The sequence below is a fragment of the Erpetoichthys calabaricus genome, chromosome 3 (genome assembly GCF_900747795.2).
Source record: "Erpetoichthys calabaricus chromosome 3, fErpCal1.3, whole genome shotgun sequence".
Classification (NCBI taxonomy): domain Eukaryota; kingdom Metazoa; phylum Chordata; class Cladistia; order Polypteriformes; family Polypteridae; genus Erpetoichthys; species Erpetoichthys calabaricus.
Window position 1 is genome coordinate 240991453 of NC_041396.2, and position 72089 is coordinate 241063541.

The window sequence follows — 72089 nt, forward strand, 5'->3', positions numbered from 1 at the left end:
CGAGCGATGTGCCCTCCGGGCGGAGATGCTGGACTCAGGAGGGATGGCAGTGGCGTCGGATCGAGAGCCGCAGGCAGAAGAGGATCGGCGCACTGCAGGAGCTCCTGGACGGAGAGACACAGCGGGGAAGGTAAGGGAGACCGACCCCGTGAAGCTCCGGACGCCAGCGGGGCTGGGTCTGCCCTCTTACAATGGGCAGATCCGAACCGTCGCGGCGTCCCAAAGTAAACGGAGGAAGCGGCTTGGGGAACCCAGTTCCTCCGATAAGTGAGGACATGCTGCTGGGTGCGCGTGTCCCGCAAAGGGCCGTCCTCTGCGGAGGCAGAGGAGAATCCCGCAGCTGGAGAGGTGGAAACAGAGCGTGATCCCACTGGTGATTCCGTGGCGGGGAGCTCGGGCTGGGATGCCGAGAAAGGGAGCATCGGGGGGCCGAGAGCGTTGGCCCAGCTGAGGACGAGCCGAGGGGCTGCGTCAGGGCAACGCCTCCGCCCTTGTTTTTCTTTTGTGTTGACAAGATCGGGCCCTAGGCTACAGTGTGTCGGCTTGCCGCCGAGGGGTTCCCGTCCTCCCGGAATGGTTCGCTGGTCCCAGGAGGTCTCAGCTAGCGGGGGAGTCATGTGGCAGGTGGCCGGGTGCGGCCCTCAATCAGCCGCCTATTTAAGGAGACGCCGCCCTGCAATCAAGGCTGGAGTCGGGTGAGGAGGTGGATGAGGTCAGAGGAGGTGGCAACGAGAGGCCCTGAGAGTGTGTGCAGTGAAGAGACGGCTTAGAGGAGAAGCCAGGACTTTGGGAGACTGTTGGGGTTTGTTGGTGGCGGTGAACTTAGTGACTTGTAAATAATAAGAGTGTAAATAAACGTGTGGTGATGGACTGCAACGTGTCTGCCTGTCTGTGTCCGGGCTGTTCCCTTCCACTATATATATATATATATATATATATATATATATATATATATATAATGTATATGTATGTATATTGTGAATAAGGTGCTATATAAGCGCCCGACCCGGCACAGATTCACACTGAGGCACTTATAAATGGGCAGAAATCTTTTATTTTTCTTCACCTGTGGGGCACGTCTTCCCCATGAACCACACAGGCAATACACAGTCCCAAGCACTTATACACAGCCCAAACACTCTTCCCCTGTGGGGCACATCTTCCCCGTGAACCCCACAGGTATAACACAGTCCCAAAGCATCTTACTTTTAACACAGCAATCCTTCCGCTGGCAACACCACTCCTCTCCGGCAACCTCGTCCTCTTCCTCCCAATTCTGGCCCTGAGTGGTGGTTGCTGGCTCCTTTTATGGTCCTCCCAGGAGTGCTCCTGGTGTTTGCCCACCTGTTCCCAATTGCACTCCCAGGTGGGAGAGATGATTAAGCCAGCTGGGCTTAGCAATCTCTGCCTCGCCCCCTGGCGGCCATCCCAGGTCCCCACAGGGTTGGGGAGAATTCCATCTCCCATGAAACCTTGCGGGAAACTGAGGCATCATCAACCAGGGAGGCTGCCACCAAGCGTCCCGGGGGAGGTACTGAGGAGTCCATGGCTGCTCCCCCGGACCATATACAGCAGTGGCGTCCCGACTGGACAAGGGACCCGGCTGTCCATTACAATATATATAAGTGCCTTGAGCAAGGGAAAGGCGTTATATAAATAAAATGTAAAATGTACAAGTACTGTGCAAAAGTTTTAGGCAGGTGTGAAAAAATGCTGTAAACAAAGAATGCTTTCAGAAATATAAATAATGATTGTTTATTGTTATCAATTTATAAAATGCAAAGTGAGCGAACAAAAGAAAATATAAATCAAATAAATATTTGGTGTTACTAACTTTTGCCTTCAAACCAGCATCAATTCTTATAGGTACACAAAGTCAGGGATTTTGTAGGATTATAGTCAGGTGTATGACCAACCAATTATACTAAACAGGTGCTAATGATCATCAATGTCACACGTAGGTTGAAACACAGTCATTAAATGAAACAGAAACAGCTGTGTAGGAGGCTCAAAACTGGGTGAGGAACAGCCAAACTCTGCTATCAAGGTGAGGTTGTGGAAGACAGTTTCATGTCATGGCAAGATTGAGCACAGCAACAAGACATAAGGTAGTTATACTGCATCAGCAAGGTCTCTCCCAGACAAAGATTTCAAAGCAAACTGGGGTTTCAAGATGTGCTGTTCAAGCTCTTTTGAAGAAGCACAAAGAAATGGGCAACGTTGAGGATCGTAGACGCAGTGGTCCGCCAAGGAAACAGTGCAGCAGATGAAAGACACATCAAGCTTATTACCCTTTGAAATCGGAAGATGTCCAGCAGTGCCATCAGCTCAGAACTGGCAGAAACCAGTGAGACCCAGGTACACCCATCTAATGTCCGGAGAAGTCTGGCCAGAAGTGGTTTTCATGGAAGAGTTGCAGCCAAAAAGCCATACCTCCGACGTGGAAACAAGGCCAAGCTACTCAAGTATGCATGAAAACATAGGAACTGGGGTGCAGAAAAATGGCAGCAGGTGCTCTGGACTGATGAGTCAAAATTTGAAATATTTGGCTGTAGCAGAAGGCAGTTTGTTCATCAAAGGGCTGGAGAGTGGTACAATAATGAGTGTCTACAGGCAACAGTGAAGCATGGTGGAGGTTCCTTGAACGTTTGGGGCTGCAATTCTGCAAATGGAGTTGGAGATTTGATCAGGATTAATGGTGTTCTCGATGCTGAGAAATACAGGCAGATACTTATCCATCATGCAATACCATCAGGGAGGCGTATGATTAGTCCCAAATTTATTCTGCAGCAGGACAACGACCCCAAACATACAGCCAAAGTCATTAAGAACTATCTTCAGCGTAAAGAAGAACAAGAAGTCCTGGAAGTGATGGTATGGCCCCCACAGAGCCCTGATCTCGACATCATCGAGTGTGTCTGGGATTACATGAAGAGACAGAAGGAGGTGAGGAAGCCTACATCCACAGAAGATCTGTGGTTAGTTATCCAAGATGTTTGGAACAACCTACCAGCCGAGTTCCTTCAAAAACTGTGTGCAAGTGTACCTAGAAGAATTGATGCTGTTTTGAAGGCAAAGGGCCGTCACACCAAATATTGATTTGATTTAGATTTCTGTTTTGTTCATTCACCGCATTTTGTTGATTGATGAACATAAATGATTAACACTTCCATTTTTGAAAGCATTCTTTGTTTACAGCATTTTTTCACACCTGCCTAAAACGTTTGCACAGTACTGTATATACACACACATTTATATACCTGTATATATATAGGGTTTTCAATAAAACAATCATTTTCTGTTGCTCATCGGATATTGAGTGTAAGTGTTAATTAGAAATGAAGAATTGTGTGTGTGTGTGTCTTTCAGGACCTATGTAAACATATAACCCTTTGTTATTGCTCTTCAGAAAGTCATATTAATATAATTCATTATGTACTAAGGTGGAAAGATACCAACATTGAAACCATGCACTCTGAAATCATTTACTGCTATCCTGACAATAACATATCATGCACTAAAATATTCAGGAAACCTGGAACAATAATATTTATTTATATTTTCTCCTCTACTCTGATTTTAATTACAGTGTTTGGAAACTTGTTTCTGATCATTTCTGCATCTCATTTCAGACAACTTTACACTCCTACTAATTTCTTAGTTCTTTCACTTCCTGTTGTGGATTTTCTAAGTGGTTTTCTTGCTATGCCTGCTCAGTTTAATTTAATAATGAACAACAGATGGTATTTTGGGACTGGATTTTGTCCTTAGTATGCAAATTACAGCCATTTATTCCCATTTCTTTCTCCTTTACATTTGGTAAGCATATCAGTGGATTGCTACTTTGCTGTGTGTAATCTGTTTTTTTACATCAGAAATGTAACCAATTTAAGGACAGAAATGTGTATAGCTTTTATATGGTTACTTGCATCTTTATATACTTATATGTTTATTTTTCAAAGTGGATTATTTTCAGTGGACTTGTGTGTAGGTGAGTGTATATTTTATATTTTATCATGAGGTATACTGGTGAATAATACATAATACAGTTAAATAAAATACTCAAAAAAATTAAAGGAACACTTTGAAAACACATCAGATCTCAAAAGGAAAAAAATCAAGCTGGATATCTATACTGATATACACTGGGTAATGTGTTAGAAACGAAAGGATGCCCCATCGTTTAATGGAAATGAGAAATATCAACCTACAGAGGGCTGAATTCAAAGACACCCTGAAAAACAAAGTGAAAAAATGTTGCGGTAGGCTAGTCCATTTTGCCGAAATTTCATTGTAGCAACTCAAAATCTCACTCAGTAGTTTGTATGGCCCCCACGTGCTTGTATGCATGCCTAACAATGTCGGGGCATGCTCCTAATGAGACGATGGATGGGTCCTGGGGGATCTCCTCCCAGATTTGGACCATGGCATCACTGTGCTCCTGAACAGTCTGAGGTGCAATCTGCCGAACTCAGATGGACCAAAACATAATGTCCCAGAAGTGTTCTATTGGATTTAGGTCAGGTGAGCGTGGGGGCCAGTCAATGGTATCAATTACTTCATCATCCAGGAACTGCCTGCTTACTCTCGCCACATGAGGCATTGTTGTGAACCAGGGGGAACCCAGGACCCACTGCACCAGCATAGGGTCTGACAATGGGTCCAAGGATTTCATCCCAATACCTAATGGCAGTCAAGGTGCCGTTGTCTAGCCTGTAGAGGTCATGTGTGTCCCTCCATGGATATGCCTCCCCAGACCATCACTGACCCACCACCAAACCAGTCATGCTGAACGATGTTACAGGCAGCATAACGTTCTTCCAGACCCTTTCACATCTGTCACATGTGCTCAGGGTGAACCTGCAGTAATCTGTGAAAAGCACAGGATGCCAGTGGTGGACCTGCTAATTCTGTATTCTGGCATATATGTATGTATGTATGTATGTATGTATGTATGTATGTATGTATGTATATTTTTATACATGTAAATTAGATTTTGTTGTTCTCTTGCCATCTTTATGTATAGGGCATTTACAGTAATTAGAAAACAATATGCACTTGTTTCTGATAAGAGTAAAAGATTGTTTTGGTATATAGTTTATTATTATTATTATTTATTAATTGGCTCAGATACAGGAGCAGAAGGTCATGGTGTGAGGAAGCTTATCATAATTGGAGGATATTAAGAGTGTCCCACAGAGGTCATTGCTAGGGCAATTGTTATTTTTAAAATATTTAAATAATTTGGATAGAAATATAAATAAGTTGGTTAAGGTGGAAAGGCAGATAATTGAGAAACCACTGAATCATTAGAGGGAGACTTGGAAAGCATAGAGGCTTGTGAAGATTGGGAGCACATGAAATTTAATGTAAATAAATGTAAAATATTACATGTAGAAAATAAAATAAATTGGAAGTATACCTTATCAGAAGGATTTAGGAAAAATGGAAAAATGATGTGCAACCACTATATTTAAACATCATAGGAAAACATAGTCAGGTAGTATTTTTGGTTGAATAGCTTATTTTGATATTGTACTGTAGTTGTGGTGAATCTTTGATATGGTATCCAAGAAACCTATTTATTTAGGTTTCATTATTTTTTTTAAATATTCATATTTTACACATGTTGCCAGTGATGTGACTTCACCACTTACTTACTTCCTACAGCGTAAAGTCACAAGTACACTGCAGAGCTTCCTGTGTTTGAGCAACATGGGCATGCTCAAAAAATACACGTGTAATAGCACGAAAAGTGCACGCAGACACTTCAGTTCGCAAGCATTGGTACGAGAATGCAGTCAGACTTCTTTTTAGGGTACATATACCGTCCAGATGTAAACACTAGCGTGGAGAGTCGCTTGTGAACTGAAGAGTAATTAACCTGTAACAATACAATGGACCACGAAGTGGTCAAACTATTCCAAATACAATAGCTGCTTTAGCGTTGTTACTTTCACTGCACCTTCTTTTTCTTCTTTCAGCTGCTCCCGTTAGGGGTTGCCACAGCGGATGAACTTTTTCCATATTACTCTCACTACACCACTTGGAGCAGCTGGTCGGAAAGAGAATTATCGGTATACAGCATCAAGCACACGCTGCCTCAGCCATGCTGTCTATTTGAACTGCTCTCACATGGCAAACGTTTCAAATCCTTTCCTGTACGGACCTCGCGGTTCAGAAACAGTTTCATCCCAAGAACTATAAACGCACTCAATCAGTCCATCAAGTGTTCCTTGTAGAACTGTTTGTACTTTTAGTACAATCACCTCACTGTAAACTTGCACTACAGTTATAATATTGCACAACCTGAGCCACTTTATAAAGTGCGTATTTACATATGATGACGGTATCATTTTTAAGATAAAACTTTAACTTCATTTAAATAATCTATATTGTTAATAATTAAACATGTGAGGACACTGTGTTGCTGCGCTAGTTCACGGATTGTTCCTGCCTTGCGCTGTGCTTGCTGGCGTGGCACTGGAAGGATAGAATAATTAAACATGTAGTATGAAGATGTTTCAATGTTCGTTAAAAGTTTTGAAGAATCAGCGTTCTGAGCTTACAGATGTCTTAACGTCTATTACAGAGCTGATTGTGTGACAATTGGGTATTTTGAGAAAGAAAAGTAAGGACAGGAATTGGTTTTTAGTACATTTGAAAGACATAGTACTACTTGCAATAAACTATTTCATCGAAGGTCACGCACAATCACTGCACCACCATGTTCCCATGTTTAATAACATGCTTTAACTCCTATCATCATGAAAATGATATCAAGTATACTGTACATCTCAGTATTTTAATTATTCAGAGAGCTGTAATATCACGAATGTAATGGATTCTGTGTCCTGTCGGAGGAAGAGAAAGCCCGTTTAAGAAGCACGTAGTTATTTACACACATAGAACACATAGAAGATCAAATACAAAATAAAGCATTTAACATGCTACTTTAGTTATGATGGGATTTGAGAAACTAGTAAATTAAATGATTTTAAGATGAAGTTTATGATTTTCTACTTTAATGACAAAATAAACTATGTGATTAAAATGGAAATTTCAAGATTAAAGTTGACATTTCGTGCTTTTTTCCCACTGTGTGCCTGTTTTTTTTTTTCTCTGTACCCTAATAAGCTTTCAGATGAAATTCATACGGTGGGCTACGACTCGCCTTTTCACGGCAACTTTGATATCTGACAACTTCTTTTTTATTCACTGTGCGACTTTGTGAACTTGAGCTTTTGAGTTTCTCCAACATGTTATGTCACTAAATTAACTTCCTTTTGTTGTTTATACCATGTTTAAACCAACAAATAGTACGTTTCTTCTTTGCCTCCAATCGGTATTCGCTGAACTTCTTCTATTTACCCCTGTGCTTTTGCCATTGTCTTTTCACAGAACACTGAGCTTAAGGGCTATTTGTATTGATTTGCATATTCAAAGAGGCATAATTCTGGGAGGAGATGGGGCAGGACAGCAGGTGTGTGCACGTGCTTTACTTTTCAAGCTGACCAGTAAGAACCTGTAGCATAAGAACGTGGAAGTTGCTGTTCGCACAGATTTATGCATCTGGATTTTTTTGTGCGTAAGCACATTTCCACTTTTGTCCGTACGCCATGTTTTACTGTGAATTCTACGCACAGCGTTATGCATGAGGCCCCTGGAGATCATGACTGTTATCTGTCTGCTTTAGAACAGTGAAGCTGAAATTAAACCAATCAGCTACCTATTTTTTGACAGGTTTAAAATCTATTATATTATAAATACATGTATTATTATATGCATACATAAAGTAATGGCCAATAAAAGTTGTTAAGGCACAAGCACTGCAAAGAGTATTTTCCATCAGGAAATGAAGAACTCCCTTTCAGGTAAATTAAAGATCACAGTGAAAAGGAACAGTAACTCATCTGATATTACAGTTACTTCATGCCTCAGTTCTCTGGCAGTGCTGCACCATTAATAAATTTATATAGCGCCTTTCCCATTTTCAAACCTTTAAAAGGGCTCACTCAGAATAGAACCCTGAACACAGAGGTTTGGACTCCCAAAACCAATACAGCATTTCTTCACCTAAAGAAGACCCTGATGTCATCATTAATTTTAGTATCACCTACCGTTTCTCTTCCTTTCTGTCTCAAAACTGACATGTCCGACACTAGTCCAAGGGTGGTTCTAAGTCTGACCTTTGAAGGGGATGAACATTCCATCATGTACCTAAGTCAGAAACTGTGTACCGGGAGTAAAGATATACAACAACTGAGCGAAACGTGTATTAAGTTGGTGATTACCCAGCTGCACTAGTACTTACTATGAGAGTTTACCCTAATAACTGAGTATGCTCAACTGCAGTGGCTTGTCACACACAAAGAAAGGTTACCCAGTGGTTTTTGGATCCTTAACTCTACAAGTTCAAGGTCCTGCATCTCCATTGGCCTATCTAAGCCAAGCTGATGTTCTTTCCAGAGTCCACAACCTCTTGGTTAGATCCCAGTGGGAACATGGTGGGAGGGAGCTAGTGAATCATGCATGCCTAGGATGCAGCTACAGGGTTCTCACAAGGAAAGCAATACCACTTTGAGTCAAGAAGGGGTGCTGTTGATAACACATTTTCCTCTTCCTTACTCAATACTGAAGAATGTCAGTCAGAAGATATTTGACCTTGATTCCTCTTTAGTCCAATACCCTATCCTTTATTTGGTTCCTTTATATAGCCACAACAGTTACTGAAAGTTTGCAGTCAGTTCAAACCCACATCTTACGGAGATGGAGCTCCTGCTTAGAACTATTTGGACCTCTTGTTTTACAGCAGAGGCCATTGATTGCGCACTTGTGCTTTTTGCTCTATTGAATTTCTTTGCTCTCAATTAAATGGGGTTCAGCAGGGTAGTGCCCTAACTCATTATTCCATTTCTTCTCATTTATTACACTATATAGTAATTAATAAATAAATTGTACACTATGGTAAACTATATAGTAAATATAAATAGTGCATAAATAATAATGTGTAAAATGAAACCATAACATTTCTGTCACTCAATGGATTCTGAGAGCAAGTGCTAATTAGAAAAGAAAAAGTGCTTGTGTGTGTGTCTTTTGAGACCGTGTGGACATATAACCCTTTGTTAATGCTCTTCAGAAAGTCAGTTGGATAAATAAAACATAGAAGCCCAATTCATATTGTACTAAGGAGGAGATTTCCAAAATTGAAACCATGGAGAGTCATGAAATCATTTACTGCTATCCTTACAATAACGCATCATGCATTAAAATATTAAGGAAACCTGGAATAATAATATTCATGTATATTTTCTCTCCTACTCTTATTCTAATTACAGTATTTGGAAACTTGTTTGTGATTATTTCTGTCTCTCATTTCAGACAACTTCACACTCCTACTAATTTCTCAGTTCTTTCACTTGTGGTAGCAGATTTTCTAAGTGGTGTTCTTATTATGCCTGCTCAGTTTACTTTAATAATGGACAACTGCTGGTATTTAGGGGCTGGATTCTGTTCTTATTATACAACCTATGGTCATTTATTGCCATTTGTTTCTTCCTTACATTTTGTAAGCATATCAGTGGATCAATACTTTGCTGTGTGTGATCCATTTTTTTACAACAGAAATGTAACCAACTTAAGGACAGGTATGTGTATAGCTTTTATGTGGTTATTTGCATCTTTATATATTTATATGTTAATTTTTAAAAGTGGAGGACTACTTGCAGCAGACATCTGTGTAGGTGAGTGCATGTTTTATCATTATGCACACTGGATAATAATACATAATGTACTTACATATTTACTGCCTATGATGGTGATCATATGTTTATATATAATAATATTTATAATAGCAAGAAGACATGCTAAAGCTATCAATTGTGTGAAAAAAGAATCACAATTTTCTGATGGAAAAAAAATTCTAAAGTATCTGAAACAAAAGCTGCAAGAACACTTGGAACAGTAGCATTTACCTTCATTATCCTCTGCTCACCTTCTTTTGTGTTCTTTTTAATTATCATGTTTTTCAGCGTTAACACTGTAAACTTGTTATCTGTACGAACTGTTCTTCTTTATTTAGCAGGAATGAATTGCTGTATTGATCCAATTATTTACGGTTTGTTCAATCCTTGGTTCAGGAAATCTTTAAAAATCATGGTGACATTAAAAATATTCAAGTCATCCTCATCAATGATTAAGTTATTTTCTAATTGAATTTTAAAATATACTTTGAATTTCTCTTTTTGTTGTTTTTTATTATTTACAGCTTTGACTTTTAAGCATTAATCTTTTTCATAAAACACAGGCAGAGATTTATGTACAGTTTGTAGTTTGGCAATTTTTTTTTGTTATATGTGATTTTTTTGTGATTTGTTTTTAGAATTTTTTGGGGGAGGAATATTCAAGTTCTTTATTTTTTAAAAGATTTTTAAACAAACAAATAAATAAATAGCAAGGAAACATTTTAAACACATTTTTTATGAATAGGGTTTTTTATTATTCTGTCCTAAACTTAAAAACATTTTTATTGAATTATATAGAGTGTATAATTAATTTCTTTTATGAAATTGTTTATTTAGACATATTTTATATTTATGTATCTATGTGTATGAGAGTCATTACTAGCAGCATCAGGAGCAATCCTGGGCAGGGTGCCACTACATTAAAGGGCTTTGACACAGACTCATGAAAAACCCACCAACTTAATGTGCATGTTGTTAGGGTGCCATAGTTCTGGTAGGAATTCACATTGACACAAGCAGAAGCAGAATTCTAGTCATTGTAGGACTTCTTCGCCATGCACATAATCTGAGAATGACAAGTCAGGAATGAAATCAGACATACTGGTACAAACAAATATCTAAGTATCATTTTAAATCTCTAATTATATTAATACTTACTTGGTTTCAGAATTTAACTGAAGTAATTTTGTTCAGTTTCAGGTGAGACATAATAGGTTTTTTATTTATGTTTTAATATGTTAATTAACAAAGTGCAAGAGACAAAAATGTTGTATTGTTAGGATTTTTTTCTTATTTTAATATAAGACTTAATTAAACACATGGTATTTAATGAGTTTGTCTCAGAAATACATACATATATTTCATTCTACAATTTAGTAATGTACTGCATCTCATCTAGGACTTTTTACAACCTAGTGCAGCTGGCATAGGCTCTGAATTTTTAGAATTCAGAAGGAGGATAAATCTGTTTTAGGAAATACTGTACATTAACGAATTCCTATTTTTGTATGGACATACACTAGTATGGAGTGAATTTTTGTCAGCAGTACTGCACACAGAAAATGGATGGGAAGATGCACATGTGCTTTCAGGTAGCAATACTTCTAAAATGTAAAAAAATGCTGACTTTTCAGTTTGTCTATTGTAATTAGTAGTCAGAAAAAAAATCTCAACATAACAACATTACCTCAAATTAACACTAGAATCCCTGAAGCCTACAAAAAACCTCATAATCCCGACCCACCTTAAATTCCTTCACACCTCTCCATCAGTGTCTTTTGTTTTGTAAATGGGTCGATCAGCACAAGCAGCAAGTAGCCTGCTAACCCATCCAATCCCCTTTGATGGAGATTAATTTGGGCAAAAAGTTCTCCCAGCTCAAGCTAAGGTTCCTTATCTGCATGTGAGGTGCCTGGAGTTGTATAGGGAAAATAATACAGTACATCGTTATTTGGAATACATGCATTTCATGTGTGTTCTGTGTCTACAAAGATCAGGGACAGTTTAGGATGAAAGAAAATACGAGGCAAGACCTAAAGCAGAAACATTTTTCCACGTTATACTAATAATGATGTGAAGTGTATAATGTGTGAAGACTTTAGTCCAAATATCAAACAAACACGTGCGCTTTTATTCAAGAATATAACCAAAGAAAAAAAAAAAAGCATTCAATTTACATGTTGCTGTCAATGAGTTAAAAACCCAAGCTCAAATGTTAATTGACAGGAAGCTGATATGTAGTCTTAAATGGTGCAGAGGTAAAAACTGCTGCTTTATAACTCAAAGGTACCAGGTTCAAGACCGGGTGCTCTGTGTTTTGGCTACTTGTAAAAGTGCTTGTTTTTTAATTATTCATTTTTATTCTCTTGGTGAAATTCACGTGGTACAACGAAATTGCCTCTTCCTCTCTGAGTTGATGGCATTTATCTCCATTCTTTTCACCAGAGCAGCTCTGTGGCTGATGCCTGCTCAAAACTTTTTGTTGTACTGGGAATCAAAGATACAATGTCCCGTGACTGCTATCAGACTGGACAAAGGCGGGACTGTAACAACAGACAGCTTCTTCACAACGCTTTCACTGGCTAATAGACTCCTGCACCGCAGTGCAACTCTGCTTGGCACCATAAAGTATAATGAGACTTCCACCTGCAGCTATAGTCACTTTAGTACACGAACAATTCGCCACACTGCTGTTTAGATATGGCAGTGCCATGATGACGATGTATGTCGCACACATACAAACATTCATACATGAAAATATCACTATTTGAAAATGCTATGCCATTAGAACATCAGTTCTAACATTTGAACATGTTTTTTATTTTGATCTTGCCTATTCTCTGCGTTATGGTGCATGGTAATGAGAATGCAGGCAGAATTCTTCTTTTTGGGCGAATACACTGTCCGCATGACACTGCCAGATTTAAACACTAGCGTTGCAAATTACTAACTGAGGGCACCTAGAAATTTTTCCAGCCTCTGTTGCAAACTACATGACCCTCTAGTCGTGCTGGCTACATGACCCTCTGCCTCCCAGCTGGCATGACCCTTTGCCCGCCCTGGCTACATGACCTCTACTACTCCATCAGGCCCCATACCACTCCTGTCTCTTTTAAGTTATATGACCCTCTGTCTTTTTCACTATTAACACTAGAATTACCAGAGTGTACGAAAAAACTTGTAGATCCGGCCCACCTTAAAAGCTTTCTCACCTCTCTTTTATCTTCTAAATGTGCTGATTAAGATGAGCCAGCAAGCAGCTGGCTATTCCATCCCCCACCGTCGCAGAACGTTCACTAAGTTTTCCCAGCTCATGCCTTGTTTGATTATCTGGGAGTGACTGAACTGCTAGAGTTTTAGAGTGGAAATAATAGATTGTTATTTGGAACACACGCATTTCATGCATGTTCCGTTTTTACAGTAATCTGTGTAAACACATTGTTAAAACAGTAACTTTCATATTTTAGTAATAAATGTTACAAAATGTAGGCATAAACTATAGAATTTGTGAAGCCTGACGTCCAAATATCAAATAAACACTTTCACAAAAGGTTCAGAGATATTACAACACCTTCCGTGGTGTAACGCTAAGATTTGATGACTGAGAGCACAGCAGCCCTCCTGTTCCTTAGAGACCTGAGTTCGATTCCCCACTGAGCAGGAAGTATTTTTTTTTCTTTGTAACCTCAAACGGACATAAAATTTATAAATTGGTATGCACTGTAAATCATTAAGTTTAAAATGTCGATCGCGGTTATTTGTGTTGATTAATTCATGCTTTTTTACTTAGAGTCAGAACAGGAGCTTATTCAGCTAATTCAGCTTCTGATCTGACTCTAAGTAACAGCGGCAGTATAAATCACACCCAATCTGATGCTGTTCATTTTCAAATGATATTGCATTACTTCGACGGTGTTTTCTGATTGGTACTATTCGCGTCATAAAATGATTTCTTCAAAACGTTACATATATTTGTCTCTTTCTTTTTTTAAAATGTGCGTTGATCACCGCCAACATTTTGTAGCACACAGCAACTGGCCACCTGCATGTTCTTGCGCGCATTGAATAAGCGCACTGAATAAGACAGCACTATATGCAATCATCAGATTAAAATATTAACAGTTCACACACACGCAAGGATCGTCTTTCTTACATTTGCAACGTGTGTACCTGTTACAATGTAATCACTTCTCTCTATGCTGTGGTTTCTATTACACACCTGAAAGAAAGATAATATATGTGAAAACATCATCGCACTAATGCAATATTATTTGAAAACGAACAGTGTCAGATCTTTGTGAATGTATGTTGGAACGAATGCGTGTGTTCCAAATAACGATCTATTATTTCCACTGTAAAACTCCACTTCACTCCCAGATAATCAATCAAGGCATGAGCTGGGAGAAGTTTGTGCATGTTCTAAGTCGGTGGGGGGATGGAATAGGAGGCTGCTTGCAGCTTGTGTTTATCAGTACATTTAGATGACAAAAGACGCTGGCGGAGAGCTGCAAACAGATTTAAGAAGCGATTTAAGGTGGGACGGATTTACGAGTTTTTTCGTAGGCTCTGGTAATTCTAGTGTTAAACACCCCCCCCCCCCCTTTAAATCACAGCTTAGAGTTCTCACAGCCCCGGGCCAGTGGCGAATGGACATCTTTTCATGTACCCATCCTATGACTCTTATTTTTTTTGGATGACCCTCTGTCTTTTTCACTACTAAGACCAGTTGCTCCAATTATACCCTCACACCCATTGGCATTTGGGGACCTCACAACCCTGGGCCGATGGCTATTGGACATCTGTTCATGTACCCACTGAGGACGGACGCATGCGCAAAGTTCCTGGCCGTCTTCTGGGCACCTGAGAGAAGACAGAGACAGAGAGTGGAGGATTTTTGGAGTTAGGGAGCCTGGACAGGCATGGGGGTTAGAGAGGTGGAAGGGGAAGGGGAACAAAAGCTTGGCTCAAAGGCTGACTTTCAATAGGTTGCAGCGAGAGAGCTGCCCTTCTACATATGACACCTCGTCCCAGAATCAAGTCATGTACAAATGATTTAGCACTGGGTTACCCATGAACGTGTGTTGCAGAAGAGGGAAAGGAAGTGACTGCTCATCTGGACCGCTCCCCGGCCCCGTCTCGAATGGCCCTCCATGCCAGTCCAAACCAATGGCAGGAGAAAGGCTGGCCTCCACCTCTCCCTGGCCTACTGAGGCTCCATGGTGCTGGGGTATCATCAGGAAGGATTCTGACTTAGAGGTGTTCAGTCATAATCCTTCAGATGGTAGCTTTGCACTATTGGCTCCTCAGCCAAGGACATACACCAAATATCTAAACCTGCAGTTCTTCTTGCACTTAGCAGAATTGGTACTGTGACAACACCATCATCAGTAGGGTAAAACTAGCTCACGTTCCCTATTAGTAGGTGAACAATCCAATGCGTGATGAATTATGCTTCACAATGATAGGAAGAAAGTAGTGGCATTTCACTGGTGGCCAGACTAGAGTCAGGCTCAACAGGGTCTTCTTTCCCCACTGATTCTGTCCATTCCCTTCGCTGTGGTTTCACTAGATAGTAGGTAGCGAGAGAGGGAATCTCGTTAATCAATTCATGCTTGTCACTAATTAGATGACGAGGCATTTGGCTAGTTAAGAGCCCATTGCCAGGCCTATTTTAAGTTTAACATTGCTTGTCAACCATAACCCTCAATTTGGTCTTCTTGCCCATTCGCTTTGTTTAATTTGTCATTTAAGTGATGCATAGTATGCACCCCTTATGGGCAAGACAGCAAATGATGGCTTGGTATGGCTTGGGGGATGTAATTATTACAAGATCTGTCCCATAGGACCATAGCCAGGGAGGCTCGGGAGGCTTAGCAAGAAAGATAAATTATGCCTAAGATGTGCCCTACAATAAGTGAGGCCTTATTACTATATCTTTCAGATGAGAGTCATAGCTACTCCCACCGTTTACCTGCACTTCATTGAATTTCTTCACTTTGACATTCAGAGCACTGGGCAGAAATCACATTGAGTCAACATCACTCTCCAGCTTTTGCAATGCTTTGGTGTAATAAAACTGTCAGATTCCCCTGGTCTGCACCAGTTCTATACTAGCTGCATCATCCAGTCGCGGCTCGTACCTGGCCCCACTTTGTACCACGGCCTGACCGACCTAGCCCTTAGAGCCAATCCTTTTTCCGAAGTTACGGACTTGGCTTGCCGACTTCCTTTACCTACATTGTTCTAACATGCCCAGAGGCTGTTCACCTTGGAGACCTACTGAGGGTATGGGTACGGCCCAGTGCGAGACTTACACCCTCTCCACCGGACATTCCATCTTTTGGGTCCTATCATGTACACTCTGGTTCCACCTCCCTGGCGGGGCAATGAGATGGTCTAGTGGTGAAACACCCTTCACTTTCATTACACCACAGGGTTTCGAACAAAACCCTATACTTGGGGGGGGGGGGGGGACCACTCAACTTGCGCACGTGTTAGACTACTTGGTCCATGTTTTCGTGTTTCAAGACAGGTTGGGTGGGGAGCCGACGTTCACAGTTGGTAGAGATGCCCCCCTGGTTCTGGCCCCCTTCTCAGGCCAGGCAGAGGACAGTAGGCTAGAGGTCCACGTATGACGTCCAAAGGGTGGGAGGAACAAAAGGGCCTGAAGCACCGGCCAAAGTGGTCCACCCAAGGCCCTCCCTCATTGGACTCTGTGTTCCCATTGATCTCTTCTGCAGGTTGGTTATGGTCTCCCCACTGGAAGATCCCCGCCTGCCCTACGACTTTGCCACCCCTCATGGGAAGAGAGAAGACTTGGGCAGTAAGAGAGGTCCAGGAAATGAGGGAATCGAAAAAAATGTTAAGTCTCCCCATGTTGAAACTAAGACCTTCCTCTGGCCATCCATATTTTGGTATGAGTGGGACACCAGATATACATTGGGAGATGTGCCCAGGGACGACCTGGGATCTTCCATCTATGGGAATTCCCATTCATTTGGGACTTCATTTGGGATTTTTTGAGGTTTTAAAAAGCTTGTCACAGAAAATATCCAGGAGGATATCAGCTTGGACCACAGCCGTGAGGTGGGTGTCGGGATCCCATCCGGACCGTGTTAGAGGAGACAGATCACCCTGTGGGCAGCCATCTGTGGTCCCTCTCTGGAAGGTAGGCTTTCACGAAGGGCCAGGGATCATCTGGCCAGCACCTCTTGATGGCCACCAGCTGACAGCAGGATTTTCCAACTGACGATGGGGCACCAGACGGCCTCCAAGGGACGGGTTTCGTTCCCTCCAGGTCTCTGTGGATGACCTCGAAGGGGAGAGGGTCATCCCACAGCACCTTCGGAAGGGGTGCCGGGATGAGGCAGAGATTGTCCGGGCTCCCTGGTTGTCCCCCAGGCATGGCTGACCCGGCCTTGGCCCCTCAGCAACCACCCAAGGAAAGCACAGAAAATTTTTCTAAGTCCCCCTCACCCCCAAGTGCTTTCAGGAGGGGTACCAGGCCAAGACGGATTTTGTCCAGGATCCCTGGTTCTACTGTAGGCACAGCAGAATCCCCAAAAACAATCAGTGGCCCCTTAGGACTTCCGCTTGGCCTCCCAGGACGCCTGATGGCAGCCAAACTAGTAATATACAGAAACATATCGGCTGCGACCAAACTTCCAAGAAGAGTACCGGGACGCTCTTCAGACTTAGCAGAACAAGGTGAGCTGAAGTCCTATCACCAGGGCCGTCCAGCCCTCCCTTAGGGGAACAAGTGGAAAAACATTTAGACAGAGGGTCATGTAGTTATTTTACATGACCTCCTGCTCATTTATTACATGTCCCCTTGCCTGGTTTGAATTTACATGATCCTCTGCTTGTTTTTTATATGTCCACTTGCCTGGTTTGAATTTTCATGACCCCTTGCCCGCTTTTTGTACATAACCCAGCAGCAGAGCTAGTAATTGGCAGGAACATATTGACTCAGAACAGACTTCCATGAAGGCTATCCGGGCACCCTTCAGACTTACCAGGGCAGGATGAAGGCAAAGGTCTGCCACCAAGGCCCTCGATGACTCCCTTGGAGGAACCAGTGGAATGAGGGTGAGGGAGGGAAAATTTTAAGCTAGGAGATTTGCCCAGGCCTCTCAGTTTTTCCCTGGGTGAGGGCTGATTGGGGGACCCTGGGGGGGTCTTCAGTTCCCTGGGCCGGGCTGGGTTCAAGGCTCAGGTTGGGGCTAGCCTCAAGGTTAGGAGAACAGACCTGACAAGGGAAGGTCGGAGGTGCACGTGTCCTCATGAGGTGTTTTCAGCCTAAACAGTTAAACATGTTAGACGTCATACAAACAGGAAATGGCGAAGGTCCGAAAACCATGTATGGGGAATGAACTTTAAACAATTATAATAAAGGAGATAAAGAGAACAGCACGTGATTTTGAGGTTTTAACCAATCAGTGAAGCCTTATTCTGTGTAAGCAAGGATCCTGGACTGCACTAAGCAAAATTTGTGGTTTAACCAATCAGTGAAAACTTACGTTGTGTGAGCAAGGTGCCTTGAATGCAAGTCAGTTATGTAAGCCAAATGTATAAATAAGGGATGCACCTTTTGTTCAGTGAGTATGCCTTCTGCTAATCTGGTAGTTGCAGGGATCTCCATTGTTGTAAACAGAAAGAAGAACAGATGACAAGCTTCCTCCTGCCTGGTTCTTTGAGGTGATATTAACTAATAATTTAATTAACAACCAACGAAAGTGGATATCTAAACAATACTGGAAGACAGAGAATGCCACAAAGTTACAACAGAAATGGGCAGAACAATTTGATACACTTCCACCATGTACACAAACAGTTTACAGAATATGCGGAAAATTCAATGAAACTGGATCCATCTGTAATGCTCCAAAATGTGGTTGATCGATGAGTGTTAACAATCAGGAAAATGACTTCTTAGTGATTCTGACATTTACAGAATGCCCCAGAAAATAAAAAAGAGCTTCATTTGATTTGGGCATTTCCTGTAGATCTTTGAGTCGTCTAATGCGATGTTCATGTTTGAAAATGTATTGGCCAAGATTGATTCATGGGTTATTAGAGGATGATCCAGATCGCCATTTACAATTTTGCAAAGTGGTTATGAACGAAGAAGGACATGATCTGACAAAGCTCACTTTAAACTTTCATGTGCTGTAAATCACTACAACTGGTCTAATATTGCGCAGAAAATCCCCATGTAGCGATAGGAGAACAGCTGAATCAGCTGGGGGTTACAGTTTGCGTGGGTCTTTCATGTCAAGGAGTACCTGGACCTGTTTTTTCCATACAACTCTTACACATGGCCTGTATCTTAACATGTTGAGAGACACTGTTTCACCACAATTACAGAGACAGTATGATAATGAAGACTTCCTCTTTCAACATGATGGAGCTCCTCCACATTATGCTTTGAAAGTGCATACGTTTCTTGTGGAACAATTATCCAGCAGGTGGATAGGTCAACGAGGGCCAGTGGAATGGCCAGCACAATCACCAGACCTCACTCCAATGGACTTCTTCTTTTCGGGTGTTGTCAAAGATAATGTCTTTTCAAGATAACCACATACTGTGGATGATATGCTTTACTACATAAGAGAAGCATGTCAAGAAATTGATGACAGTACAACTCTGTGCTTACGTGTAGCAAGTAGACTACAAGAATGTGTAAACAAAGAATACCAACAATTTGAGCACTTTCGAGATTCTTTTGAGTTAACAAAGTTAATAAATCTATTGTATTAATAAAGCAGTTGGAATAATCATAAACCTGTACAGTATGTCTTTTTCCATATGAATAACTATAAACCTACTTTTGCCCATCCCTGTAAAGTTGATAAATCTATAGTGTTAATAATGCTATCAAAATAATTATAACCTGCATATCTTTTTTCATATGAATAACTGTAAACCTATTTTTGCCCACCCCTGCATATTTACAGCCTGAGTAAACTTGTCAAACCTATGAGAAAAAAACTCTCTAGTGCTTTAACCTGTGCCTGCTAGTTTAACTAAGTCAAGTTGACATCATTTGCACCAGCCCATTTAATTTAGAGGTTAGAGTGTGTGGACATAAGAACTGATCATAAGAACACACCATTTATTTGTGTGCTGATCTCTCTATATATAAAAGAAAATCCTGGAATGGAAAGCAAATGCAAGGCTACGATACGTGATAATCTCGAAAGACATTTTAAAGACCCGCGACACCAAGGAGACTTGCCACAGTGTGTCTTGCGGGGACCGTAAACATGAGACTTGGTGCCAAGAGATTGTCCCAGGGCCGTAGCAAAAAGGACAGTGGCTGTACAGGCTTTAAAATGATCGAAGGGCAATGCGACAACAGCTGCCCCTCCTTCTCAACGCGAGCAGCGTTATACATCCTGCAAGAAAGAATTCAGCCACGCCTGAGGCCAGAAATAAAAGACAGGTATTGCTTTTACAATGTCACGCGACATTTAAAATAAGTCAACAGACCTCTAAGCTAGCAGTTGTTGGATTGCTTTTGGCAGGCAAGCATCATGTGTTCCCAGCTCTTAAAACAACGACATGCGACAGGCAGAAGAGGCAACTAGCAAGCAGCAAAAAGATAGCAAATGATCCAAAGGCATATCCTTAGCGTATGTTCAGCTGCAAACCTTTCGCAACACGAGCAGTATTATACATCTGGGAAGAAAGAGATGTAACCAGGCATGTGGCCGAAAATAAAGGACAAGTATTGTTTTTACAAAAGTTTTTAAAGTAAAAGTGAAAATAATGCATATGTAACAATTCACAAGAAAATAACAATCTCTTTAAATTGTAGATTGCCTACCTAAGGTAAAGTCATCCCTGATGAATGGGGGCGTGGAAATGAGGGGTCCTATCATCGGATTAGCGCTATTTCAGATGTGGAATGGCAAAATGGGGGAGGCAGCTTGATGAATGAGGTCTCCAGGACTTAAAACAAATCCAAATCGTATTATGTGATATCATCTAATGTGAAATTCTACTCTGTACTTCTAGAATTTTTATTTTTATACTGTATTGAGGATTTATTTTGTTTTATGTATTGTACTGTACGGCTCAGAATTAAAAGGCAATGAGTAAAATGACAAAGTAGAACTTCATAAAGACGTTTACAAACGTTGGCGCTAAACACATGCAGAGCAGGTTAGAGACTATGAAACCAGAGAAAATAGGAAGGCTCAAAAAAAAAACAAAAAAAATGGTGCTATACACATGTGGAGAAAATTAAAGTATATGAAAGTAAGAAAATTAGAAAATATAAAAAAAGAAAGTAAAGATCGCAGTAGCGCAAACAAACAAACTGCCTCATTTAACTATGCACCAGTCTAACTTTGGTTTTGCACAATAATTTCTACACTATTGCACCTTAACACTTAATTCTACTTTATTCACATAATTTTACTTATTTATTATGTTCTACTATACTGTTATCTTTCAATCTATGACTTTTTGTTAATCTAACTGATATTCTTCTAACTTTACACAGTTTTTGATAAGCGGATCAGGATGCATTTCACTGCGTGTTGTCCTGTATAACTATGCATGTGACAAACAAAGAATCTTGAGAATTTCAAAAACGTAGTTTACCGCACATGTATTTATTGGTTACTTTGTTAGTGTATATATATTTATCTGTCTGCTTATTTAAAAAGCTACATTTACCCCAGGAGTCAAAAACGTTCTGTCTAGCCCTTGTACAAAAACCTAGACAAAAGCTGGGGTATCACCTTGGTAATCCCATGTACCTTTGGAACTATGAGAGGAAAACAGCACGACTTTACAGACAGGAGTCCAATGCAGAACTCTACTTACTTTTTTACTTTGTAAAAAAAAATTATTAACTGCTGATGATATAGATCGTTTTGTCTGTGCTGAAATTCCAAACAGAGAAACCTGTCCTGACCTCATTAAAAAGATTCAGCATATTGGGACTTGCAAGATTACAAATATTGTTTTTACAGAAGTTTCTGAAATAAAAGTAAAACTAAAGAAACAGCAACAATTCAAAGAAAAAAAAAATCTTAAAAGTGTGTATCTGGACAACCAAACACGGGGGTTGGCGAGCGAAGCAAGCAAGGAGGCAAAGCCCCCTAGTTAGTATAAATGAAAATATATTTAAATAAGTTATGTAAGTGAACAAAAAAATCCAAGTCAGTATTTAACAAAGTAAAAGTTCTTAAGCCTATTTTTTGCCTTTTTGCTTTATAACCAATAGCTCTTCACATATTTTAATGTAGCAAATCCAAAGACTTGATGCATGGCAATACATGCTGACACCTTAAGTAATGATAAAATGGTGCAATCATCAGTTTCATGCACGTGTTTTCATATACCACACTTACATGACTAGAAACAAGCGTAGGAACCATAAACAACATGGTGGGTTTATGCCCTAACATTTCAAAAATGGCATCTTAAGTATGTAAATACAAGTAAAAAATGAAATAAATAGAGTAACAAGTTAATAAATAACATCAAAAAATAATTGTAAACATTAGCACCCAGTCTTTACATATACAAAATAATGCCAAACTTCAAACTGTCTGATACAGGTGCCATTTCAATTGGTAATTGTGGGCTGAGAGTCTGATTGGCATTGTGGGTAGGATGGAGGTTTGTTGGGTTCACTTTCTCTGTTGTGTTTCAAATGTGGTGATCAATGTATTTTCAACAAATAACCCAAATAATGCAATAAACCAAATAATACAATTAATAACATAAGGAATATATGCAAATATATATTTGTATATGTTGATAGATAAATATGTATACAGATGAATGATGATAATAAACAGCCCAAAACATAAAAACATAAAAGTACAATAGCTTAGCTGAACTTTTTCTCTCCTATAGAACAAGGCACATAACTTATGAATTCTGGTCTTAAAATTAATGTAGTAAAGACAGATATGTTCTTTAGCTAGTTATTAAGATTCTGTTGCCTGCACTGAGACTTTCATTTGCTTACAGCTAACCTACACTGAGTTACCACCACAAAGAATGTGTGTGTGTGTGAGATGCTGCTCTCAACTTTCCTAATGGATTTAGAAAGAAAATTAATAACAGCCAAAGACTTATCCTTCACGAAGGTTATTACTTTTCAGTTACCAACACTGTAATACTTTATCTGGCTTTATCCCATTAAGGTGCAATTAACAGTTCTTGGAATAAAAGTAGATGTACTTAAGGCTCAGTGCAGGCTATGGTTTGTTTCTTCCAGGTCGACTTTATCCAACACATGTAAAGGAAGTTCATACTGTCTTTTGTTTTTTTGTTCAAGATGTCTTCCTTTTCTTCACCTTGATCACACAGCTTGGTCTCATTTACTAGCAAATTTACACTTGCTGGGCTTGGGATCAGTTAGCTTACACGCAAGGTGAATGCATGGATTTTATTTATGGTCTCACTTTTACTCATATACTTGCTTTCCTTAGCAAAGTTTGAACTAATGGCACCCCTCATCCAACTCCTTTACGGACGAAATTCTGTGTTTCCAGTCCATCACCAGATTACCCTTCAAAGTGAAAGGGATTGCTGAAGCCTTTCTTATGGCCAATGTTAGCAAAATGACATTGCTATATGGAGTAGAATTACAGCCAGGCTGAGAAGTGAGCTTAAAAGAGTGAGTTCAGATTTGGAGTATTTAAGGATGTTTGGGTTTCTAGGGCACACATATGCCCATACTTTTTCAATGACTTTTGGAGCAAAGTTTTGTCCATTAATATTGCCACTATTCGCGGTCACTTTGCACACACGTTGTTTGGGCATGTGCAGTTGACATCAGTGATATTTTCAAAACAAAAACGAGAACTAGGAACTAAAAATATTGTTTTTCATTTAACAATAACTAGAACTGAAATTAAGGCCAGCAGAGAAACTAAAACTAAATAAAAATAAAAATTGGTGATATGTGAATGAACTAAAATGAGAACAAAAATTGAGTAAAAACAAAAAAAAACCAGCAATAGCATTTTCATTCAATCAGGTTCAGTGGTGCACAGGGGTTGTTTGTAGGTCACCCTGTATCTTCTGTTACGTTGCACGGTTTACTATGCAGTGATCTTGTAACTTGGGCTTACTATAGTCATGTGGCGCAACTTCTGTAAAGGACCATAGAAAGCAACAAAGTAATGTGTGGAAATACTTTAATTATGGCGCAGATGATAATGAAAGCAAATGTAGTGTGTGAGAAGAAGAAGAGAGACTCTGAGTTTTAGTACAGGACCAGCTGGATTAGTACTTAGTGGAAGTCCAGCACTTCTCTGGCACCATGACTGCACTTCATACAGGGACATACAGTCTCATCTGTGATCATGAAAAGTAAAACAAATAATAATGATAACATAAAATAAATTTGTCCACTGGTCTGTGCTATAAATTTGTTTTCTGTATGATTCCAATAATTATGATCATTTATATAGTCAAAATCGCTGGATTTGCACATTTCCTGATCAAATATAGGGGAGAAATGTGAGGTGTGGCAGCAATGAGATGAACCAAGCCTCAGACTGCACTCTACCCCACACACTGGGTTGATGCATAAAATTGGAGTGTGTCTATTGCTGTCTCACTATATGTTGCCAATATAATATTTGCAGACACGTTTATTATACACCCTGACTTTCCACAGTCTGGCTAGTAACTTTAATAAATGTGCCATATTTAGTCTTGCTGATCAGATATAAAACTGCAGTGAAAAGGCACAATGTGAGGTAGACGGTACCATGTCGCACTGAATCAGGTGGATGTGTACCACCCAACAGGTGCTCGTTGCTGCTGTTCTTCTAGGCGGAGGTGCCAATAAGTTTGCAATATCAGCAAAACAAGTGCAATCCATTTATTGTTATTTTTTGTTCTGACAGACTGCCAAGATGGAATAACTGCCCATATTTAAAAACTAAAGTTTGACCTTAAATAAAATATTCTTTTATTTTTCTTGTCATCCTTTTGGTGAACAGTCTGAATTAAAATTGATTAAAGCATCAGAATTAAAAGCTTTTAAAAACAAGTAAATATTTCAATTAAGGTCAAAATTGAAATCTGTTTTTTGTACACTACTCTATTCTTTCATTTGTATTGTATGAATATAAATTGTGAAATTGCAATGGCAAATTTAGAACACATGGAGGGTGCAGAGCAAATGCGCTCTCTCTCGCCACTATAAATGTAACATTCTTTCTTAGCCAAATATGCACCTTACCTATGTATGTGTGTAAAAAATGCTGATGAAATATGAAACATAACCAGTAGTCAACGTGCATGCTGCCAACTGAATAGTGAATAAGCTACTCTTTACTCTTATTTGTAAATCTGACTCTGAAGGAGTCAGTGCCTCACCAGCCATGAACCTCACAGCATGTACTGGCAGCAGAAATTGTCAAGGTACAATCTGCTGGTGCAGTGGCTGAGGACCTTGTCTGTGCACCTGCATTACAGGCGTTCGTCAAGCGAATAGTTTCACTGTGTGGCTATCTGCGCAATGAATGTCGTTGCAACATGAACAAATCTCTCGAAATGCATGCTTGTTTAAAGCTTAACAGCATTGTGCTTGCACAGACTGGTTTCTCAGGTAGAAACATTTGATCTTGCTTACTGTACTCATTAGGCCACTTAATCTGTTTGATCATTAATAGTCCAGCTATATTTAACGGCATTATGAACTGTGAGTGTATTTTGTTGAACTGAAACATAACTGCCATTGAAATATGTGTAGGCCAGCATTTGTGGTCTTGCAACAGAAAAAGAAAGTAAAATTGTAGTAATATTATGTAAACAACTAGCCAGAACTAAATAAAATAAAAACTAAAATTTTAAATAAAAATAAAAATTGTTGACTCCACTAAAACCTAGAACGAAATAAAAGTAAAAATTTATTTTATAAAATAAAATAAAAACTAATACTACAATTAATTCCAGAAATGAAATATCACTGGTTGACATGAGTGTATTCTTGAAGTTCATGACCCTGATTTTACAATGATGGCATAAACAATCTTCCTGGGCAATCTTTCTCTATCCAAACAGAAGATAAAACTGTTTTTGAATCATGTTTCAAAAAAATCTTCAAATTTGTTTGTGTACTGACCTTTACTAGTGCTTTTTAACTCTGAGTTATCCCTTCGTTTTGGCTTGTAATACTGGCTTTCTTTGATTTTTTCTGTTTTGATCCCTTGTCTGTTTTTATAGATACATTTCCTGGTCAGTCTCAGATACCTTCTGCTTTGCAGGTTTAACATTTTTAACTTTTCTGAGTCATAGACACCCTGTCATAAGCCAAGTGTTATTTGTTTTACACCTGCTCTGCCATGGAACAGAACACCCCCATTAGTGCCAATAACAGAGAACACCTTCAGTTTACTTGCACTTTCCCAACTTTATCCCCACAACTCTCTTAATATCTTTGCTAACCATCAAGACATACATGTTATTGGTAACTCTGTCGTCTGAAACCTGAACTTTCCAGGATTCTCAAGGACTGCAAATCTTTGCCCAGCTATATGGCCAGATTCTACCATGAGTGAAATAGTGTTCACCATTTGGAATGAGGACGTGCTGTCTGTCTCACCAATTTCATCTTGACAGTGAATAAATATACACATCAGTTAATAATTTTTCTGGTTGTCATACCACAACATTTGATTTCCAATGTGTCTAGTGTCTGGGTGCTGAATGTATTAACACACCTTTGTTTCCTCATTCCAGAACTGATGCTAAAAATATATTTTTTTGTGCTTTTCTCTCCTAAAATAATCCATCAAGTATATGAAAAGTTTTCTTTCTTTCTTTCTTTCTTTCTTTCTTTCTTTCTTTCTTTCTTTCTTTCTTTCTTTAGGACTTTACATTCATATCAGTGATATGCTCATTTTAACAGTGAAATATCCATTGATGGGTTCATATTTATGATAATTTGAGTAATAATTTCAACATGCCCACCATTTACTATTGGTTGGGATTCATCAATCAACACAGGTGGTTATGATCAAATCCTCGCTTCACAGTACACATAAATCCTGTGTATTAATTGTTTAGGAGCATCTTTATGTCTACATATAATCATGAATTAGCAAACTTTTCATAAAAGTGACTTTGTACATGCAAGTAAAGGATGTTAAAGATGACTTGGAAATACTGCAGATTTGTTTTTTTCTGCAGCCTAACTTTTTTTTCTTACTTTGTGTTTTTTTTTCTCTCCTCCTGGCCATCTGACTTTACCTTTTTTCATTGTTACTTAATTTTTTAATATTACTGCCTAATCTTAATTGTTCTTCTTTTCTTGTAACTTTCTCTTTGTCACCTTGTAAAGCTCTTTGAACTACACTGTTGTAGGAAAATGTGCTATGTAAATTAATGTTGTTGTGCCGATCGCATTTGTGGGAGATAAATAAGCCATAATAACGAATAACAGAATAGGAGGTCTTTATTAACATGGAATCAAAACCTCTTCAGTTTAATCAACAACAACAACAGCAACATTTATTTATATAGCACATTTTCATACAACGGTGGGTTGGCACCCTGCCCGGGATTGGTTCCCTGCCTTGTGCCCTGTGTTGGCTGGGATTGGCTCCAGCAGACCCCCGTGACCCTGTGTTCGGATTCAGCGGGTTGGAAAATGGATGGATGGATGGATTTTCATACAAATAATGTAGCTCAAAGTGTTTTACGTGATGAAGAAAGAGAAAAAAAGACAAAATAAGCATTAAACTAAGAGAATAATAATTAACCTAGAATAAAAGTAAGGTCCGATGGCCAGGGAGGACAGAAAAAACAAAAAACTCCAGAATCACACCACTGTTCTGTGCTCCTGTCACCAGTTTACCATTATCCAACCTGTTTTAGTAAACATGGCTGTAGGCCATTTCCCAGTATGTGAAAAACAAAAATAGGATACACATGTCAGTTCTTGCTGATTCTACAATTAACAATGAATCAGATGTTTGCAAGGTTAAATCCTCTTTTAATTATGTAATATAACACATAATAACAACATATACTGGTAGCAGTACTTGAGACAATGGGTAAAATTACAATACACAACAGTTTAACTGGAAGGCACAGATTCAAGCACTAGAGAAAAGTTTTCCCTTACATGCTAAAGACATTTCATCAGGCCTTATAATACATATAAATATTTACAACCTTTTTTATAAAACAGATCAGTGGATATATGTCTTAATCACATTGTTCTAAAGTGGATAGATAACCATTATAATTTCCAGTTATTTCTGAATATTTCTGGAGTATTATGAGATGTTGCAATAACTTATGTCAGATGTGTACCTAAAGGAAAGGCTTTAACACATGAAAAAATGAAAAGTGTATTTAGGGTAAAACTTCTGGTTTCTGATTTGAGCAACCGATTGACTTTGATTTTTGTTTTCTCCAATCATTAAAATTTGTCAATTGATTGACCACTGGTAGTATTAAGGCTTTGGTTGCTGATGTGTGTTTGTGTGTATTCAGCTGCTGCCACAAAAATAAATAAATAAATAAATAAAATTTAAACGATTAAAAAAATCCAATAATAGACACTTTTTATTAGAGCTGATCTCACTGGTAGCAGCTAACAGAAGAAAATGTTTTGAGAATAACTGAGAAAAAAGAGAAAGAATTTCAAGCATAAAAAAGAATTCTTTAAACAGTACAGTTGGTCATAATACTTTTTTCTTTAATTTAAAAAGACTAAAATGAATAAGCATTAAGAAGTAAAGCATGGATGAAACTATTGTCAACTTCCCGAATAACACAAAGTCCCCCTTTTCTTGTCTCTAGTCTCCCACTTGTCTCTCTTGACCTTGGCCTCTTCTTTATTTGTTGGCCAGAAACAGTGTGTCCTTTGTTTAGGGGTAACTGAGCACAACTTTTTAAGTACATGTTATTCCTACATTGCTCAGATTTTTGAAGTCTTGATGAGGAAGTTCTCAGGGGACTACTGCCGTCAAATGTGTTGGGGGGTAAGAATTAGCGTGCATCTGCAAGAGAGCATTATGGCCTTTTACCTGGGACGGTGGGTTGCTCAATAAGCTCAATCAGTCCCTTTGTGTTCAGGGTCAGACATCCCTGGAATCTTCCAATTTGTCCAACATCTACCATCCTATGGGAGCACGGAAGAATTTCTCCTTTCCATCAACATCTTCAGTACATGCACAGAACAGACTACCCCCCTGGCGCTGTCTTTCTTCATGCACTGGCATGTCAAGTGTTATTACCACTGAGATGATGTGTTTATACCTTTTTTAGAAACATATTGGTCCCTGTCCAAATCCTGTGCCACCATTTCCTCAATGACATAATTTTGTTGTATTGTCACCTTTTAGTAACATTTTATATAGAGTGCCTTTTGTTATTAAATATTCAGACAAATCACATCAAAATGCTGAATTAATTTTGTTGATTTTTATTCTTTTGGGGATTGTTTTTGGGGTATATTTTATTCTATATTTTAGTCTTATTTGTTTAACTGAGTTGTGCTTTATTATAATATATATTTTCAAATAAAAAAAAAATCACAAGAAATTTTTGAATTGTCTCACTCCATAGAAAAATCCCTTTTTACTTAAATTTGAGACTGAACTATTTGTTGAGTGGTGTAATTACCTAGAAAAAATGAAATGCAGAGAACACAAGGACAGTAACAGATTTAAAAGTATCTGATAATTTAATATAGATGTTTCCAAAGAAGATGATAGAAAGAGAAGATTAATTGGTGTGTACCTTTATATGACATGAAAAAAGCAAAAACTTTAATTGAAAATCTTGATTTATAAGTGAGCCAGCAGATAGGATCACTTGAAAACTATGCATGATGGTGTGCAGGTCAGTTTATTATGCCAGCTGTCATGTCTTTATTAATGAAACTGACACAAACATGTATTCACAGGTGCTTGCCTCTTAAACAGTGCTTTGTGACTTACTTTGAAAAAAGACAGGCTCCTAGATATTCTTAAACATAAGATAAACATATGTGGTTTAAAATGGAAATTCAAGTCCTTAGTGGTTTTTTTTCATTTGGACTGAATTTGAAATAATTTTGTCAGTCAGTCAGTCATTCTCTAACCCGCTAAATCAGAACATAGGGTCATGGGGATCTGCTGGAGCCAATCCCAGTCAACACAGGATGCAAGGCAGGAACCCATCCCAGGCAGGGTGAGGAACTTTGTGACTTATTTATTTAAAAATCTATTAAAAACTGAACAACTTAGCAATTCCTCCCAATACATTCCAAGAACAAATCAAAAGGTCACATAAAACATTACAAAAAAACTTTCCCACATGGCAAGTTGTACATAAACCTCTGCCTGTGTTTTTTAAAGATGTTTAATGCCCAAATATCGAAGTTGTACTTAATATAAAAAACAAAAAATGGACAAATAAAAACTATATTTTAAAATTCAACCAGAAAATAAGTTAATCATTGATGATGATGACTTGAAAATTTTTAATGTCACCATCATTTTTAAAGATTTTCTGAACCAAGGATAGAACAAACCATAAATTATGGGATCTATACAGCAATTGATTGCTACTAAAAAAATCAGAACTGTTTGTACAGATAACATGCTTACGATGCTAATGCTGAAAAACAAGCTAACTAAAAAGAACACAAAAAAAGGCGAGCAGAGGATAATGAAGGTTATGACTACTATTCCAAGTGTCCTTGCAGCTTTTCTTTCAGATGATTTAGACAATTTACTTTTTCTTTCAATTGGAAATTGTGATTCTTTCATCACAAAGTTGATAGCCTTTGCATGTCTTCTTGCTGCTATAAATATCTTTGTATATAAACATATTATTACCAACATGGGCAGTAAATATGTAAGTAAGTTATGTATTATCCACCAGTTTGCATAATGCAAGAAAAAACATCCACCTACACACATGTCTGTTACAAGTAGTCCTCCACTTTTAAAAATAAACATATAAGTATATAAAGATGCAAATAACCACATAAATGCTATACACATACCTGTCCTTAAGTTGGTAACATTTCTGTTGTAAAAAAATGGATCACACACAGCAAAGTAGCGATCCACTGATATGCTTACAAAATGTAAAGAAGAAACAAACGGCAGTAAATAGCTGGAAGCTATATAATAAGGACAAAATCCAGCTCCAAAATACCAGCAGTTGTTCATTGTTAAAGTAAACTCACCAGGCATAACAATAAAACCATTTAGAAAGTCTGCCACCGCAAGTGAAAGAACTAAGAAATTAGTAGGAGTGTGAAGTTGTTTGAAATGAGAGACAGTGATGATCACAAACAAGTTTCCAAATACTGTAATTAAAATCAGAGTAGCAGAGAAAATGTACATGAATATTATTATTCCAGTTTTCCTTAGTATTTTAATGCACGATGCATTATTGTCAGGATAGCAGTAATTTATTTCGAAGTCCATGTTTTGTTTTTTTTTGAAGTCTCCTCCTTAGAACATAATGAGTTGGGCTTCTATGTTTTATTTATTCAGCTGACATTCTGAAGAGCATTAACAAACAGTTACAGTATATGTCTACGGGGTCTCAAAAGACACACATACTGCACACTTCTCCTTTTCTAATTAGCACTTGCACTCAGAATCCCATGAGTGATAGAATTGTTATAGTTTTTTTTTTACATATTTTAATTACTCACACTCTATTTATATTTATACAGTATTTGCATGAGTTTTTATATTTACTGTATATATATACAAACACAAAGGGTGACAAAGCCAAACACACACGTAGTGCAAAAAATGACAATGAACACCATGATAAGTTGGGGTTACCACCCTGGTAAATAACATTTAATCAACAGCATCAATCATAAAACAAAGTCTTGATTAATTCTGATAACTTTTGAGTAAAGGCTCCACCTCCATACAGGTTCAAAGTGACCACATATTCCCTGTGGCTGTGTCAGTTATATAGAAGGACCACGGAAGGGGCAGTGTTTCTTAGACTAGAGAGGAATCAAGATCAAATGTCTTCTGACTGATGTCCATCAGTACTTTCAATGGAAGAGGAAAATGTGTTAACAATAGTGCACCTTCTCTAGGATTATTGGAATGCTTTTGAAAGCCCTGAACGTGAAAATGTTAGGTAATGAAGATGTTAGGTAATACTAAAATGGGTGCTGACACTGGAGCCTTCTTTACGTTAAGAAATGCTGTATCGGTTTGGGGTGTCCACACCACAGTGTTTAGGGCTCACTTCTGACTGAGCTCTGTTAAAGGTGCAGCCCTGTCAGAGAACTGAGGCATGAAGCATTGACAATCAGATCAGATCAATATCTTTTTCTTTTGACTATGAGCTTTGGATTTACTTGAAAGAACGTCCTTCACTTCCTGGTCAAAATTTCTCCTTTCAGCCCTTGTGGTTTGACAAGTTTCATCAGGCCTTAAAATATACATATACTGTATATACAGATTTCAAACCTTTTTAAAAAAAGGGGAGCTAGATGTTTATGTTTTAGCTACACTGTTCTAAAGTTGGTGGATAACGGTTATGATCTCCATGTGTTTTTGAATACTTCTGAAGTGTGACAAGGTGTTGCACATCTGCAGATCCAACCAAATCATAGATCCCATATATTAGAAAAAAAATAATGAAAGTTCCAAAAACCAAAACTTGAACCTGCTGTGCACTCAGAACTTTGCTCATTCCACGCTAGTGAAGTGATGTGTAGGTATTCCCAGCTGTAGCCATCCCGCCTTGTATCTCATTAATTTGCTACTTGTGTTGTGTGTATCCTTTGCTTCTGTGGAAATGGCTCCTGAAAAGCAATTAAGTGATCAAAGCAATCCTTCCAAGACTAGGAGGGAGCGTAAAGTGCTGTCTCTTGATGAGAAAATAAAATCTTAGACCTTTTGAAAAGTGACATGTCGCTTGCCATAGACCATAAAGTCAGTAAGAATGAATGGAGCATTTGCACAATAAGGCAGAATAAAGCTGAAATTTGTGAAAGTGAAAGTGTTGCCCCTACAATGGCAAAAATGGTCTCTCTAGTGCATGATAAAGCTCTTGCAAAGACTGAAAACACATTGTGTGGATAGAAGACATATCACAGAAAGCATTTTTGATAATAAAAATTGTATGTGAAAAGCTTTTAGCCTCTATGAGCGCTACTGTGAAAGGATTAACGAGAGTGAGAGGAAAGATTTAAAGCCTAGTAAGGGAATGGCTAGTAAGCTATTTAATACAGTGGCGCTGAGGGGCAAAGCGTGAAAAAAACACACACAATAAACATTAACAAAAAACACATACAACAAATTAATAAAAAACACATACAACAAATTAACAAAAACACACACAACAAATTAATAAAAAAAACATATAAAACAAATTAATAAAAAACACATAAAACAAATTAACATGAAACACAAATTACAAATTAACATGAAACATCCATCCATTTTCCAACCCGCTGAATCCGAACACAGGGTCACGGGGGTCTGCCGGAACCAATCCCAGCCAACACAGGGCACAAGGCAGGAAACAATCCTGGGCAGGGTGCCAACCCACCGCAGGAAACACACAAACACACCCACACACCAAGGCCAATTTTTAGAATTGCCAATCCACCTAACCTGCATGTCTTTGGACTGTGGGAGGAAACCGGAGCGCCCGGAGGAAACCCATGCAGACACGGGGAGAACATGCAAACTCCACGCAGGGAGGACCCGGGAAGCAAACCCGGGTCCCCAGGTCACCCAACTGCGAGGCAGCAGCGCTACCCACTGCGCCACCGTGCCGCCAACATGAAACACATAGCACAAATTAACAAAAACACATAAAACAAATTAACAAAAACACACACAAATTAATAAAAAAACACATAAAACAAATTAACATGAAGCACATAGAACAAATTAACATGAAACACATAGAACAAATGAAAAAAAACACACACAACAAATTAATAAAAAACATAAAACAATTTAACATGAAACATATAGAACAAATTAGAAAGAAAACGGAAGTGGACTCTCAAAATGGAAATGAAATTTTAAGGGAATGAAGAGAAAAGGGGAAGGGAGCTAGAACTTTACACACCCATTCAATCCATTTTGTTATTTCACTATTTTACACTACTGTACTGTGTTATGTAATATGTTTTGTCCGTTTTGTTGCGTTTCCATAGTTCAGCGGGCATTATTTTGCCAGAGCTGTGGAAAATCTGTAATTTTTCTGCTGCAAGAATTAAAAGACGCTGTTGGGTCTTCAGTGGAAAAATCAGAAACAACCCACAGAGGCAAGTATCAAACCAGGGAGTGTCGTTTGCATAAACGTTATCGCGGTTTCTTAACACTAGAATTACCAGAGCCTACGAAAAAACTCGTAAATCCGTCCCACCTTAAATCGCGTCTTAAAGCCGTTTGCACATCTCCGCCAGAGTCTTTTGTCATCTAAATGTGCTGATAAACAAAAGCTACTAGCAGCCAGCTATTCCATCCCCCCACCGACTTACAATGAACTCCTAGCTCATGCCTTGCCTTGATTTGATTATTTGGGATTGAAGTGGAGTTTTACACTAGAAATAATTCGAGCGTTATTTGGAATACACGCATTTCATGTGTGTTCCGTTTCTACAGTATAGTAGTCTGTGCAAACACATTTTTAAAACAGAAATGTTTTTCATATTCTAATAGTAAATGACAAAATGTAGGCATAAACTATATAACGTATGAAGCCTGAAGTCCATATATCAAAGAAACACTTTCACAAAAGGTACAAATAAGAGAACACGTGCGCTTTTCTTCAAAAATATAACTGCACAAAAAAAAAAGCCACGTTAGCATGCCACATTGACACTCTTACTATAACCGCCACGGTGGCGTAATGGTATCAGCTCCTGACTGGGGATCAGAGGGTGGCGAGTTTGATCCCGCACGGCTCCACTTCGAGAAATGAACTGCTCTTATTCTTACAATTTTAGAATAACAACATAAATTTCATTTCAGTCTGTAACAGCCGGTGTAACTTACTGTATGATACTGGTAAAGGTTAGCTTTTTTTTTTTTTTTTAATTAACTTTTCATTCTCGCAGTCGATGCATACTAACGCCCCCCCCCCCCCCCAAAAGGGTTCTGACACATAAACGCTGGCGAAGCTGCCTTCCTTCGTATCTCACCGTCACTTGATTTTCTTTTTATTCAGTGTTATTGAGTGTTCCTGCCAGTCCCCACATGTTGCTGTATGCTGTTTCTTTTGTACTCCAGGACATGCAGAGGAGAGAATGATTTCACATTATTTATGCTGTTTTCACATAAAGACTGCAGTATACTCGTGACTGCATTCTCGTACCAATGCACTTTTTCCATCACCTTTTCCTGTAAGAAGCAATGTACTCACTTCTCTCTATGCTGTGGTTTCTATTACACACCTGAAAGAGACAATATATGTGAAAACTTCATCGCACTAATGCAATATTATTTGAAAGCGTCAGATCAGGTGTGAAAATTTTATGTGAGATACGAAGAAGGCAGCTTCGCCAGCATTTATGTGTCAGAACCCTTTTGGTGGGGGGGGCGTTAGTATGCATCGACTGCGAGAATGAAAAGTGAATTAAAAAAAAAAAAAAAAAAAAGCTAACCTTTACCAGTATCATAAGTTACACCGGCTGTTACAGACTGAAATGAAATTTATGTTGTTATTCTAAAATTGTAAGAATGAGAGCAGTTCATTTCTTGAATTGGAGCCGTGCGGGATCGAACTCGCCACCATCTGATCCCCAGTCAGGAGCTGATACCATTACGCCACTTGTAGTAAAAGTGTCAATGTGGCATGCTAACGCGGCTTTTTTTTTTGTGCAGTTATATTTTTGAAGAAACGCGCACGTGTTCTCTTATTTGTACCTTTTGTGAAAGTGTTTCTTTGATATATGGACTTCAGGCTTCATACGTTATATAGTTTATGCCTACATTTTGTCATTTACTATTAGAATATGAAAAACGTTTCTGTTTTAAAAATGTGTTTGCACAAACTACTATACTGTAGAAACGGAACACACATGAAATGCGTGTATTCCAAATAACGCTCGAATTATTTCCACTGTAAAACTCCACTTCAATCCCAAATAATCAAATCAAGGCAAGGCATGAGCTAGGAGTTCATTCTAAGTCGGTGGGGGGGATGGAATAGCTGGCTGCTAGTAGCTTTTGTTTATCAGCACATTTAGATGACAAAAGACTCTGGCAGGGATGTGCAAACGGCTTTAAGACGCGATTTAAGGTGGGACGGATTTACGAGTTTTTTCGTAGGATCTGGTAATTCTAGTGTTAATCAACATTCTCTTTGACTCTGATTAAATGCAGAGACAGGGACATCCCTACAGGAGTTCCTGAGATTTTGAAGCTTAAAACAAAGTGAGCGGCTTCAGACATCAGTCAAACGAAGAATTACTAAAAATGTTCAGGTACATTTGGAGTTCTGCTATTGACATTGTGGTGTGACTATTCATCAGCAGTGATCTTCACAAATTAATTTATGGAGAATTTTGTATTTTTTATACAATTAGGAGAAATTATCACAATATTTCTTTGTTAGTCAGATTTTCGTGGACTAACACAGGACGGCGTGAAGTGAGTGTTTGTTAGGGAGATAAAAACTTATTTATAAAATGATGGCGGTGGGACTCAGGCAGGTGGAAATTGTGACTTTGTATCGAGATTATTTTAACGACACTCCAAGCCAGTGTTTCTGACCCATTGCTCATTTCACTGACTGACTTGTTCACACTATAATGTATTCCCACCTCCACCCCATTTTAACCGGCGGTACCAACAGCACTGCGCGATTATTTTTCCCATTTATATTCGCGTGAATTTGACTAATTCAATTTATACGTGTGGGTCATCAATGAACATCTAAGTAAAACTGGGTCATAAAGCCATAAAGGTTGAGAACCACTGCTTTAATGCTTCCACGGTTTTACATCTGCAGGTCCGGTTAAACTTCCGGACACACACTGAGAGCTAGGAGCGACATGTCAGCCCCTCCATTTCAGTCGAGATAATAATTGAAATTTCGAATCGTAACATTTTACATATTTTGGAATTCAAATCTGTAATAGCAGCGTTACAGCACACGGCTTTATTTTTTATTACATGACTGAAGTTAGCCGCTCATTCGAAGCTACTTACTCGACTGGCCTTGCAGAGCAGCTGCTTGCTGCTTTGACGAAAAAGTACTTTTGTAACAGTGATGTAAGCGACATTTCTGTGTTACACAGATAATTTTTATACGTGTCAAAAAAAAACGCACCGAAAGTTCTTTTTCATATAGTGCAGTTCTTACTTTACTGTTTGACCAGGATAAATACTACAATAGTAAAAATGTCAGCACTCCCCAGGATCCTGATCAGAAAGTTTTACCAGTCTAACATTGACCTGACCTTGAAATCTCAGGTCTCCGTGACCATTAAAATGAAATGCATTTTCAAGCTATCTACTCAGAGTTACACTTGAGACCTGTTTATTATCTCTGATGGGAGGTCTTAGTTGAATACAATTCATCTTTACAAAAAGAAACTTCAAAAAGCCTATATACCTGATCAACAGTATTAATTTAACAAATGTGTGTTCTGTATTTACACCTATGTGAAATAAAGTATATCCATTCCCAAAAAGTTTTTCTTTTTATATTAACAGTGTGATAGTTGAATAAGATGTGTACAGTAAAACTGCATTTTTATCCATAAATAATGTGTGGAGTTGTGAGTGATGTCTTGTAATAATGGAGCATATAAAGCCTGATTTAGGATTTTGTAATATATGATGTACTTTCTGAGGCTTGTCCAAAACTTACAAGGTTCTACAGGTTTTGCTTACTTCGTAGAATGATTCAGGCAAAAGTGTGACACATAATCAAATAATTCCGCAGTACTTAGTTTTAAAAGTTTTAATAAAATTCAAAGCTAAACAGTTCACACAAACATAAAGTTAAAAATGGTTGCAAGAAAAGGAAAGTTGTATATAACTTTATATATACATATATATATATATATATATATATATATATATATATATATATATATATATATATAGTGAAAGAACAGACTCGACACACGTAAAGAAAGGTTTGGGGCAGCCACCCGTATAATGTTCCTAGCTGCAAAGGTTTTCTTTTTCATACAACAGAGTTGTTGATCGTACTGAGTCCAAGACAGAACTGATGAAGGTTGGAAAAGATGGCAGTTTTAACCCCTTAACCGCCCTCTGCCAGATATATCCGGCATCGTTGCGTTATTGCTAACGCCTTACTGCCGGAATTATCCGGCACATTTGCCTATGGTTATATGAATCCCTGGTGTGTAGTATAACTGACAGTTTGGCGTGGGTATTATTACTAATTTGTATTTCGACAACTCTGCGGTTGTATTGGCCGCTCACGTGACGTGATTCGAAAGTGAAAGCTGTGAATATGGCGAAACGTAAACTGACTTCAAGTGAGGTTTTGCAGGCGATTTTGGACAATAATTCTGATCATGATTATAGCAGTTCTGAAGAAGATTTTAGCGACAATGATGATCAGCAACGTGCGCTGCATGATACTGTGAATGACGACGCATCGGATGAAGGCGATGAGTGGGTGTATCCCCAGCATCTCAACGGGACTGCTGCCCATTATCTGAGCCAGATAAGAAAGATCCAAACCGTGACTGCTTGTTCAAGCTACGTCCTTTGATTGACCATTATTTGATACATTTCAGCAGGTATTTCAGCAGGTAAATACTGCTTGAATAAATGTAAAGTAAAAAAATGAAAATTGTTCAGATTTCTCCTGGCATGGGGAATATTTAGGGAGTTGGCGGTTAAAGGGTTAAGTGGTCAGACAGGAAGTGATGTAGGGTAACCAGAAGTGATGTAGGGTAACCGGAAGTGACATTCTTCTAGGCGCCGGAACAGGAAGTGACGTTCTTCTAGGCGCCGGAACAGGAAGTGACGTTCTTGATTCAGATAGGTTTTTCCGCGGCTGGTCTGCAGAGACTGCAGGAGAAGATTTAGTGCACCCCGTCCCCCCCTGCCTGGCGTGGAATTACCTTTACTTGGTCCACACAACGTCCCCCTACTCGCACATGTGTGACTATATATATATATATATATATATATATATATATATATATATATAATATATGTGTGTGTGTGTGTGTATATATATATATATACAGTAAACCCTCGCTATATTGCGCTTCGCCTTTCGCGGCTTCACTCTATCGCGGATTTTATATGTAAGCATATTTAAATGTATATCGTGGATTTTTTGCTGGTTCGCAGATTTCTGCGGACAATGGGTCTTTTAATTTCTGGTACATGCTTCCTCAGTTGGTTTGCCCAGTTGATTTCATACAAGGGACGCTATTGGCAGATGGCTGAGAAGCTAGATTGCTTACTTTTCTCTCTCTCTTGCGCTAACTTTCTCTGATCCTGACGTATGGGGATTGAGCAGGGGGGCTGTTCGCACACCTAGACGATACGGACGCTCGTCTAAAAATGCTGAAAGATTATCGTCACGTTGCTATCTTTTGTGCAGCTGCTTCCTGAAACGACATGCTGCACAGTGCTTCGCATACTTAAAAGCTCGAAGGGCACGTATTGATTTTTGACTGAAAAACAAACTCTGTCTCTCTCTATCTCTCTCTCTCTCTTTCTCTCCCTGCTCCTGACGGAGGGGGTGTGAGCTGCCGCCTTCAACAGCTTTGTGCCGCGGTGCTTTGCATACTTAAAAGCCAAACAGCCCTATTGATTTGTTTGCTAGAGATTGTTTTCTCTATCTATGTTACATTCTGTGCTCCTGACACGCACTCCTTTGAAGAGGAAGATATGTTTGCATTCTTTTAATTGTGAGACAGAACTGTCATCTCTGTCTTGTCATGGAGCACAGTTTAAACTTTTGAAAAAGAGACAAATGTTTGTTTGCAGTGTTTGAATAACGTTCCTGTCTCTCTACAACCTCCTGTGTTTCTGCGCAAATCTGTGACCCAAGCATGACAATATAAAAATAATATATACAGTATGTGTGTGTATATATATATATATATATATATATAAATATATGATGGACATACAAAATGTTTCCACACTTTTTTTTATCTCCATTTAGTAAGAATTTCCAAAACAAATGACATCACTTTTCTACACAGTCACCTTTTCCCAGCATCATACTAACTTTTTAATGCTCAATTCCTCCTCCTCCCACCTTCACCATTACCAACGGAAATATAAAAGTGTGCGGAAACTTTTTGAACTTCCCTCGTATAAAGTTCATTTAAGACTCGCATATCCTGTTTTTTGTAAGCTAATGTGAGAGTCCATGCCTCTGTCAGAGAAGCTCTTTCCTAACAATCACAGAAATAGATAAGAAAGGTCTATTACATGTTAGCATATGGGTGGTGAAAGATTATACCATCCTGTAAGTAACTGTGAAATTTGTATTCAATTCAAATTAAGCAAAATTTGTGTGAATTTTAACATTAACATTAACTTTCTGAGATTGGTTCTCACATGTACATTATTCTAAAACTATGGGGGGGGGGGGGGGGGAGTAAAGCATTACAAATTAAGTATTAAAGTTTAGCTTAAATATTTTACTTAAATTTTTATAAATATGTAAAAAAATTCTGTTTCAGGTCAATGTGGTTATTATGAGTGTCCATGATAAAATACTTAAAAAGGAAAGAGGAAAAACATTGCCATTAGTTACAGTATTTCATCAGAAAGTTCTGCACAACAGCTACTTCAGGCAGCAGAAGCAAAGCTTAAGACATTTCATCATCTTTCCCATATTTCATATGTTATTCTCCATTCTGATGGATTAGAAGTGGATAGGTTCCTGGATCTGAAGAGAGTTTTACTATTCAATCATTCAAAGATGCAATTGGAAAGCCCTTCAACAGGTTAACATTTTTCATCTGTGCAGAGAAAGACTACAAAACACTCCGCAAGTAAAAAATAGTGCAATGCCAATAAAAGAGTCAAATAAATAATATTAATGACTTTATACATTTGAAATATCAGAAAAGATGATTTAATTTAACTTTGTACAAATTAAGTACAATTTATATAATTAATACATTGCTGATTAGTCATTGACTGTGAACTATTTAATTTTGAAGGTCAAGGGGATGAGACTGACAATGAAGTTATTATTCAACCAAGATGGAGCATGAATAGAGACAACTTAGAAGACACCTTGGTACTTTTTGTAATAATATTCTCTACGTGTTTACTAATCTTGTGTGTCCATCCATCCTTCCCTTCATTACATAACATGTTCATCTGTTTCAGGGTTGTGGGTAGCATTTGAAGCAAGGTGATAATGAGATGCTAAAACATAAAGCTGTACATTTTTAGTCTGTACAAATCATTAAATAGAAATAATGGAGAGCATTTTTTCTATCTGTTGTAGCCATTATGTCATAGTTCACCAAGAGAGGAATCTAAGCCTGACCAACAAAAGGTAATATAGGAATCTTGTGTTTTAACTTGTTTGTCATTGTTTGTACAGCTCTTCACAGTAATAATCTTTTTTCTTTTTCTTCTTTGGTCCCTAGCTGGCGTTTGGTCTGGACCTGGTCCTAAGCCCGTACACTGCTGTGGGTGCCAATGGTTGTCGGATTTCATTTTGCAGGCGTTTCCATGCAAGGCGATCCATGGCGGCTGTTCTAGCCTCATCGAGGCTGAGTCAACGGTTTCTGATATCGTCTTCGACCTGCTTAAGCCATGTTTTCTTTGGTGCCGTTCTTTGGATTCTCCACTGGGTGGGTCGATCGCACCAGAGGAGTTTGTGTGGTAACCGGTTGCCTTCCATTCTGCAGACGTGACCAAACCACTGTAGTCGTCGTTGTTGAATTTGCTCCTCGATTGTTGGCTGTTGATCACCCTGGCGACGGATTTCCTCATTTCGTATTCGGTCTCGGAGTGAAATTCGTAGGATTTGTCGCAGGCATCGCATTTGGAAGACCTCGAGTTTGTTGAGGTCTTGCTTGAGCAGTGTCCACGTCTCGGATCCATAGAGGAGAATTGGCAAAATCAGAGTTTTGAAGAGTCGAATTTTGGTCTTGTTGGAGATGTTGGTTTGCTTCCACAGGCACCACTTTAGGGAAGCAAATGCCACGGTTGCTTGACCAATTCGACTGTGGACCTCTACTGTGGACGCCACTTTCTTCTCCTGGACCAGCGACCCAAGGTATTTGAATTTTTGGACCTGCTTGATCTGCACACCATCGAGTTGCACATTTGTCTGCGATCCGTCTGTTGTCAGCACTTTCGTCTTGTCTATGTTTATTTTCAATCCATATGGCTGGGCAATGTTGGCGATGTTGCAGAGGACGTCCGTGGCCTCCGCGTCGTCACTGGCCAGGATGCCACTATCGTCTGCGAACATGAGATCAGTCAGGAAGCCATCCTCACCATACTGGATTCCTTGTCTGCCTTCGAAGACCTTTCTCATGATGGCATCGACTACGATGTTAAATAGCAGTGGAGAAACAACATCTCCCTGGCGGACTCCAGTTCGGATGGTAAACTCATCGGATAATTCATTACGGATGCGTACTTGGCTGGAGGACCCAGCGTAGCTTTCCTGGAGGAGTTTGATGACTTTCTGAGGCACAAGTTCGGTCTCCAGTGCTTTCCACAGTGCTGGCCAGTGGACACAGTCAAAGGCAGATCGAAAGTCAATGAAGACAATGACTGCTCTTTTCCCGCATCGGATTCTTTCCTCCATCAGTTGACGGAGGGTGAAGATCTGGTCACTGCAGCCACGGTTTGGCCTGAATCCGGCTTGCTCCTCCCGACTGGTCTGTTCGCGGTGCCGCTGCAGCCTTAATTGTATGATCTTCATGAAGACCTTTCCGACAATGGAGAGCAAGCTGATGCCTCGATAGTTCTTGCAGTCTCGATTGTCGCCTTTTTTGTGAATTGGCACGATGGTGGCCTTCTTTCATGATTGTGGTATTAATTCAGTACGCCAGATGGTTCGGATGAGCAGGAGCAATCGGTGGAGTAATGGGTCCCCACCAGCCTTGATCGCTTCGGCCGTGACTTGGTCCTGTCCTGGTGCCCTGCCATTTTTCAGTGTTTGAACGGCAGTCCGGACCTCTTCCATAGTTGGCTCAGCATCAGACATTTGGACCTCTGGCGGGTCGATGCTTGGTGGTTCCAAAGGTGCGCCTTGTGGTGGGGTGTGATTGTGGAGCTCCTCAAAGAATTGTTTCCATCGTTGAAGGCGCTCTGTTGGTGATCGAACGAAGGTTCCATCGGCATTTTGGATGTTATCATTTGTTGACTTGGCCTTTCCACTCAGTCATCGAAGAGTTCGGTAGAGCGTGTGGTACTCGTGTTTGGAGGCTGCCTGTTCCAGGTCGGCCGCCACTTGGTTCCAGTAGGCCTCTCGCTCTTTTTTCATCTGGCGACGGATTTCTCTGTTGAGCTGCCGATATCGTTCAAAATTGGACAGTTTGACTAGCTTTCGTTCGTTTACCATATCCAAGCATTCATCAGATATCCATGGCTGTGTTCGATGGCGAGTTTGTGGACACATTTCCTTGGCGCAGTCCATAATGGTGTTCGAAATTTGTCGTTCTTCGACGTTGACATCCACTGATTGTGCCAATGCTGCAAAGCGATTGAATAGCTGGAGTTGGAATTTGGCCTTTCGGACAGGGTCTAGGAGACTTTTCCACTCCAGCTTAATTGGAGGACGTGATTTGCATTTGGCCCGTTGCAGTCGAAGTTTGAGCTTGGCCCGTACAAGGTAATGGTCCGATCCACAGTCTGGACCGCGCATCGCCCGGACGTCCTTGAGCGACGATCGAAACCGGGAGTTGACCAAAATGTAGTCCAAAACTGCAGAATCCTTGCCAGCTGGGTTTCGCCATGTGAGTTGGTGTTTCAGAGGATGCTGGAAGTGGCTGTTTCCCACAAGGAGGTCGTTGGCACTGGCGATGGATAGAAGATGCAATCCATTGTCATTAATATGCCCATGTCCAAATTGACCCATCGAGTTTTCCCATCCCGTTCGATCTGTGCCGATGTGCGCATTAAAATCACCAGCCAGGAGGATCACATCAGTCTGTGGGAGGGAATCCAGCATTTGTTGTAGTTGATTGTAGAAATCATCTTTGACTGGATCCTGACAGTTCTCTGTTGGAGCGTAGACAGAGATAATGTGGGTTTTGATAGTGCCTTTAATGGTGAGGACTGCTAGGCGGTCGGATATTGGTTGGAATGCGATCACACTCCTGGCCGCGTGAATGGTAACCATAAATCCGACACCTGCCTCTCTTTTGTCTCCACCTGAGTAGAAAAGTTTCATTTGATCGTCAATAGCCGGTGGTTGGACAACCATCATCCCTGATCCTGTGATTCTTAATTCCGATATCGCTGCGATGGTAATTTTGCAGGTTGTCAATTCCTTTGCGATGATTTCTTTTTGTCCGACGTGGTGACCAGTTCGGACGTTCCATGCGCCGATGCGAAGTTCTATTTTCGGCGTGCAGAGTTTGGGTCTTTGGCCAGTAGCCCACTTCACACCAGTACCCTGGCTCCTCGACACTGGCGCATCGGCTGCCCCGGATGCGGTAGCATGAATCGCAATACTTGAGTTTCGATTATCCATTGGTTTCGTGCCTAGTTTCCCTGGTTTCCCGGTTCTGGCCACCTCGGCAGGGCGACCACCTTCCTCCTTTTGCAGCCGGGCTTAGGACCATCCTTGGCGGAGTCACAGTAATAATAATAATAATAATAATAATAATATCAATTTTGTATTTTTATATAGCATTTAACATAAACATTTAATAAAAACAACTGGATGATGCAACAGCAGCTATTTTTACACCAGCATGCTCACCACACATTAGCTGTTAGGTTGGTGAAAGGGTGAAAGAGATAGTTAGAGATGGGAGATAATTAGGGGAGCAGAATGGCCAGGCTGTGGTGGACAATTTAACCAGAACATCAGGGAACATCCTGTTCTTTTTTGAAAGATGCCCAGAGATCTTGACTGAGCACAGAGTTGGGACTTCGGTTTTATGTCTCATCCAAAGGACAATGCCATTTTTACAGTACAGTGTCCCTGTCATTGCACTGGAGAATTGGGATCCACACACAGACCACAGGGTAAGCGCCCCATGCTGGCCTCACTAACAACTCTTCCAGCAGCAACTCCAACTTTTTGCTGATGGTCTCCCATCCAAGTACTGTCAGGGCCTGAACATGCTGAGCTTCCAGTGGATGACCTGTTCTGAAGTACAAATGGTATGGCCTTTGCTCATCCTTGAAAAAGGTCCCAATGACACTGTCATACATTCAGTTAATAAATCCCCCAAACTACATATTTTGTAATTTTTTTTTAAATTGCAGTAGACAATGGTAAGGTGTAAAACAATTTGAGTAAATGTTTTAAACTTATGTTTCTTGAAGCTTGACTGTATTTGTACCTCAGATTTCAGTAGTAGTAAATGTGTTACCAAAATATAGCAAAAACACTGAATTTTGCAAATAAATGTGGCTATGTTCTAAGAATCAAATATTAATTTTTCCTCTTTAGATTTCAGTCCCAATTAGTGAAAAGCAATTAGACAAATGCACCACAGAAACATCCACAAGTTCATCATCCCTGACTGGGTCACAGTGCTACAGGTTAGACCATAAAAAATTAAACTTTCATACTTTTGTGTTTCATTATTGATTTTTCTCCCTGTTAACTGAAATATTTGTAATGCATAATTATTACCATAACACAGCAACTACGTAGACTTTTATTCACCCATTGTCATTGAGGACAAGGAAAACTCCTCTGAAGAAGAGTCTGAAAACATAGTAAGGTAGGAGACAAATTATTTTCTGTTTCTTTTTTCCAGTGATACTTTATAAATGCCATAAGCCATCACCCTTTCTTGTTTCATGAAACTGTCGTATGACGTATGTGTAAATCAGCTGTCACAGGTTTTCATTTGGGTATGGCAATTTGACACCACAATGAAAATTCTTTCTTGTTGGATATCCATCCATCCATCCATTATCCAACCTGCTAGATCCTAACTACAGGGTCACGGGGGTCTGCTGGAGCCAGTCCCAGCAAACACAGGGCGCAAGGCAGGAAACAAACCCCGGGCAGGGCGCCAGCCCACCGCAGGGCGCACACACACACACTCACATACCAAGCACACACTAGGGACAATTTAGGAACACCAATGCATCTAACCTGCATGTCTTTGGACTGTGGGAGGAAACCACACAGACATGGGGAGAACATGCAAACGCCACGTAGGGAGGACACGGGAAGCAAACCCAGGTCTCCTTACTGTGAGGCAGCAGCGCTACCCACTGCACCACCGTGCCGCCATCTTGTTGGATAGTATCTTTCAATATTAATCACAAGTGGATGTCCACACGTGCATGATTGTTCTAGGCTAATGAATGTATTAGTAAATGCAACCCATAATTGTACTTTTTTTTTATTAAAGTATTAAAGATCCATCAGTTGATGTGAAAGCAATTTTGTCTGATCTGGCCATGCAAATACTACCTAATAAAGTTTCAAAATTCAATATAAACAGAGGAGATCTTTGGGAAGGAGCCCTGCGTGGATTTAAGAGACAGTCCTATGATCCGACTTACACAATGCTGGTGAAATTTACAGATGATTACGGTGTAAATGAAGATGGAATTGATGCCGGTGGCCCAAAAAAGGGAATTTCTACAGTTGTTGATGTGTCACATAAAATGACACAGTTTACTTGAAGGGAAAGAGAATGAGAAATATTTGCGATGTGTCAGTACAGGCAGGTACAATTTAATTACTGGGTAACCCTTACTAATGAAGCATGATACTCCAAATATAAACTGCTGTACTCAGTTTGAGGATTTGTCACAGTCATTTATAGTAGTTTTAAAAATGTAATTAATCATTTGTCATTTGCTTGTGGCAATTCAGTTACTGTTTAAAATGTATTCAGTGAGTTCAATCTATTTTTGAAACTTTTGTAAAACACAGTTTTCTTTCAAATGTAGGACTAATTTAATATAGATTCTCTGTACACCTACAGTACTTCCATACATTACTTGCAATAACCATTTACTGAGGAAAAAGTGTAACATACTAACTTACTCCCTCTCTCTTCACTTGATTCCCAAACTACTCTGAATTGGCCCTTTTCAATCCAGAGAAGCAGTAGGCCTCGTAGTCAAGTGTTAGACTTTCATTCAATACCCATAACTCCTACTCAAAGGTCAATGATGGAGATGTAAACTGGTAAGATGACCAGTTAGAAGCTTTCACAAAGATCTAACTTCCTTTTTACAACACCATCATTTGTAACAATGATTTCTAAATCATGCAGTCACCTCACCTTACATATGAACCAGAGCCCAGGATGTCTAAACGTTTCCACCTGGGTCATGCATTTCCCTCATCTGCAGAGAGCAAGCCACTCCTTTCTGGAAAATGAACCACAGCCTCAGATTAGAAGTTTCTATTTCTTAATTCTTATTATGTATGTTATGCCAAAAAAGAGAAGGGCACATTCTGAGAAACAGAGTTCCAAAAGGACCAGGATATAAAATTAAAATAATCTAAATCTTAAACGAGTTGAGGTTAAAGCCAGGAAAGCAACTAATCAAATTACTAAAGCCCAATACACAATCCAGAAGCCTAGTCAGTAAATCAGCAAAGGTTCTGAGTCTTATATAACAACAAAAAAAAACTTTTTACATGCACACATTTTCATTTGACTATGCAGAAACTTGTACACTCACTGATCAGTACTACTGCAAACTTGTGATGGTGGTAGTATGACAGTGAAAATGATAATACAGCCACAATCACATGGTACATTTAAAAATGGCAGATTGTGTGTCTAAAAATATACAAAGTGACAGCATTTTGACATCACAAAGTAACAAAAAAGGCAATATCAAAACAAAAATAAAAATACAGAACAATAGCATAAATGGATGCTACACCAATATGCTAGAATTCAACAATGTAACAGTAAGACATAAACCACTGTAGCGTGTGCTAGAGATCAAAGTCAAGAAGACAACACGATCTTCAAATAGCGCAGATGCAATACTCAGGTCCTCAAATTCAAAACTGTGCAATCCCATCCATAAAACTTGCAAGCAAGAGGTGAGTCAAGACCTTTTAAAACAACTTGGTGACCCTCACCTTGATGTGATGGAACATACCCCTGAAACCTTGAGGACACTTTCACCCACTGCAGGAACGAGATATGGAGGTGGTGTTTGCTGGTGAGTGCCTCTAGATAGTAAGGGATGACAGATAGGGCTTAGGTGCAATGGAAGTTGCCTGACAAGCAAGTGTGAGACAAATGTAGACATAAATAATGTAAGTAATTCTATTGACTTTCAAAAGCCCCAATTTCTAGGTCTTCCATTAACAAATATCCCAGTTATGCCTGGCATTCTGGTCTTAACAGCACTGCAAATGATAGAATGATATGCAATAACAAGGGCGATGGAGGGGAGCATTACATTTTTCTCTTGACCCTTTCTAGAAAGTGTCATGCCTGTTGTTCCAGACTCCTATGAACTTGTATTTACCTTATGTATACCTCATATTAAAACGACCAATCTTGGTTATGAAAATACTTCTTCATCACCTTATTGTTCCAACCTCATAAATTCTTTTAAGTCAGTCCTGATGAGGCAAAGACAGGATGAAGGAATTCTGTATTGTAGTAGTGAAATTGTACAGTGAAATTCTTACTTGCACGTCCACACAACATGCAACAAGTTGCCACTCTCTGGTGCTATGATAAACAAGAATGTTACATAACTTCAACATTTTACAGAAAATACACAAATCAGCTAACCCCTTGTATATACAGTAGAGGGTGAGTAGACAATGGAAGGATGCAGGAATATACCACACAAGAAAAATCTATGGACACCTGCTCTTTTATTATATATTAATTGGGTTTTCTTTGAGCGTGTGTGTATTTAATTTCAAAGGTACTGTACTTACAAAACAGAATGTAAAACCATTTTGTCTACTTTTAGGACTTGCCAAGGATGAGTATTACATCATTGGAAGAATAATTGCTGTGTTACTTGTCCATGGTGGCCCTGCTCCACACTTTTTCTCCAGACATTTTGTAGAATACATCTGTGGTAAAACAGATGTTTCACCATCTATTCAAGATGTCACAGATCCAGACATTCAGAATGTGCTTCAGGAGGTAAGAGTTTTAATTTAATTTGATTAATAAATTGTCATTATATCAGTAATGGGAATTTTGTAAAACTATTGTTTACAAATGGAGTTTTATGGAGTGTACTTTTTAAAAACAGATAGTGTCATCCACATCTTTTTCAATCCTGAGAGACATCATGGTAAAACACAGCACAGTGCTCCTTTTGGCTGGATGTCTTCATAGCATAAAAGACATCGGAGAGAGAGAAAGTGTTGTGCATGATTTTTTAAAATGGTACCTCTTTTCAAGAAATGCTGCATGCATTGAAAGGTACATAAAGCATAAAATTAAGCAAATATGCTGAGCAGTTTTTTGATTCTCTAAAATGGGCAGATACATTTACTGTATATTGTATGAAACATGACAGTGACAACTATTTTTTTAATAGATTCAAAGATGGATTGTCAACCCTCGATGTGCTTCAGAAAATTATAGAAAGTCCATCAGCGTTTGAACCTTATTTGTGCTTCAGTACTCAAAGTCTCAGCTCTGAGCTGGTTGAAAGCATCTTCAGAGTTGAATTTAGTGTGGCGGGTAGCAACAAGAGACGTAAAGAAGAAGGATAGCATTTTACTGGGCAGATTATCTGCTAGATATTGAAGGTGCCAAACAGTGATTTTCTATTCTTATACAAAGGCATAGAAAGATATGTTTATTTGTTACATATTAAAGTCATCTAATTTTAATAACTCAAATTGTGCAGATTTTAATTTGAAGGAATTCATGCACCATAGATTACAGAGCAAACAAATTCATAAATAAACTTTTCTTAGATATTTTCAAAAAAATTATATCTATTATTGTAGTACTTGATGGTTTCAGAAGTAACTACTATCATAATTGGCAATAAAATTGTGTAAGAAGTAGTAAATATATTGTCAACATCAGAACTAGCATATTGTTCAGTGTACTGTTCAGTCATAATTAGGCATGTTTTTGTTCTCTGTTTAAAGAAATACTTAAATCAAAAGTGATTTTAAAAAGCTGCTTTTTACTCAGTGTTATTTGTAGTTATCACAGAAAAGAATTTCAATCTCATGTTTCTATGGAGAAAAAAGGTAAGAAAATTGCTGCTAAAACAGCAAACAATATCAAAACATAAAAACTCAAATTATTTGTGAAATTATCATTTTTGGTTAGAATATTTCTTTAGCCTACCTTGATGTTACATCATTAAAAGATATTTCTGTTGTGTTCCCTTTGTCCTCCTAAGGTAACATCTCTTCTACAGATCCAGCTTTAGAAGATATTGTCATGTTTGCAATAGAAGATGATTCCACCACTGGGATTTGAGCCAAGGCCAACAATAAAATTCCTGCATGATAATTCCCTGTTTCCAACTGCCAACACTTGCAGCAATACATTATGCATGCCACTACATTCATCATATGACAGTTTCAAATTTCATATTAGCTTTGGAATTTTGAATTTTTTAGGCTTTGGGCTTTATTGATCAACAATTTGTTTATTTTTAAATGCAAAATGCTGTTTAATTGAAAGGCAATTTATTGATGTTGGCTGACTGTTTTATTAATAAGGTTGACAATATAAATGAAATATTTTGCACATACAAAGTATACATTGTTCAAAGCTATTGTTACTGCTGGTGGTTTACAGATTGAAGTTCTTCAGTCAAAATTTCTGTACTTTATGGCAAGCCAAATTAACATTTAGAGATATCTCAAAATTAATTACAGATATCTAAAAATGCATCTATTTTAAGAAATCTAAAAAGAATTTTATGATATTTCAAATAGATTTCAAGATATCTTGAAATGATGTGCTGTACATTTTGAAATATGTGAAATGCATTTTAAGATATTTTAAATGCAATTCGAGATATCTCAAAATCACTTCCTGTAAAATTTCCTATTCTTTCAATGGGACTTCCTGTCTATTTTAAGATATCTTAAAATGTGCAGGAAGTTATGTTGAGATATCTGAAAATACATTTTAAGATATCTTATAATAGACAAGAAGTTCCATTGAAAGAATAGGCAGTTTTACAGGAAATGATTTTGAGTTATCTTGAAATGCATTTAAAATATCTTAAAATGCACAAAAGGTCAATTTAAGATATCTGAAAATTCATTTGAGACATCTTGAAATGCAGACACAATTATTTTGAGATATTTGAAAATGTATTTGAGATATCTTGAAATGCATTTGAGATATCTCAAAATGTATTGCAGATACCTTAAAATATGAAGGAAATTATTTTAAGATATCTTAAAGCAAGTTTCAGATATCTTAAAAAGTAAATTACATTTTAAGATATCTGAAATTCATTTTAAGATATCTCTAAATGTTAATTTGGATTGCCATAGTATTTTTTGCACAAGTTAACAAAACTGATCTAAGTGTTTTTTAACTTATACATGTTTTGCTTTTTTTGAAAGCTTGCATCTGCTGTACTGCTGTTATCAAACATTTGTCTTTTCCTTCAGTTTAAAGAATAAATCAAGGGCATCTTCCCAGACTTGTGGTGTTTGAAGGTTATATTGTTCTTTCACATATGTGAGGTAATCTTGTATATCTTCATCTCCACAAAGACCAACAGTTTCACATTGGTCCCTCAGGTCCTGAGGCTGCTGCTGTGCAATGTGAAAACCACAATCCCTTGACCAAAACCTATAATATAGGGATATAAACATTCAATGGCAAAATTAAATCTTTGCTTAAAAATATGATATATACTTAAACTGATACTAAAAAAAAATAAATTAGGGCCAGTACCTTAATTTGCTCAGTGGACAAGAAAGCCTGAAAGTTGCTAAATATCCCTATACTATATATGGAAATGATCAGAACATGTTTGGTAAATGTTGATAAATGACACAATAACTACAAATGTTGCCAACTCTCTTGTTAAAAAAACAAAGTTTGAATGTGCATAGTCTGTATAAAAAACAGCATAAATTATTATGCCATAAAACCAAAAAGGTGTGTATTTCTTTAAAACAGAATATATAGATACAATTTAAAGAACCACAATAAGGCAGGAACAATCCATGTACATGGCGTCAGTCCATCACAGGGAAGCAAATCTTTTCCTACAAACACAGAATCGAGGTTCGTCAGTAAGGGGTTTAATCAAATCTGTGTGTCGTTAAGCAGACTAATCAGACTTAATATGAAACCCCTCACATTGCAAAGTGCCAGTATCAAATGAACTCTCACATTATTTAAGTAACCGTTTAAGACTTAATAAACCTAAAATGTTTATATTCCACTATTTTACTGACCTTCTTTGATCGAGGGCTATGCTATAGAGTACTGTGAAAGGCTGCATCGTTTGATCCACTTTAGAGACACAGAAAACAGACAGGCGTGAGTAGATGCTTGTAGCGGTTTATTATTGCAGCCGCAAAAAAAGCTCCAGTTTTCATTTTCATTCTCTTCCGTTCTCCCGCATCCCTCAATCAGCTAACCACAGCAGAAAGCACCAAAGTAACGTTAAATCAAGCGGCATCCCTGATGGACATTCAAACAGTAAACTTGCAAATGTGTAATCACTACATGATTCTATAAGCTATTTGGCTGTCAGTGCATTGCAAGTTCTGGTAACTGAACGGCTTACTGAGGAAGGTCTCATTCCTAGTGAATTTCATAATACTGTAAAACGAACAGGCTGATTCTCACACTCATTCACGCGTGTCACTCATTTCGAGAAAGCCAGTGAGAGTCTAGAAATGTTATTCTCACGAGTGTAACTGCCTTCTCACCGATAAAAGGTATTCGAGAAACCATTCCAAGTACACCCTTGTGTTCAGTGCTTGAGAAACCTAAAACCACTCACATGGAATCTAAAGGTGATGGTTTTAACAACTGTGTTGCACTGTTATCAAAACAGTCGATTTTGTCTTGCGTCCTTTTAAGGCAAAACCATATCGTATCGGTTAAGACTCTTATAAAGATACAAGCGTGTTTTCTGATTTTAGCTATGATGGGCAACAGCTTGGGTTATGGCTTTACTTATATTGTACTATAAACAGCACAACTTTTGAAAGTGACGACTGCTGTGAATAAATATGATCGTCAAGGCTGGGAAAGGCACAAATAACAACTGTACCTGTTGCCAGCCAATCAAACGCAACACTCGTGCGCACATATAGGATGGATTTGGAGCAAAATCTCCATAAACTGTAACGTGGAAGTGATGATCATCACTACGCCACTTACACAACCTTACATAAAAGATAATTCAAAAGGGACAATTTGTTGGGAATTCCTGGGGGGTACATAGACATTATGGAAGGTCTGATTCTATGTTGGTTCCATGGTTGCTTGCATTCCTCTAGGTCTTTCTGCAGGATATCAGTGAAACAGAAGCGTAGCAAACATTTGTGTTCATGACTGCCGTTGAAATGGACCAAGTCTTTCAGATCTTCGAAAAGGTCCATCCAGAACTGTGAACTAACAGAAAGCATATGTTATAAACATACGAAACAAAATGTTAATAAAATACTCGTAAATGTTTAAATTATATCAAGTGCAGCGCGTTAATTAAAATAAAGATAATGCACTTACCGTTGTTTTCTGTACTGTGCCCACCAGGATTCAATTCTTTGATTGGATTTAGATGTCCCATAAATATAACTTGCTTCTCCTGAAAAACGGTCACTGTGATGCGACCTCAGAGCACATTGCATTGCTGCCATTATTCCATTTTCTGTTCCACAACCTGTTCTCAATTGCATCGGAACAACTCGAAGGTCATAAATGAGCTTCATATAGTTAGATGCCACTACTGCTGGATTATTATTAGTTGGGCCACATGTCAACCATAATATTTTTCTTGAGAATCCATCAATGCCCCCGCTAACAGCAAAACCGTATGGTTTTAACTTATCACTGCCATCGACGTGCCAAACATAATTAGGCCCCAAAGAATGATAACTTCTTTGGAAAAACCTTCGGATCCTCCTTGCTCGAGTTCCAGAGGGATTCATTTCTGACATAAGCTTCATTACGTCACTTCTTCTAGCTTGCAACTGATACATCCATCCATCCATCCATTGTCTCCCGCTTATCCGAGGTCGGGTTGCGGGGGCAGCAGCTTGAGCAGAGATGCCCAGACTTCCCTCTCCCCGGCCACTTCTTCTAGCTCTTCTGGGAGAATCCCAAGGCGTTCCCAGGCCAGTCGAGAGACATAGTCCCTCCAGCGTGTCCTGGGTCTTCCCCGGGGCCTCCTCCCGGTTGGACGTGCCCGGAACACCTCACCAGGGAGGCGTCCAGGAGGCATCCTGATCAGATGCCCGAGCCACCTCATCTGACTCCTCTCGATGCGGAGGAGCAGCGGCTCTACTCTGAGCCCCTCCCGGATGACTGAGCTTCTCACCCTATCTTTAAGGGAAAGCCCAGACACCCTGCGGAGGAAACTCATTTCAGCCGCTTGTATTCGCGATCTCGTTCTTTCGGTCACTACCCATAGTTCATGACCATAGGTGAGGGTAGGAACATAGATCGACTGGTAAATTGAGAGCTGAGCCGCAAGGCTCAGCTCCTTTTTCACCACGACAGACCGATGCAGCGCCCGCATTACTGCGGATGCCGCACCGATCCGCCTGTCGATCTCACGCTCCATTCTTCCCTCACTCGTGAACAAGATCCCGAGATACTTGAACTCCTCCACTTGAGGCAGGATCTCGCTACCAACCCTGAGAGGGCACTCCACCCTTTTCCGGCTGAGGATCATGGTCTCGGATTTGGAGGTGCTGATTCTCATCCCAGCCGTATCACACTCAGCTGCGAACCGATCCAGAGAGAGCTGAAGATCACGGCCTGATGAAGCAAACAGGACAACATCATCTGCAAAAAGCAGTGACCCAATCCTGAGCCCACCAAACCGGACCCCCTCAACGCCCTGGCTGCGCCTAGAAATTCTGTCCATAAAAGTTATGAACAGAATCGGTGACAAAGGGCAGCCCTGGCGGAGTCCAACTCTCACTGGAAACGGGTTCGACTTACTGCCGGCAATGCGGACCAAGCTCTGGCACCGATCGTACAGGGACCGAACAGCCCTTATCAGGGGGGCCGGTACCCCATACTCTCGGAGTACCCCCCACAGGATTCCCCGAGGGACACGGTCGAATGCCTTTTCCAAGTCCACAAAACACATGTAGACTGGTTGGGCAAACTCCCATGCACCCTCCAGGACCCTGCTAAGGGTATAGAGCTGGTCCACTGTTCCGCGACCAGGACGAAAACCACACTGTTCCTCCTGAATCCAAGGCTCGACTATCCGACGGACCCTCCTCTCCAGGACCCCTGAATAGACTTTTCCAGGGAGGCTGAGGAGTGTGATCCCTCTGTAGTTGGAACACACCCTCCGATCCCCCTTCTTAAAGAGGGGGATCACCACCCCGGTCTGCCAATCCAGAGGCACTGTCCCTGATGTCCATGCGATGTTGCAGAGGCGTGTCAACCAAGACAGTCCTACAACATCCAGAGCCTTGAGGAACTCCGGGCGTATCTCATCCACCCCTGGGGCCCTGCCACCAAGGAGTTTTTTGACCACCTCGGTGACCTCAGTCCCAGAGATGGGGGAGCCCACCTCTGAGTCCCCAGGCTCTGCTTCCTCATTGGAAGGCATGTTAATGGGATTGAGGAGGTCTTCAAAGTACTCCCCCCACCGACCCACAACGTCCCGAGTTGAGGTCAGCAGTGCACCATCCCCACCATATACAGTGTTGACACTGCACTGCTTCCCCTTCCTGAGACGCCGGATGGTGGTCCAGAATCTCCTCGAAGCCGTCCGAAAGTCGTTCTCCATGGCCTCCCCAAACTCCTCCCACGCCCGAGTTTTTGCCTCAGCAACCACCAAAGCCGCATTCCGCTTGGCCTGCCGGTACCTATCAGCTGCCTCCAGGGTCCCACAGGACAAAAGGGTCCTGTAGGACTCCTTCTTCAGCTTGACGGCATCCTTCACCGCCGGTGTCCACCAACGGGTTCGGGGATTGCCGCCACGACAGGCACCAACCACCTTACGGCCACAGCTCCGGTCAGCCGCCTCAACAATAGAGGCACGGAACATGGCCCATTCGGACTCAATGTCCCCCACCTCCCTCGGGACATGGTCGAAGTTCTGCCGGAGGTGGGAGTTGAAGCTACTTCTGACAGGGGGCTCTGCCAGACGTTCCCAGCAGACCCTCACAACACGTTTGGGCCTACCAGGCCTGACCGGCATCCTCCCCCACCATCGAAGCCAACTCACCACCAGGTGGTGATCAGTTGACAGCTCCGCCCCTCTCTTCACCCGAGTGTCCAAGACATGTGGCCGCAAGTCCGACGACACGACCACAAAGTCGATCATCGAACTGAGGCCTAGGGTGTCCTGGTGCCAAGTGCACATATGAACACCCCTATGCTTGAACATGGTGTTCGTTATGGACAATCCGTGACGAGCACAGAAGTCCAATAACAAAACACCGCTCGGGTTCAGATCGGGGGGGCCATTCCTCCCAATCACGCCCTTCCAGGTCTCACTGTCATTGCCCACGTGAGCATTGAAGTCTCCCAGCAGAACGAGGGAGTCCCCAGAAGGTATGCCCTCTAGCACCCCCTCCAAGGACTCCAAAAAGGGTGGGTACTCCGAACTGCTGTTCGGTGCATACGCACAAACAACAGTTAGGACCCATCCCCCCACCCGAAGGCGAAGGGAGGCTACCCTCTCGTCCACCGGGGTAAACCCCAATGTACAGGCTCCAAGTCGGGGGGCAATAAGTATACCCACACCCGCTCGGCGCCTCTCACCGGGGGCAACTCCAGAGTGGTACAGAGTCCAGCCCCTCTCAAGGAGATTGGTTCCAGAGTCCAAGCTGTGCGTCGAGGTGAGTCCGACTATATCTAGCTGGAACCTCTCAACTTCGCGCACTAGCTCAGGCTCCTTCCCCTTCAGAGAGGTGACATTCCACGTCCCAAGAGCCAGCTTCTGTAGCCGAGGATCGGACCGCCAAGGTCCCCGCCTTCGGCCACCACCCAACTCACACTGCACCCGACCTCCTTGGCCCCTCCCATAGGTGGTGAGCCCATGGGAAGGGGGACCCACGTTGCCTCTTCGGGCTGTGCCCGGCCGAGCCCCATGGGTGCAGGCCCGGCCACCAGGCGCTCGCCATCGAGCCCCACCTCCAGGCCTGGCTCCAGAGTGGGGCCCCGGTGACCCGCGTCCGGGCAAGGGAAAACGGCGTCCAAAGTTTTCATTCATCATAGAAGGTTTGAACCGCTCTTTGTCTCATCCCTCACCTAGGACCAGTTTGCCTTGGGTGGCCCTATCAGGGGCATAAAGCCCCGGACAACAGAGCTCCTAGGATCATTGGGACACGCAAACCCCTCCACCACGATAAGGTGGCGGTTAAAGGAGGGGGCAACTGATACATTTGTTTTAAAATCTGAAATATTGTCCGATAACCAAACAGCTGTCCAGGTCCACGTAGTTCCCTTTGAATCGTGGAACGGACTACCTGTAAAGAAGTGAAATTGCCTTGCTTCGAAAGACCAAGCAGTCTTAATTTTGTTTTCAGAGTCCGGAGACTTATGCTGAATCCATGATGCGTCTTGAGGACATCTAAAATCACATCGTACTTGTGATCTTTTCGAAAATATTCATTTATTACATCAGACACGTCTGTGGTATTCACAACACCTATTAAAAAACAGTATATTATTTAGTGTGGATGGATATTTAGAGCACAGTAACCCATAAAAAATTAAACGACATTATATAATAATCATATATTATTAATCATTTTAAAGTTTCAAAGTTACAAATTTACAAAGTTTCCTGTTTTTCATTTATTTCTGATAACTCGCTTACCTCTTCAACGTTAGAAGTACTTCAAAAAGTGATTGAATGGGCCCTGAAATGGACTGGCGTCTCGTCCAAAACTTTTGGACTTTTGCCTAGTGCTGTCGGGACATACTCAGGCTCCCTATGTCACTGAATTTGAATAAGCGCGATATATTATTTTATTTCTGCCACTTTAGACAATATGCCCAATGGTTATTAACTTATGCATATATCACTACCATTTACTTGCAGTCAGTTTAAGTTTATTATATAGTATGCCATTAAAAACATAACATACACTGCATCCGGAAAGTATTCACAGCGCATCACTTTTTCCACATTTTGTTATGTTACAGCCTTATTCCAAAATGGATTAAATTCATTTTTTTCCTCAGAATTCTACACACAACACCCCATAATGACAACGTGAAAAAAGTTTACTTGAGGTTTTTGAAAATTTATTAAAATTAAAAAAACTGAGAAATCACATGTACATAAGTATTCACAGCCTTTGCTCAATACTTTGTCGATGCACCTTTGGCAGCAATTACAGCCTCAAGTCTTTTTGAATATGATGCCACAAGCTTGGCACACATATCCTTGGCCAGTTTCGCCCATTCCTCTTTGCAGCACCTCTCAAGCTCCATCAGGTTGGATGGGAAGCGTCGGTGCACAGCCATTTTAAGATCTCTCCAGAGATGTTCTATCGGATTCAAGTCTGCGCTCTGGCTGGGCCACTCAAGGACATTCACAGAGTTGTCCTGAAGCCACTCCTTTGATATCTTGGCTGTGTGCTTAGGGTCGTTGTCCTGCTGAAAGATGAACCGTCGCCCCAGTCTGAGGTCAAGAGCGCTCTGGAGCAGGTTTTCATCCAGGATGTCTCTGTACATTGCTGCAGTCATCTTTCCCTTTATCCTGACTAGTCTCCCAGTCCCTGCCGCTGAAAAACATCCCCACAGCATGATGCTGCCACCACCATGCTTCACTGTAGGGATGGTATTGGCCTGGTGATGAGCGGTGCCTGGTTTCCTCCAAACGTGACGCCTGGCACTCACACCAAAGAATTCAATCTTTGTCTCATCAGACCAGAGAATTTTCTTTCTCATGGTCTGAGAGTTCTTCAGGTGCCTTTTGGCAAACTCCATGCGGGCTGCCATGTGCCTTTTACTAAGGAGTGGCTTCCGTCTGGCCACTCTACCATACAGGCCTGATTGGTGGATTGCTGCAGAGATGGTTGTCTTTCTGGAAGGTTCTCCTCTCTCCACAGAGGACCTCTGAAAGAGTGACCATCGGGTTCTTGGTCACCTCCCTGACTAAGGCCCTTCTCGTCTGATCGCTCAGTTTAGATGGCCGGCCAGATCTAGGAAGAGTCCTGGTGGTGTTGAACTTCTTCCACTTACGGATGATGGAGGCCACTGTGCTCATTGGGACCTTCAAAGCAGCAGAAATTTTTCTGTAACCTTCCCCAGATTTGTGCCTCGAGACAATCCTGTCTCGGAGGTCTACAGACAATTCCTTTGACTTCATGCTTGGTTTGTGCTCTGATATGAACTGTCAACTGTGGGACTTTATATAGACAGGTGTGTGCCTTTCCAAATCATGTCCAATCAACTGAATTTACCACAGGTGGACTCCAAATAAGCTGCAGAAACATCTCAAGGATGATCAGGGGAAACAGGATGCACCTGAGCTCAATTTTGAGCTTCATGGCAAAGGCTGTGAATACTTATGTACATGTGCTTTCTCAATTTTTTTATTTTTAATAAATTTGCAAAGATCTCAAGTAAATTTTTTTCATGTTGTCATTATGGAGTGTTGTGTGTAGAATTCTGAGGAAAAAAAATGAATTTAATCCATTTTGGAATAAGGCTGTAACATACCAAAATGTGGAAAAAGTGATGCGCTGTAAATACTTTCCGGATGCACTGTACCTGAATCATTTTCTAAAACGCTTGTCAATACACTTAGAGAGCGGCTGCAGTTATGGCAATATGCTGTTCTTAACCGAAGATTTGTGCCACAAAAAGGACAAAACATGTTTATTTTAAACAATGTTGGAACAAACTGAAAACACCTTAAAACTATGCAATACCAACGCAAGGCTTGCTTTATAACCAACCGCTGAAACTATACTAAAAAACGAGACTGATATGACTGATATGACAAATCTTCAAAAATACCACCAGTGCAGGTCTTCTTCTTTTTCCCCTATCTGGTAAATTAAAAATGATGTCATTTCCGTTTTGAGAATCCACTTCCGATATCTTTCTAATTTGTTCTATGTGTTTCATGTTAATTTGTTTTATGTGTTTTTTTATTAATTTGTTGTGCGTGTTTTTGTTAATTTGTTTTATGTGTTTTTTGTTAATTTGTTCTATGTGTTTCATGTTAATTTGTTTTATGTGTTTTTTTATTAATTTGTTGTGTGTGTTTTATATTAATTTGTTGTATGTGTTTTTTATTAATTTGTTGTACGGCACGGTGGCGCAGTGGGTAGCGCTGCTGCCTCGCAGTTGGGAGATCTGGGGACCTGGGTTCGATTCCCGGGTCCTACCTGCGTGGAGTTTGCATGTTCTCCCCGTGTCTGCGTGGGTTTCCTCCGGGGGCACTGGTTTCCTCCCACATTCCGAAGACATGCAGGTTAGGTGGATTGGCGATTCTAAATTGGCCCTAGTGTGTGCTTGGTGTGTGGGTGTGTTTGTGTGTGTCCTGCGGTGGGTTGGCACCCTGCCCAGGATTGTTTCCTGCCCTGTGTTGGCTGGGATTGACTCCAGCAGACCCCCGTGACCCTGTGTTCGGATTCAGCGGGTTGGAAAATGGATGTATGTGTTTTTTGTTAATGTTTATTGTGTGTGTTTTTTTCACGATTTGCCCCTCAGGGCCACCGTAATTTAAAGCTCTACAGCCTCAAGAACTTAAAGATCATGGGAGAAGTGGCAATGGTTGACAGTGAGGCCAGTAGATCTCAAAGAAACTCACAGAAGATGAATCTACCTTTCATTGTGAAGAAATGGGCTTGTTCTGGAAGAAGATGCCAAATCATACCTCTATCCTAAACAGTAGGTTACATGATTAAGCCAGGCCTAGTCTACAGAGCAAACAATCCCCAAGCTCTTAAGAACCAAAGCAAAAATCGCCAACCTACGTTCTGGTAACACAAAAATGCTTGAGTGACAGTGATCTTCTTCTTGGAATGGTTCCACCAGTTCTTCATTCCTGAAGTGAAAAAATGCCTCAAAGAGAAGAGGCTGCCATTCAAGGTCCTCCTCATAATTAACAATGCTCCCAGCTATCCTTAATCTTTCTGGTTCAGCAGCAAGAAAGTGAAAGTGATATTCCTGCCCCAACACACTACATCACTGCTGCAGCCTCTTGATCAGGGCATCATCAAGTGTATTAGATGACTTACACCCACATCACCTTCAGGAGGATTTCATGAAGGGCAAGGGATCATCTGGCCGGCACCTCTTGATGGCCACCAGCTGATGGCAGGATTTCCCAACTGACAATGGAGCGGTTTTGTTCCCTCCAGGCCTCTGTGGACGACCTCCAAGGGGAGAGGGTCATCCCACAGCACCTTCGGGAGGGGTGCCGGGCTGAGGCAGAAATTGCCCGGGCTCCCTGGTTCTTCCCCAGGCACGGCTGACATGGCCTTGGCTCCCACCCGAGGAAAGCACAGAAAACTTTTCTAAGTCCACTCCACCCCAAGTGCTTTCAGGAGGGGTACCAGGCCAAGACGGATTTTGTCCAGGATCCCTGGTTCTACCGTAGGCACAGCAGAATCCCCAAAACCAATCAGTGGCCCCTTAGGACTTCCGCTTGGCCTACCAGGATGCCAGATGACAGCCAAACTAGTAATACACAGAAACAAATCAGCTGTGACCAAACTTCCAAGAAGAGTACCGGGACGCTCTTCAGACTTAGCAGACCAAGGTGAGCTGAAGGCCTATCATCAAGGCCCTCCAGCCATCCCTTAGCGGAACTGGTGGAAAAGCATTTAGACAGAGGGTCATGTAGTTATCTGCTCATTCTGGTTTGAATTTACATGACCCCTTGCCCGCTTTTTCTACATGACCCAGCAGCAGAACTAGTAATCAGCAGGAACATATTGAATCAGAACAGACTTCCATGAAGGCTACCAGGGCACCCTTCAGACTTACCAGGGCAGGATGAGGCAAAGATCTGCCACCAATGCCCTCGATGACTCCCTTGGAGGAACCAGTGGAATGAGCCCGTGCCAAGGGTGAGGGAGGGAAAATTTTAAGCTTGGAGATTTGCCCAGGCCTCTCAGTTCTCCCCTGGGTGAGGGCTGATTGGGGGACCCTGGGGAGGTCCTCAGTTCCCTGGGCCAGGCTGGGTTCAAGGTTCAGGTTGGGGCTAGCCTCAGGGTTAGGAGAACAGACCTGACAACCAAGGTTGGAGGTGCACGTGCCCGCATGAGGTGTTTTCAGCCTAAACAGTTAAACATGTTAGATGTCATACAAACAGGAAATGGCGAAGGTCCGAAAACAGTGTATGGGGAATGAACGTTTAAACAATTAGAATAAAGGAGATAAAGAGTACAGCATGTGATTTTGAGGTTTTAACCAATCAGTGAAGCATTATTTTGTGTAAGCAAGGTGCCTGGACTGCACTATGCAAAATTTGTGGTTTAACCAATTAGTGAAGACTTATGCTGTGTAAGCAAGATGCCTTAAATACAAATCAGTTATGTAAGACCAAATGTATAAATAAGGGATGCACCTTTTGTTCAGTGAGTATGCCTTCTGCTAATCTGGTAACTGCAGGGATCTCCATTGTTGTAAACAGAAAGAAAAATAGATGACAAGCTTCCTCCTGCCTGGTTCATTGAGGTTCTTTGAGGTGATAATAGCTAATAATTTAATCAACGACTAACGAAAGTGGATATCTAAACAATACTGGAAGACAGAGAATGCCGCAAAGATTCGGCAGAAATGGAAAGAACAATTTGATACACCTCCACCATGTAGACAAACAATTTACAGAATATGCGGAAAATTCGATAAAACTGGATCCATCTATAATGCTCCAAAATGTGGTCGACCAATGAGTGTTAGCAATCGTCTAATGTGATGTTCATGTTTGAAAATGTATCGACCAAGATTGATTCATGGGTTATTAGAAGATGATCCAGATCACCATTTACAATTCTGCAAATTGGTTATGAATGAAGAAGGACATGATTTGACAAAGCTCACTTTAAACTTTCATGTGTTGTAAATCACTACAACAGTATCTACTATTGCACAGAAAATCCCCATGTAACGATAGAAGAGCAGTTGAATCAGCTGGGGGTTACAGATTGGGTGGGTCTTTCACGTAAAGGAGTACCTGGACCTGTATTTTCCATACAACTCTTACATATGACCTGTATCTTAACATGTTGAGAGACACTGTTTCACCACAATTACAGAGACAGTATGATAATGAAGACTTCTTCTTTCAACATGACGAAGCACCTCCACACTATGCTTTGAAAGTGCGTAAGTTTTTTGATGAGCAATTATCCAGCATGTGGATAGGTTGACGAGAGCCAGTGGAATGGCTGGCACGATCACCAGACCTCACTCCAATGGACTTCTTCTTTTGGGGTGTTGTCAAAGATAACATCTTTTCACGATAACCACATACTGTGGATGATATGATTTACTACATAAGAGAAGCATGTCAAGAAATTGATGACAGCACAGAACTCTGTGCTTATGTGTAGCAAGTAGACTACAAGAATGTGTACAACAATTTGAGCACTTTCTATATTCTTTTGAGTTAACAAAGTTAATAAATCTATTGTATTAATAAAGCAATTGAAATAATCATAAACCTGCATGTCTTTTTCCATATGAATAACTGTAAACCTACTTTTTCCCATCCCTGTAAAGTTAATAAATCTATGGTGTTAATAAAGCTTTTGAAATAATCATAACCTGTATGTCTTTTTTCATATGAATAACTGTAAACCTATTTTTGCCCAACCCGCATATTTACAGCCTGGATAAACTTGTCAAACCTATGAGAAAAAAAACTCTGTAGTGCTTTAACCTGTGCCTGCTAGTTTAAGTAAGTCAAGTTGACATCATTTGTACCAGCCCATTTAATTTAGAGGTTAGATTGTGTGGACCTTTAGATAATATTAGGTCATAAGGGTGTTCAAAAGAACACACCATTTATCTGTATGCTGATTAGTATAAATTAAAATATATTTAAATAGTGTTATGTGAGTGAACCTATCTAATAAAAGTTGCTGTTATATTAGATTCCTTTAGTCTTGCCATGAATAACTTAGCTGCTCGCATGGCGGGCTCCACCACTTGGTGTAAATAAAAGACGTCCATCTTCAATTTCATCCCCACAAGGGCACTAGTATTTTGATCAAGAAATGAAAGACATTTTTTCAAAGAAACCCAAACCTCATAGTCATTAGGAATAGGTATTAACCTGATACCAAAAGTAATGTGAAAAAAACTAGCACCAAAATTCAAAACAAGAGCCAAAAAATCCAAGTCAGGATTTAACAAAGTAAAAGTTCTTAAGCCTATTTTTTGCCTTTTTGCTTTATAACCAATAACTCTTCACGTATTTTAATGTAGCAAATCCAAAGACTTGATGCGTGGCAATACATGCTGACACCTTAAGTAATGATAAAATGGAGCAATCATCAGTTTCATGCACATGTTTTCATATGCCACATTTACATGACTAGCAACAAGTGTAGGAACCATAAACAACATGGTGATGCCTATGCCCTAACATTTCAAAAATGGCACCTAAAGTATGTAAATACAAGTAAAAAAAAGAAAGAAATAGAAGAACAAGTTAATAAATAACATCAAAAAATTAATTGTAAACAGTCTTTACATATACAAAATAATGCCAAACTTCAAGCTGTCTGATACAGGTGCCATTTCAATTGGTAATTGTGGGCTGAGAGTCTGATTGGCGTTGTGGGTAGGATGGAGGTTTGTTGGGTTCACTTTCTCTGTTGTGTTTCAAATGTGGTGATAGATGTATTTTCAACAAATAACCCAAATAATGCAATAAACCAAATAATACAATTCATAACATAAGGAATATATGCAAATATATATTTGTACATGTTGATAGATAAATATGTATACAGATGAATGATGATAACAAACAGCCCAAAACATAAAAACATAAAAGTACAATAGCTTAGCTGAACTTTTTCTCTCCTATAGAACAAGGCACCTAACTTATGAATTCTCGTCTTTAAATTAATGTAGTAAAGACAGATATGTTCTTTAGCTAGTTATTAAGATTCTGTTGCCTGCACTGAGAGTTTTATTTGCTTACAGCTAGTCCACACTGAGTTACCACCACAAAGAATGTGTGTGCATGTGTGTGTGTGTGTGTGTGATGCTGCTCTCAACTTTCCTAATGGATTTAGAAAGAAAATTAATAACAGCTAAAGACTTATCCTTCACAAAGGTTATTACTTTTCAGTTACCAGCACTGTAATACTTTATCTGGCTTTATCCCATTAAGGTGCAATTAACAGTTCTTGGAATAAAAGTAGATGTACTTATGGCTCAGTGCAGGCTATGCTTTGTTTCTTCCACGTCGACTTTATCCAACACATGTAAAGGAAGTTCATACTGTCTTTTGTTTTTTTTTTTTTTTGTTCAAAATGCCTTCGTTTTCTTTACCTTGGTCACACAGCTTGGTCTCATTTACTAGCAAAACTACACCTGCTGGGCTGGGGATCAGTTAGCTTACAGGCAAGGTGAATGCATGGATTTTATATATGGTCTCACTTTTACTCATTTACTTGCTTTCCTTAACAAAGTTTGAACTAATGACACCCCTCATCCAACTCCTTTACGGACCAAATTCTACTTTTCCAGTCCATCACCAGATTACCCTTCAAAGTGAAAGGGATAGCTGAAGCCTTTCATATGGCCAATGTTAGCAAAATGACATTGCTATATGGAGTAGAATTACAGCCAAGCTGAGAAGTAAGCTTAATAGAGTGAGTTGAGATTTGGAGTATGTTTTGGTCAAAGCTTTGAGTAAAAAAAAAACAGCAATAGCACTTTCATTCAGTCAGGTTCAGTGGTGCAGAGTGGTTGTTTATTGGTCACCTTGAGTCTTCTGTTACGTTGCACGGTTCACTATGCGGTGATCTTGTAACTTGGGCTTATTATAGTCATGTGGCGCAACTTCTGTAAAGGACCGTAGAAAGCGAGAAAGTAACGTGTGGAAATACTTTAATTACAGCGCAGATGATAATGAAAGCAAATGTAGTGTGCGAGAAGAAGAAGAGAGTCTCGGAGTTTCAGTACAGGACTAGCTGGATCAGTATTTAGTGGAAGTCCAGCACTTCTCTGGCACCATGACTGCACTTCATACAGGGACATGCAGTCTCACCTGTCATCATGAAAAGTAAAAAAACTAATAATGATAACATAAAATAAATTTGTCCATTGGTCTGTGCTATAAGTTTGTTTTTTTGTATGATTCCAATAATTCTGATCATTTTTATAGTCAAAATCGCTGAATTTGCGCATTTCCTGATCAAATATAGGGGAGAAACGCGAGGTGTGGCAGCAATGAGACGCACTGAGCCTCGGACTGCACTCTACCTCACACACTGGGTTGATGCATGCAATTGGCGTGTGCTTGTTGCTGTCTCACTGTATGACACCAATATAATATTTGCAGACACGTTTATTATACATCCTGACTTTCCTCAGTCTGGCTAGTATATTTAATGAATGTGCCATATTTAGTCTTGCTGATCAGATATAAAACTGCAGTGAAAAGGCACAATGTGAGGCAGACGGTACCATGTCGCACTGAAGCACGCGGATGTGTACCACCCAACAGGTGCTCGTTGCTGCTGTTCTTCTACGTGGAGGTGCCAATAAGTTAGCAATATCAGAAAAACAAGTGCGGTCCATTTATTTTTATTTTTTGTTCCGACTGACTGCCAAAATGGAATAACTGCCCATATTTAAAAACTAAATTTTGACCTTAAACTAGAACAAAATAAAAGTAAAAATTAATTTTATAAAATAAAATAAAAACTAATGCTACAATTCATTTCAGAACTGAAATATCACTGGTTGACATGAGTATATTCTTGAAGTTCATGACCCTGATTTTACAATGATGGCATAAACAATCTTCCTGGGCAATCTTTCTCTATCCAAACTGCAAATAAAACTGTTTTTGAATCATGTTTCAAAAAATCTTCACATTTGTTTGTGTACCGACCTTTACCAGTGCTTTTTGACTCTGAGTTATCCCTTCGTTTTGGCTTGTCATATGGCTTTTTTTGATTTTTTCTGTTTTGATCCCTTGTCTGTTTTTATAGATACATTTCCTGGTCAGTCTCAGATACCATCTGCTTTGCAGGTTTAACATTTTTAACTTTTCTGAGTCATAGACACCCTGTCATAAGCCAAGTGTTATTTGTTTTACATCTGCTCTGAACCATGGAACAGTACACCCCGATTAGTGCCAATAACAGAGAACACCTTCAGTTTAATATTGTTTGCTAACCATCAAGACATACATGTTATTGGTGACTCTATCATCTGAAACCTGAACTTTCCAGGATTCTCAAGGACTGCAAATCTTTGCCCAGCTATATCGCCAGATTCTACCATGAGTGAAATAGAGTTCACCATATGGGACGAGGACATGCTGTCTGTCTTGACAGTGAATAAATATACACATCAGTTAATAATTTTTCTGGTTGTCATACCACAACATTTGATTTCCAATGTGTCTAGTGTCTGGGTACTGAATGTGTTAACACACCTGTGTTTCCTCATTCCAGAACTGATGCTAAAAATACATTTTTTGTGTTTTTCTCTCCTAAAATAATTCATCTTAGTATGTGAAAAGTTTTCTTTCTTTCTTTCTTTCTTTCTTTCTTTCTTTCTTTCTTTCTTTCTTTAGGACTTTACATTCATATCAGTGATATGCTCATTTTAACAGTGAAATATCCATTGATGGGTTCATATTTATGATAATTTGAGTAATAATTTCAACATGCCCACCATTTACTATTGGTTGGGATTCATCAATCAACACAGGTGGTTATGATCAAATCCTCGCTTCACAGTACACATAAATCCTGTGTATTAATTGTTTAGGAGCATCTTTATGTCTACATATAATCATGAATTAGCAAACTTTTCATAAAAGTGACTTTGTACATCCAAGTAAAGGATGTTAAAGATGACTTTGAAATACTGCAGATTTTGTTTTTTTCTGCAACCTAACTTTTTTTTCTTGCTTTGTGTTTTTTTCTCACCTCCTGGCCATCTGACCTTACCTTTTTTCATTGTTACTTAATTCTTTAATATTACTGCCTAATCTTAATTGTTCTTCTTTTCTTGTAACTTTCTCTTTGTCACATTGTAAAACTCTTTGAGTTACACTGTTGTATGAAAATGTGTTATGTAAATTAATGTTATTGTTGTTGTGCCTGTAGCATTTGTGGGAGATAAATAAGCCATAATAACGAATAACATAATAGGAGGTCTTTATTAACATTGAATCAAAACCTCTTCAGTTTAATCAACAACAACAACAGCAACATTTATTTATATAGCACATTTTCATACAAATAATGTAGCTCAAAGTGCTTTACATGATGAAGAAAGAGAAAAAAAGACAAAACAAGAAGTAAATTAAGAGAATACTAATTAACATCGAATAAAAGTAAGGTCCAATGGCCAGGAAGGACAGAAAAAACAAAAAACTCCAGAATCACACCACTGTTCTGTGCTCCTGTCACCAGTTTACCATTTTCCAACCTGTTATAGTAAACATGGCTGTAGGCCATTTCCCAGCATGTGAAAAAAAAAATAGGATACACATGTCAGCTCTTGCTGATTCTACAATTAACAATGAATCAGATGTTTGCAGGATTAAATCCTCTTTTAATTATGTAATGTAACACGTAATAACAACAAATACTGGTAGCAGTACTTGAGACAATGGGTAAAATTACAAAACACAAAACAAACTACAGTTTAACTGGAAGGTACAGATTCAAGCACTAGAGAAAAGTTTTCCCTTACATGCTAAAGAAATTTCCTCAGGCCTTTTAATACATATAAATATTTACAACCTTTTTTTAAAAAACAGATCAGTGGATATGTGTCTTAATTACATTGTTCTAAAGTGGAAAGATAACCATTATAATTTCCAATTTTTTCTGAATACTTCTGGAGTATTACGAAATGTTGCAATAACTTATGTCAGATGTGTACCTAAAGGAAAGGCTTTAACACATGAAAAAATGAAAAGTGTATTTAGGGTAAAACTTCTGGTTTCTGATTTGAGCAACTGATTGACTTTGATTTTTGTTTTCTCCAATCATAAAAATTTGCCTATTGATTGACCACTGGTAGTATTAAGGCTTTGGTTGCTGATGTGTGTATGTGTGTATTCAACTGCTGCCACAAAAATAAATATATAAATAAAGAAATAAAATTTAAACGATTAAAAAAATCCAATAATAGACACTTTTTATTAGAGTTGATCTCACTGGAGGCAGCTAACAGAAGAAAATGTTTTGAGAATAACTGAGAAAAAAGAGAAAGAATTTCAAGAATAAAATTTAATTCTTTTAACAATACAGTTTGTCATAATACTTTTTTCTTTTATTAAAAGACTAAAATGAATAAGCATTAAGAAGTAAAGCATGGATGAAACTATTGTCAACTTCCCCAATAACAAAAAGTCTCCCTTTTCTTGTCTCTAGTTCCCCACTTGTCTCTCTTGACCTTGGCCTCTTCTTTATTTGTTGGCCAGAAACAGTGTGTCCTTTGTTTAGGGGTAACTGAGCTAGAACCTTTTAAGTTCATGTTATTCCTACATTGCTCAGATTTTTGAAGTCTTGATGAGGCAGTTCTCAGGGGACTACTGCTGTCTAATGTGTTGGGGGGTTAGTCTGCAAGACAGCATTATGGCCTTTTACCTGGGACGGTGTGTTGCTTAGGGTTAGTCAGGAGTTTTTCTACAGCAATGCAAACTCTTCATAAGCTCAGTCAGTCCCTTTGTGTTCAGGGTCAGACATCCCTGGAATCTTCCAATTTGTCCAACATCTACCATCCTATGGGAGCACTGAAGAATTTCTCCTTTCCATCAATGTCTTCAGTACATGCATAGAACAGACAGAACAGAACTGGTGCTGTCTTTCTTCATGCACTGGCATGTCAACTGTTATTACCACTGAGATGATGTGTTTTTGCCTTTTTTAGAAACATATTGGTCCCTGTTCAAATCCTGTGCCATCATTTCCTCAATGACAACTTTTTGCTGTATTGTCACCCCTTAGTAACATTTTATATAGAGTGCCTTTTGTTATTGAGTATTTCCACAAATCACATCAAAATGCTGAATTCATTTTGTTGATTTGTTTTCTTTTGGGGATTGTTTTTGGGGTATATGTTATTCTATATTTTAGTCTTATTTGTTTAACTGAGTTGTGCTTTATTATAATATTTATTTTCAAATAAAAAAAAATCACAAGAAATTTTTGAATTGTCTCACTCCATAGGAAAATCCCTTTTTACTTAAATTTGAGACTGAACTATTTGTTGAGTGGTGTAATTACTAGAAAAAATGAAATGCAGAGAACACAAGGACAGTAACAGATTTAAAAGTATCTGATAATTTAACATACTGTAGATGTTTCCAAAGAAGATAACAGAAAGGGAAGATTAATTGGTGTGTACTGTACCTTTATATGACATGAAAAAAGTAAAAACTTTAATTGAAACTCTTGATTTACTAGGGGGCTCCGCCCCCTGCTCGCTTCGCTCGCCAACCCCTGGTGTTGGGAAATGACAAAGAGCATGATGTATGAATGAGATATAGAATAGTGTGAAGGTGTAGATGATGCAAATAGAAAGCAAACAATAAAGTGTGTGGCACAGTGTAAAGGGTTATTGGAAAATTTCGGTCATCGTCGTGATCAGAGTCAACTTTGTCAGAGCTTAGAAAGAGTTGTGTCTCTCCAGGATGTAATGCAATGACTTGGGTATTTATGTTTTCTACATTAATATTGTTTGGACATAATATAGCGCGTTGTGTTAAAAGGGGCATTTGGTCTAATGAGATTGCTGTTCCAAATATCTCTGTAACTAAGTCGTCGCAGATAAAGGCTTGAGTAATTGTACTAATATCTGGGTGAAGTCTATCTGTATTGGTGAGTGTACCATCTCCCAGATGTAATAACCAATTGTTATGATCTGGATATCGCATGTTTTGTACTAACTGTATCTTTTGAAAGTAATGTCAATTGTCTGCGTATTTTAAGGTGCACTGAACAATAGCTGAGCGCATGGCATGTGGAACAATAGCTAAGCACTGTCTAAAATCTCCTCCTAATAAAAGTACCTTTCCTCCAAAGGGAATATTATTATTCATCAACGTTTGTAGAAGTTTATGAATGGTGTTGAGTAAGTGACTGGATGCCATTGTACATTTATCAATAATTAACAGTTTTGCAAGACAGATGTCATGTGCAGTGCCACTGTTCATGTTCATAGTGGATACCGATTTGTAGGATCTAATGCAGTTCATAAAGTTTTCACTTTCAGGTACATCGTTAGTTAGAAGGTTCTGTAGATATTCAGGATATGAATGTAAAGGAGGCAGTCTAATTTGACCCTTTTGACAACAACGTGTAAATTCATTACTTGTATTGTCAGTTGTTTCTTCAGGGAAGTTAAGTGAATGACAATGATTGCAAATGACATTCATTAATCCCAATGAATTTTCCTGAATAGTGGACTCATTATTGAACGCGTTGTCAGCTAACTGGCGCAAGTGTTTAGCAGGTGTCTGTCGTTGATGTCCGTGACGTGTATCTTTTGCTTGTGCCGTTTCAGAGGCGCGTTGTTGTATGTGTAGTATTTGGGACGTGTTGTTTTGGAGCTGTAATCGATTTGCCTGTGCTGTGTGAGAAGCCCGTTGTAGTCTACTGCGTGCATTGTTTGTATTGAGCCTTGCTCGTTTTTGTATGTCGGTCAGTTGAGCTTTCTCTTTTTGGAGCCTTGCCTGCTTGTTTTTCGGCATTCCAGATGCGCGGTGTAGACGTCTGCGTTTATTTATTTTGTCCCTTCGCTGCCGTTTCTGTATGTCTGAGACGGGAGGTGTTTCGTTTTGAATCCGTGCCTGTTTCGATGCAGCACTTTGAGACGCGCGCTGTATGCGTCTACGTTCAGTGTGTCTGTCCATATGCGCTCATTTCTGTTAATGTGTTAGTTGAGCTTTGCGTTTTTGGAGCCGAGACATTTTTTCTTCCGGAGGTTCAGAAGCGCGTTGTATG

General features: G+C 39.7%; 1 protein-coding gene across 1 annotated transcript; it reads left to right on the forward strand.

Annotated features, from left to right (window-relative positions):
* Positions 1 to 17107: 17107 nt before the first annotated feature.
* Positions 17108 to 46492, forward strand: LOC114647572 (uncharacterized). Its single transcript, XM_051924761.1, has 6 exons — positions 17108 to 17453; positions 40861 to 40940; positions 41154 to 41204; positions 45297 to 45388; positions 45493 to 45573; positions 46216 to 46492. Exons 1-6 carry the CDS (start codon positions 17108 to 17110, stop codon positions 46490 to 46492), a joined length of 927 nt encoding a protein of 308 aa, XP_051780721.1.
* Positions 46493 to 72089: the final 25597 nt, after the last annotated feature.

Bases quoted from the DNA above. Each gene is read 5' to 3' on its own strand.
- LOC114647572 (XM_051924761.1), top strand. From the start codon at position 17,108: ATGAGGCAGAGATTGTCCGGGCTCCCTGGTTGTCCCCCAGGCATGGCT. The intron at 40,941-41,153 runs GTACTTTTTGTA...TATCTGTTGTAG, and splicing joins ACAACTTAGAAGACACCTTG to CCATTATGTCATAGTTCACC. The intron at 41,205-45,296 runs GTAATATAGGAA...TTTCCTCTTTAG, and splicing joins CTAAGCCTGACCAACAAAAG to ATTTCAGTCCCAATTAGTGA.